This window comes from Helianthus annuus, chromosome 8 (genome assembly GCF_002127325.2).
Source record: "Helianthus annuus cultivar XRQ/B chromosome 8, HanXRQr2.0-SUNRISE, whole genome shotgun sequence".
Taxonomy (NCBI): domain Eukaryota; kingdom Viridiplantae; phylum Streptophyta; class Magnoliopsida; order Asterales; family Asteraceae; genus Helianthus; species Helianthus annuus.
The window spans coordinates 79,154,457-79,226,545 of NC_035440.2; the positions used below are offsets into that span (position 1 = coordinate 79,154,457).

Here is a 72,089-nt window from a genome sequence, read left to right on the forward strand (position 1 = left end):
TGATTTCCAAAGTATAATTGATTATACATAATAGTATTTATCTTTTGACAAACTAAATGACTATCTATGGTTTAAACACTGATTTCTCAAAAATTACAAAAAAGTAATTGTTGGAATAGTACTTATTTTGTTCACCAGACCGATTGGTAGTATGATATAGCGCTATAGGACTAGACACCCCATTCCTGTTGTCATGGAATGTCTGAAACCAATTTGTTTCTCCATCCAAATAGGGATTTCCTTTGTGGTATCCTTATAGTCTCAAAGGTGTAGTTTGATGCACCAGGTCTGAATGAATTCTTAAATCGCACCTTTAAAGTATATTTTGATATACTCCCAAAAAGTATAGTTTGATATACTCTCATGTGTGGTATTGTACAGAACCAACATATATTTTGTAATCATCCAAAGCATATTGTGATATGTTACTTACATAACTAAAACATAGTTTAATATGTTATTTATCACATCCAAAGCATATACTGATATGTTAGTTACAAAACTAAAACATGGTTTAATGTGTTATTTATAAATCCAAGGTATACTTGTAATATACTACTGAAAACTATTATTTTGAACAACTAAAGTATATTTAATATACTACCTATCAAACGATTTGGTTTTGGTTAGTGTTTAGATAACGGAACGAGTGTAATGTGATGAAAACATGGTAGATACGCCGCTGGTACTTCTTATATATAAGTGTTTTCATTGCATTACATACCGTGGCGTTATTTAGTACACTTGGGTTAACAATATTGGAACTGAAATATATTTTAATATATTACTTATTCAACTTTCTTAAAACCAAGGTATATTTTATATATACCATAAACGTTTTATTAAAACATTGTTTTTCAAACAACTTAACTTATACAAACTCATTTTACATGGTTATTCAGTTAACCATACATTATTCTCTTATTTATACATATCATCTGATCCTATCGTTTTTCAAATGATTTACAAGACAAAGCAAATTTACAAAGTTCATGAATAAACATTTTCTCAAACATAAGTCATGAACTCCGTTTTCACAAAACCTATGTATCTCACAGGCATTTTTATGCTGACGTACCTATTTTTACACATGTTTCAGGTGCTGTCTTGAGATGATTGTTGATACATGCTACATTTAGGATGGACTCGTGCCTTAGCAACTTTAAAACTTGGAAGATCATAGTTGTACTTATGTGATTGTAATAGAACAACGAGTTCATTTAATCAATAAAACAATATTTAAATTTCCATGTGTTATGAAACAATGATTCTGTTACAACACTCCCCGACGTTTCCGCCACGTTTTGTATGTTCTACGTGGTCGGGGTGTGACATAAGAAACTTCTGATTGCTCTAACGGAGGATGGTGGAGGTAATCGAGAAATAGTGTCTATTTTTGCTCGATCAACTTCCATTCCTTCGCTAGAGATCTTGTGACCGAGCACTATTCCCTCTGTTACGATGAAATGGCATTTTTCCCAATTAAGGGTGAGGTTAGTTTCCTCACATCGGGATAGCATTCGTTCAAGGTTATCGAGGCATTGGTCGTATGAATCTCCAAAGATAGAAAAGTTGTCCATGAAGACTTCCATTGTCTTTTCTATCATGTCATGGAAGATGGCCACCATGCAACGTTGGAATGTTGCGGGGGCATTACACAGACCAAATGGCATGCGTCGATAAGCAAAAGTTCCGTAGGGACATGTGAAAGTTGTCTTTTCTTGGTCTTCAGGTGTTATCGGGATTTGAAAGTAACCTGAAAAACCATCCACGAAACAATAAAATTTATGACCGGATAATCTTTCTAACATTTGATCAATGAAGGGAAAAGGAAAGTGATCTTTCCTTGTTGCTTCATTTAATCGTCTATAGTCTATACATACTCTCCATCCTGTGACGGTTCTCGTTGGTATTAATTCATTCTTTTCATTAGTTATTACCGTCATACCTCCTTTCTTTGGAACTACTTGGACGGGACTTACCCAGGGACTATCTGAGATAGGGTAGATAAGTCCAGCGTCAAGTAATTTGATGACTTCGTTTTTAACCACTTCTTGCACATTTGGATTTACTCTACGTTGTGGTTGTATTACCGACTTGTAATCATCATTCATTAAAATTTTGTGCGTGCACATGGAAGGACTTATTCCTTTAATATCTACAAGCTTCCAAGCGATCTCATTTTTATGTTTTTTCAAAAGTTTAATTAATTTTTCTTTTTCTAAACTACTTAATTTAGACGAAATAATTACAGGAGAATTACCATCTTTGTCTAGAAAAGCATATTCCAAACCTTTCGGAAGTTCTTTGAGCTCAAGGGGTGGGTCTTTAGGAGACTCCTTATTTTGTTGCTCATTTTGATCAAGAACTTTAAAAGTTTGTTCTATGGCGACCTCTTCTTCAACAAAGTGGTCAATCTTTTCACTTGTATCGGGTGGCTCATCTTCATCTTCAATTAGGGGGTCATTGTTGCCAAAAGGATATTTCATTGAGTGCTCAAGATCTATGCTCCTTTTGAATGCCCCTAGTTGAAGAGGTAGATTGTTGAACTTCCGGTTTTTCAACGCTTCATGAGTTTTTACAAAGGGTCGTCCCAACACTAGAGGAGTGTCATCAAGGATGACAAAGTCGGTTGGGATTACCATTTGATTTGTTTGAACCAAGACATCCTCAACTACACCGATTGATTTTATTACTTTTCGATCGGATAGAAAAATGGGTATTTGAAGTGGAGAAAAATTACTAGTACTTAAATTTTCGAAAATATAGTTAGGCATTATGTTAACACAAAGATCTTTATCAATAGTGATATTACTAATAAAGGAATTTTGAAAGAAACATGGAACCGGTGTAATGTTAATTTCAAAATGGTCTTCTTTTATTAGCGAAGTTTGATCATTAGTTAACTTAACACTTACCATTTCTCAAATTTTAGTGTTAGTGTTTAACTCTTTTAAAAACTTGGCATGAGTGGGTAGTAAACAATGATTTTCAAAAGAAGGTGACAAGAGATTAATTTCTTCAAAATTAGACTCTTCTTGGATTTTAATGCTATTGTCCTCACCTTTTTCGTTGTTTAACTCATGTGTTGGTTTTTCACTTATTTGTTCTTCCATTTTTAACTCTTCAACTATCGGTTTTTTATTTGATTCTTCTCTTGCGTGGGACTCCTCTTCCCTTGCGCGAGATTCTTTTATGTATCGCTTGATAGTTTTAAGTTTTTCTATTATCCTATCGGCTACTTCGGTGATAGAGAAAGGATCGGGATCCTTAAAGCTTGAATTCGGTTGTTCGGTGATAGAGAAAGGATCGGGATCCTTAAAGCTTGAATTCGGTTGTTCGATCCTTGGTTCCTCATAGTATTCATATGAAGTAGATGGTTCATAGGGCATTGTTCTTCATTGTAAGTATATGATGGATAAGGGTCGTAATTTTGTTCTTCATAGTACTCATATGAGGTGGGTTGTTCACGCCATGGCTCCTCATAACAAGAGTATGAAGGTGGTGGCACATATCTTGATTCCTTAAAGTATGAGTATGAAGGCTCATACCTTGGTTCATCAAAATATGAGTATGAGGGAGAAGGTTCATACCTTTGGTCTTCATAGGATGTGTATGAAGTCGATGGCTCGTACCTGGGCTCCTCATAATAGTTGTATGAAGTAGATGGTTGAAATAAGTTACAATATTGTACCGAGTGTGGATTTCCACAATTAGTGCAATAATTTCCCCTATAATCATCCTCCTCATAGGTGTAGTTGTAGCCTCCTGAGTATTGATCCATAAGAATCACTCAACAGACCACAACAGAGTATCGGGAGCAGAAAATAAAAATAAAGACGGAAACAGAAGCTGGACACGGCCCCGTGTTCAGTGGACACGGCCCGTGTTCAAGGTCTGTATCTGGGCATTTTAATTAAAGGTTACTGGTCTTTTTGAGCACGGGGGCGTGTTCAGTGGACACGACCCCGTGTTCAGACTCTGTATCTGGGTGTTTTATGAAAAATATGCGGCACGGCCCCGTGTTCAGTGAACACGGCCCCGTGTTCAGGCTACTGTAAATGCAAACTAAACTAAAATGCAGAAAAATGTGCACGCGTTTTGAAAAAGTTTTGAATAACTGATTAGGCCGTCGATTTTAAGCTTTCTTAAAATCCTTGTGTCCCCGGCAACGACGCCAAAAACTTGATGTGCGTTAGGTGTAACATGTTTTAGGTGTATATTTTAAGCCCTTTTTACACTTTTTAGCCAAGTTTTAAATTTATAAACACGATATTCACTAACACTAAACACACATATGGGCAAGTGCACCCATCGTGAACGTAGTATAGTGTTGGTAAGATACCGAGGTCATCCAAGGACACAAGAGCTTTTAGTACCGGTTTATCCTCAACGTCTAATCAAATCAAAATGTTAGAAAAAGATTTTTAAAATAGAAAAATAAAACTAACTAAAATGCTGAAAAAGAAAATAAAAATAAAAACAAATAGACAAGATGAATCACTTGGATCCGACTCGTGTGTAGTGTAACCTTTGATTATTTTCGCACTTTTGCACTTGTTTAAGAGATTATCTTAGTTATTATAGTAGGCACCTCTTTTGAAGGTGACGTTACCCTCAACCCAGTAGTTTGAGTCAGCAAGGATACAATCCTAAAGGGTCGGATTATTGAAAGATAATTAATTAAGTTATTAATGCATAATGTGGTAGGCCCCTTTTTTGAAGGTGTCGTTACCCTCGGCTAAGTAGTCTGAGTCAGCAGGGATACAGTCCTAAGTAGCCGGGTTAAAGTTTTAATGGTAGTTTAACTTATGAGGGGACCCCCGTCATCCAATACCGTTGGGTATTGAAGGAGATCCTACTAAATTTGATCCAGGTCCTTTGCAAGATCTATACACTGAACAATGGCAAGACTCTTACCAAACCGTTCCCTTAACCCCCTACCAGGTAGCCAACATACCTCCATATAGATCGTGGAGATATGAATGGTGAAAATCTTTTATTTTATATAGACAGTAAAATAATGCCAAGACACCACGGACAAACGATAAGGAAGAATCACCTTCAACATAAGAAACTAGTAATTAAAGTTTTAATACAAAACCAATTAAAACGTGCAAAAGATTAAAAATAAAAAGTATTACACTAAACACTTGTCTTCACCAAGTGATGTAAGAGACTTAGGCAAACATGGCCTTTGATTGTCAAGAACTCTTATGATCAATCTTGGATCCCGAGACGACTCACACACTATATGATGGACAATGGATGATGGTGGTGGATGATGGTGTTGTGACGGTGGTGGGTAGTGGGTGAAGTGTGAGAGAGGTGGTGCCAAGGGATAAGTTGCAAGAGCTCCAAGCACTCCTATTTATAGGCTAAACAGAAGCCTGGGCACGGCCCCGTGTCCACTGGGCACGGCCCCGCGTCCATCCGAGTCTCTCTCCTCATTAATTGCAATTCGCAATTTCATTAAATGTGTTCTGCAACAGTTGACCATGCCCCCGTGTCCGCTGAGCACGGCCCCGTGGTCGGCAGAAGAAGCTTCTATCACTTTGTCTTTTCTGCTGTCACTTGGGCACGCCCCCGTGCTCACTGAGCACGGAGCATGTTCAGCCTTTTGTCTTCCTGTTTTGCTTTGGGAAGATGCTGTCGGGAGGTCGGGCATGCTACGTTTGTTCCTTTTCTTGTATTTATGTTAGATTTAGCTGTATTTTTGCTTCTTTTGTTCAGTTGAGCTCATTTAATCTTGAAAATACAAAAGGAAGATAAAAGCACACTTTTTTCCAACATTAGTACTAAAAAAGGGTTAGTTTTATGCCATAATTGATGTAATTTATATGTTGCATTTTGTGCACATCATTTCATCATGGAGGTTTGTACAAACTGCCATGTGATGTCATTCTGAGCAAGATCTAACTCATACCTAAGATGTTTCATGCGTTTTCACACTAAATCTAAGCTAAATCTAGACTTTTTCCTATAAAACTTGAATATCTTCATCTTTTTCTTAAACTTTTACTTTAATCGGTGGAAACCGGGTCTAAACTAACTGTAGATCTGATAAATAGTCTAGAGTTGGTGATTGATCTGAACCCCTTACTGGAAAAGACGAGCAAAGCACGGATTCCGACATAAACCCATCAGAGACATACGACTGATCGGGCAGGGGTGGTTCCCACCGATCAGAACGGTTGTAAGCTAATAGGTTTACCGTCGTCTCAATACATGTCATACTGTTACCATTAAACTAGAAACTTAGAATGATGAACAAGAACAAGGGTCGCCCGATCGAGCGGCAACCCGATCGGACAGCCGTCCGATCGGACAGCCACCCTATCAGGTGACACTTGCCTTTTTGTCTTGAAACTTGAAGCTTTTCAAATACTTAGAAACTTATTCAGGGGCTTGAAAACATTGGGAACTTTGATCAAGTGGCAACCCGATCGGACAGCTGTCCGATCAAGGTGCCACCCGATTGAGATGACCAAGTCACTTCGCACCCGGATCGAGTGGCAACCCGATCGGACAGGCGCCCGATCGGGCAGCCACCCTATCCCCCTCACTTGGATCTTTAAGCAATTGGCAACCCGACCGGATGGTCATCCGATCGGGCAGCCGTCTGCCGCCTCACAACACCTGTGTCACCCAACCGACTGGCAATCCGATCGGATAGCCATCCGATCGGACAGCCATCCGATCACCAACTTGACACTAATACAACCTCGTTATTCTGCCCGACTCTTATCCTACTGTAATCTAATCAGGCTAATTCTAGAAAGAGCTCCCTTTGATCCAATAACAGTTGCGACTGTTAAGCAATCACTGTGAGTATACTCGATCCCCTTTTTACTTTAAACGTTTGGGGTGTAACATGTATTCTATGAAACTTAAACCTGATTCTTTTGAAACTTGAACTCTATCCTATGTGAACATGAAACTTGTGATTCTTGATTCTTGATTCTTTGTGCTATGTGACGTTTAATCCAGAGTGTGTAGTTCCGCCTTAACAATAGTAGCGCTATAGGAGTAATGCACCTCCCCGTTAGTCTTTGGGGTATTGTTAGGAGGAGACATATAACCTCCCGGTAAACTTTGGGAAAGGCACTTAACGCATTGGAAACTTGGGCTATCACTGCGTGGCCTGCCACACTAGCACGGCTGAAACTATTTTATTGCTTACACTGTGGATATGAGTTGTTTAATCTATTATTCTATTATCAAACTTGTATACTTGCCAATACTTTTGTATTGATATTTTAATACATGTTGCAGGCTGATAGGTTGCAATGGATCATGGAATCAAGCTAGGAGATGCTTAGAAACGTCGCCTAGTTAATTTAGTCTTTTGAACATTTTATGATCTGGTTTGTAATGTGATACTTGTGATGATGTTTTGTTAGACATTTGCATGAAATCAAGGATCAATTAATCTTTATTGAAACAATAGTGTTATGGAATCTCTTGAGCAATCTGAACGCTTAGTGCTCGCACCCTGATGTTTCCGCCATCGGTTGGGGTGTGACAGATTGGTATCAGAGCCATAACTATAGGGAATTAGGATAAGTAGGAATACTTGCCCTAGTCTATAGTTCTAGGAACTTGATTCTTATTTGCTGTTTAAAACTTATGCATTCTACCGTATCTGCTTCCTAGCAGCACATGTTCCTATTGAACTTACATGTCTTTCCTAAGGCTGATACAATGTACACTTTATACTATGAAAACACTGTTACACTGTGTTTATATTTTGCACGAGATTTGCCTTCAAGACAGGAGTGACATCCAAACCTTGCTGGAAATCTCCATATTATTCTAGTAGGTCTCATCTGCGGATAAGTACCAACGCTATTTAGGGTACGGAGTTGTCAAGTAGGGAGCAAATGGGTTTTCAAGAGAAAAACCGACATGCATGGAAATATACAAACCTATAAAGCATGGCTAGTAGCGAAAGGTTTCACTCAAACTCAAGGTATTGACTATGATGAAACCTTCTCGCCCGTTGCTATGATCAAATCGATCAGGATATTACTTGCCATAGTTGCGTACTATGATTACGAAATTTGGCAAATGGATGTTAAAACCGCCTTTCTTAATGGCCATCTTTCCGAAGATGTTTATATGGTTCAACCTGACGGTTTTATCGATCCAAAATATCCTAATAGGGTGTGTAAGCTAACCAAGTCCATTTATGGACTCAAGCAAGCATCTCGGAGCTGGAATCTTTGTTTTGACCAGAAAGTCAAAGAGTTTGGTTTTATCAAGAACGAAGATGAACCTTGTGTTTACAGAAAGGCTAGTGGGAGTGCTATATCATTTCTCATCTTGTATGTAGATGATATATTGATCATTGGAAACAACATCCCCATGCTTAAAGAAATTAAACATTGGTTGGGATTTTGCTTCGCAATGAAGGATCTTGGAGAAGCCGCTTACATTCTAGGAATCAAGATCTATAGGAATAGATCTAAGAGACTTCTTGGGCTAACTCAGAGCACATACATAGATCAAGTAATGAGTCGCTTCAAGATGGAAAACTCCAAGAAAGGAGATGTTCCAATGACTAAAGGAACCGTCTTGGACAAATCACAAGTTCCCTCTGAGGACCGTGAGATAAAGCAAATGGAAGCAGTTCCATATGCTTCAGCGATTGGTTCTATCATGTATGCTATGGTATGTACTCGACCAGACGTCTCGTATGCTTTGAGCATGACCAGCCGTTAGCAGTAGAGCCCTGGGATTGCCCACTGGACTGCAATTAAGAACATCCTTAAGTACTTGAGAAGGACAAAGGATATGTTCTTGATATTTGGAGGAGTCAATGAGGAGCTCACTATAAAATGTTACACTGATGCTAGTTTTCAAACTGATCGAGATACCTCTCGCTCACAAACGGGTTTCGTGTTCACTCTCAACGGAGGAGCTGTCTCATGGAAAAGCTCCAAGCAGAGTGTTGTAGCTGATTCCACCACGGAATCTGAGTACATTGCTGCATCGGATGCTGCAAAGGAAGCTGCTTGGATGAAGAAGTTCATAGTATCATGAAACCCATCCAGATATTTTGTGATAACACAGGTGCTATTGCTCAATCCAAGGAGCCTAGATCACATCACAAAGCCAAGCACATTTTGAGAAAGTTTCACTACATACATGAGATTGTGGAACGTGGAGACATCGTTATAAGCAAAATTGACACAGATCAAAACTTAGCTGACCCATTTACTAAGCCAATGACTCAAGAAAAACATGACCGTCACATGGACGCTATTGGGCTTAGATTAGCTAGTGAAATGTTTTGATTTAGTATTTGGATGTACGAACATCAAACAGTTGTATTCCTGTATTCATTTTGATTTACTAGTTAAATGCAATTCTTGAATCCTACAACTGTGTTCGATTTTGATACGTTTAATCCGTGAATCTTGTATTCTAAATTATCCGTAGTCGATCAGACTCGTGGGAACGACTCTGAATTAAGACTATTCTGATTTTGGACTCAAGGAATTGACATCCAAATTCACAGGCTTCATTATGAATGACGCTGGATGTAACTCGCATCAAATCATCTTCATGGATCTTAGTCAAAAGATGTTTTGATTTGGGCATACTCATTTAGTATCCTCTGAGCTGAGATACATACTAGAACTTTCGTTTATTAAAGACTATTCTTTGATCAGTGTCAACCGATGTCGCGTAACTGCCAGTCATAAAGGCATTGGTTGGGAGTGGTTCTGAAGTTCAGTGGGAGTTGTATGTAGTCAAGATGGAATTCTGTACTCTTACATTATATGTAACAGTTAGACATCGGCTCCCTCGTTGATTCAAACTGGTGAAGTGTAAGGCCTTACCCAAACTTACTGTGTGTTTGGTTGGACCACTTTGATTCTGCGAACGAGAACGATAATGATTGAACGCCATATGAGATTGAATCTGATCCATGTCTCATTGTTCAATTGATGTCTTTTACTAAAAGGATAGATGACAACGATTGCCATAAGTCTATTGTCTTCAAGTAGCAAGTCGTTGCTAAAAGGAAGATACCTTGGTTAGTGACTTTAAAGTGTCATGACCTGTTGGGGGCAGCTATGTGTAGCTAGAACACCGCTGGTTGTCTGCGTTGAGATCTTATCAGAGACCATCCAAGTGGGAGCTGTTGGATATTTATGTCCGGTTCGATAAGTCAACGCTGCCGACCGGGTCTTGACCCGTAAGAATTACACAGTGGGCAACGAACTAAATTCCACTTAACTAATTTAACTGGTAATTACGAACGATACGCGGGTATTGAACTGAGAGACGGGTACATGGACCGAGTGGGACAAGAACACTCTTGCATCGCCACTTGTCGCGCACCTAGGACTTGGCAAATAACATTGCATGCACTATGCATGTCCGCCACTTGGCAAACATGCATAGATCCCCATCCACTATTTATATGGAGTTTGGTCTTGGACTTGAAAGGTTACAAGATTGAAACAAAAACTCACAACACACACCACTCCAATCGGCCAAGACCGCCGCCGGCCAGGACTGCCGCCCACCTTCGCCGTTTCCGACCCATTCTCGCGTTTCGATAGTTTGTACAACTAGCACCCGTTCGTTGAACCTCAGTGTCTCAACCGGTTATTCACTAACCGAAGGTATATCTAAACCCCCTATGGTTGATGTTCTATTTCGTGTTTGCATGTTGGCGATCTTGTTCCATTATGGGTGCTTCTTGATATAAAAGTGTTCGTGTTATTTTGCTACATACGCTTCCATTGCTTAAAATGTATATATAGTTTTAACTAGTTAAAGTTTATTTTGAATAACATATATATACATGTTTTTATTTGTCAAAAATGATTTAATTAATCTTTGTAACGAAATAAAAGACGGTCACTTAAACCTTACACCTCTAGAACAAGGGAAAGGCATTAATGCCAAAACATCTGTAACTTTCTTTTGCGTGGTTTCCGTACATTTATTGTTCTAGCTATTACATTGAAAGCTATACATTATTACATGGTTCCTCAGTTGGTGGTATTTTATAATTAAAACTTGACATATTTATTCACACCCACTTGGCCACTTGTATATGTATTGAATGAAATGAAAAGGCTCTATTTATTTTACAACAATAGTTTCAATATACTATTTCATGTTGGCCTGATAGTTGTCTCGATTACAACTTGACTTTGAAGTGTTGAATTATTTGTTACATTAATTTCTTTCATAACTACAACTCACGCTCTATATATCTATTACTTCAACTCACATACGCTCTATTAAACACGATCCACACATTTTAAAAGCAAAAAAGGCAACTAAATATAAAAACGAAAATTGGAGGAAAATCTACAAAGTCAAAAAAAGCAGTGCGAATTATCTCCCCCGCTATGACCTTTTCGTCCATATTTATATTTATGGGGCCACTAACTTCAAATGAATTAAAAGCTATGTAGAGTTGCACCCTTTTAGATGGGACGGGGCACTGTCCAGGTAGCATGTTTCGGGTTTGAACCCGAGCCAGCATACCGCCGTCACCTCTGCGGGTAGGCTTGGCGGGTTGCGTTGGACAGCAAAGATACCTACATGAGAGGTGTGATTTTGTGAATGTTTTGGTTAACCTCAACGGTCATATGACCATTAAAAGAAAAAAAAAAGTATTTTTTTTATTTATTTTTTAAACTTTATAAATAACTATTTCTTTCTTAACCCATTTCCACTCATAACCATCTCGTTTCACTCTATAATCCATACGCATTTTCATTCTCAATGGCTAATCATTCCTACGAAGAGTTGGATATTTACTTACCACCAAACGATTACGAAGACGATTTTTCAACCGATAGTAGCCTACTTTATTTCGTGGAGAAGCTAGAGGAACTCGAAGCGGATGACACGGCAACGCCGTCGGCCATTTCAAAAAAAAAAAAATATCAAACGTGATCGCATACAAGGTAACGAGAATCTTATGAACGATTATTTTGTTGATGAACCAATGTGATCCAACAGCCAGTAGCCCGCAAACGAGAACTTGCAGAAAAAAGGGGTTGGCCGATGAGCCATTTAACGTATTTTTAGGTTGTATTATTTTAAAAATTGTCGTTTTTTAGTTATTTTCCGGTTTTTAGTTTAATATCAATTATGTATTTTTATTTTCATTTTAATGAAGTTTATTTTTTGTATTAACATTTGACATTATTTAAATAAAAAAAATAAAAAAAAACAAAGTTTGCGGCTAGGACAAGTGGCGTCACCACTTACTAGTTAATGGGTACTTAGTGATCTTTTTGATGTGGCAAATGATGGTTTGTCGGGGCTAGGTACTTACCCTAGAGTGCCCCTTCCTCCCTTGATGTGTTTGATTTATGCGATTAATCTGTATACGACTTTACATTCCTACTAGTGTGCCTTGAAGTTTACGACCAGCTATAAATGCTTACTCTATTCAAACGCTTTCTACGAATGCATCGACACATTTGCTGTATACTGGTACCCCAAAGATCAGAGTTTAAATCTGACATTTGCATATTGCATAGCAATTTAGTTGGGGGATATAGATAGAATTATAATAGTAGTTTGATCACCTGATTCCATCTTCATGACAAAAAGATCATTTAACTTTGTTTGTTGCTAATCACATAATTTTCTTCCTAAAAATCAAGTTGTTTAAATCCTATCCATCACAAAATTGAGCATTATCAATCATCTTCCTCTAGAAATCAAAATTGACCGTTTGAACAATATCAGGGTTGTCTCTACATACTAGATGTCGTGTCATGATGTATAGTAGACTAGGTTATGGGGTGTTCTAGGTCTTTGGTTTTTGATTTGTTTTACATATATGGGGCATGTCCTGTATATGAACTAGTGTGGAACTCATCCTCACTACTTGTACTTATTTGCGGTTGCATTTTAATAGAATCACCGGGGTAACCCTTTACCCAAAAAAAAACTATTAATAGAGCTGTATGTTAAAATTCTAAACCTAATGGAGTGGTGTTCATCCCTAGTTTCAGTTAACATGTCGTTATGGAAGATGTATGCATTTCTATATAACCAACAAGGGAGGGAAATTTGTTACCTCTATACATGTAAAACTCATTATTACCAATGAGGTGACGGTCTACTAATAAAGGCAAAGCTTTTTTACTCTTAGGTTTTGGAGAGAAGAACCTTGGGTTCAAGTCACACGTACAGCAGGAATTAAAAAAAATTATCATTAAAAAAAATTAAAAACTTATAACATAATTATACATGTAAATATATTAAATTCACATAATTTACATAATTCGTATACATAAAATAAAATAAATTAGTTTTACGTCATTTTACATTTGACATGTAAAAAAACCAGTTTTACAAAGTTAGATTTCTTTTTGTAACGTCCGTCTTTTAAATCAGGATTTTATTAATAAGATACACATTTTATAGGCTAAAATGTGACTTTACAATAATATAAACTTGATATGCTAACATTCCCATAGTTTACAACATTTCAAAAAGTACATGTTTATAAATGTTTACATAATTCACTTTTAGCAAACAACTCCAGATTTGACGCGGAAGCTTCATTTAGCGTATGTTCGGTTCTTGCTCGCCACTTGATCTTCATCCGGGCACTCTTGACATTCACCTAAGATCAAAACCAACTTAAAAGTTAGTTTTGATAGTTAAATAACAAGTTTAAACAAGTTATGTGGGTCAAACAAACAAAATTAAACAATTTTGGGATTCGGGGGGGGGGGGGGGGGGGGCTAGACGCCCCACCTAGCCCCTTTTTTTTACAGCAAGTTCCTTTATTGTTGCTGCACTTTGCCCAGCTACGAAAATTCACCAAATATTAACTTAGAACTTGCATAACTTTCACTATACAAGTCCGTTTTACGTGATTCTTTTTCCTACGCGTTCGTAATTAAATTCTTCATCATATGGAGTTAAAATCCAACATCCGGATTAACAAAATTTAAGACTTTTAAGTCTTCGGCTTATTACCCTTTTTACCAAAATTTTGACCCGTTTGTGATTTTATCAAACAAACATGTTTATTTGATCTTTAAACTCATGAACTTCATAATTTCAATATCTCCTATCATATTAGGCTCAAAATCATGGGTTTATATACCTTCTTTAACCCGTTTTGACTTAGAAGTTTAGTTTGACCCGTTAAGGGTATTTAAGTATATTTTAAACATGATTCGCTTTCATTTGTATCTAGCTTTATTTTTCCACATTTCTTACCAAGTAATCTTCCACCACAACTATAGTTGTGGTGGATTTAATGTGGAGATCCATATATTCCGAGTTTTATCCCTCGGACTATCATTATACGGCAAAGACCCATATTGAGTCATTTGACCCAAGATTTACCCTTTTCACTCTTTATACTTATTCAAAGTATTTGCTTGATCATATAACTTGTTTTTAAACAACTCTTAAGGTTCATTTGCTCGATTTTGCTTACGAGGGCGTTTTGGTCATCTTAAATCCTTTCTTTACAACAAAGACTTTTCATGTCGTAATTGACCAAAATTCCACTTTTTAAACTACGATCTTGTTTAAATAGCCATCATGTTTTTAAAACACAATGACTATAACTTAAATCATTCGGTTTATTTAAAAGATAACCAAATGTCTATTTTAACTCGTTTAGCCCTCATTAAACTTCAAGTTCTAATAATGAATTGACCAAATATACATACCTGGCTCGAATCAATATATTGATTCGTTTTAATACCTTGCGTTAGTAGCCGCTAAGCGATAGCGATGTACATATCCATCTGGTATTTATTTCTATGATCATATAGCTCAACAAACCATTATACATGGTTTATTACCCTTGTCTTTTATTCCGAACCGCACATGTCGTGTCGGAACATCATAATTCAAACATGACTTTCTATGATTCATAACCTATAAAACAAATAGATATTAAATAAAAGGTGTAAGTTTTGACTTACCTCGCATCCTAAATGCGCTTTCCTTCATACTTGACTCGTTCGACCCGCTTCTTTCCCCAAGCCTCCATCTAGCTTGTCAAGAGTCAAACTAGCATCATAATTCGTAAGATGGGTAGATTAGTCATCATTATTATGACTATTTCATCTTACGGATCTTATGTCGAAACTTCTATTCAACTTCATCATAGGTTTGTTTGACTTTCTAAAGTCAACTACCTTTAATCATATAATATGCACGATTAAGGCAAATCAACATTATGATTAGAACTCGTTTTATCCCATATCTCATGTAATTAGTCAAGCTTGCCAATTACGCGTTTCACTTGAATTTCAACACTTTACTTCTCATTTAGGCATTTTAACAAACACCTAATGGGCATAATTCTACACATTTGCTAACTAGTTCATAACTAGTCAATTTTTACCAAGATTAACATCAAAATTCAACCGCTATCACTTATGATCAAATACTCAAACTTGCAAATTGTTTAAGCATTTCCTAATTACTTAACATGCATGATGATTCTAATCATAATCACATCATCAATTTCATCATAACATTAAAACCCGCTTATCTAAGTGTGTTAATTCATCAAATCCTTCAATTCATAGCATGTTATGTATGATTTTCACTTAGGGTTTCGTTCCTAAGTAAGTATACATCACTAATCTAGCCATAGCTTCTCTAATCCATGCCTAATTCGCGATTAGGGTGATTATCAAATTTTTACAACTTCACCAAATGTCAAGATTTTACATACCTTATGATCCCCTAGCTTGGGTGATCACTAATATACGTTCATGCTTCAATTCGGGTCTTGAATTCTCCTTGATTTTGAGCAATTAGTGAGTCTAGGGTTTGAAGATGAGAGCTCCCTGGCTCTTCTGGAAATCTCGACCAGAACACACACTTAGAGTGTGTGTTTTGGTGTTAGTATTTTATTTAATCAAAACATTTTCCCTTTTTGCCTCTTTTAGTTCCTTTTGTTTCATTTATTACAAAAGAAGCTATATTTCATAGCTCTTCATTTAATTACCCATTACTAACTAGGTTAACTATTCCTAGTTAACTTGGTGGGTGTGGGGAATCATAACCCGTTTTATTTTTAACTCCCGTTAACTCGGGTTCCTAATAAATCGTATTTTCTCAAAGCATTTATTCCTCTTTTTGATTAATTCAGGATTATTTATTCAAATCCTAATATTCACCGGGTTACTTTTACCCTTAACGGTAATTTACCCGTCTTTTAGCATTAACGGGGTTTGATTACCAAACCCGTTTTCGGGGTGTTACACTTTTTCATTTAAAATGTTGTTTAAGATATAAAACGAATCCGTTTAACATAAATAAAACGAATCCGTTTGATGTAACTTTACATGTAAAAATTATCCATGAGGGGCGAAGTGCAAAAAGCTTGAATCCCTTATCTATAAATTACTGTTAAAACTTTAAACCAACCCTGCGAGGACTTTATCCCTCCTGACTCAGACCAAAGGGTTGAGGGTGATCGCTGCCTGGAAGGGGGCCCGCCGCTTTTTGCATTAATAACTTACTTAATTATCTTTTAATAATCCGACTTATTGGGATTGTATCCTTGCTGACTCAGACCCCTAGATTGAGGGTAACGTCGCCTTCACAAGATGGGTCTACTACTATAACTAAGATAATCTCTTAAAATGTCCAAAGTGCGGAAATCATCAAAAGGGTACATGAAAGATAAGTCGGAACCAAGTGATTCTTTCTTGTCTATCTGTTTTTACTTTTATTTTATTTTATGTTTTAATTTATCTTTTTATAGTTTTAAAAACCTTTTCTCAAAGTTTGGTTCGATTAGACATTGACGATAAGCCGATACTAAAAGCCTCTTGTGTCCTTGGACGACCTCGGTATCTAGCCATCACTATACTATGTCCGCGATGGGTGCACTTGCCCTAGCGCGTGTGTAGAGTGATAGTAGAATATCGTGTTTTATAAATTTAAAACTTGAATCGGCGAGTAAAAAGAGCTAAAAATATACTAAAAAGATTAACGTGGTCAAAATAGGAGCTTTTTGTTAATCATGGGTAAAGTCAAAGGAAGAGGAGTGGCGCTAAATGTTTTAAACGTTTACGCTCCTCAAGGTGTTGTCGTGAAACAAAATTTGTGGAGGGAAATTTCGAGTGAAGTTGCGAGTGCTTCCGGTTTGTGGATTATCATGGGAGACTTTAACGCAATGCAGTTTCCTGAAGAATGGAAAAGCTCCACGTTCAAGTCTTCATGTGCTCGCAACTTTAATGCTTTTATACATGATCTGGGTTTGTTGGAGTATAGCATGACAGGTAGGCAGTTCACATGAATTTGCGATAATGGAAGAAAGTTCAGTAAATAGACAGAATGTTGGTTTACCCGGAGTTATTCAACACTTGGCCAGAGGCCTGCCTTAGGGTCTTACCCAGCTTCTTACGGGACCATTGTCCTCTGGTGTTGATCACTGTTAATTGTAATTTTAGGCCTAGAACGTTTAGAGTTTACAATTTCTGGTTAGGAAAACAAGGTTATGAAGAGGCAGTTAAAGCAGCAGTGGAGAGCTTTAATGACACCAGGTCGGCGGATTTAGTTCTCACATAAAAATTCACCCACATTAGGAAGTGTCTCAAGAATTGGAAGGACGAGATGTTAGAGAAAGAGGGTGAAAGTACAAACATGGCTAGAAAAGAAGTTGAACAGTTGGAAGAAGATATGGAGACCCGAGATCTTCTAGAAGAAGAAGAAGAGTGGGTTCTTATGGAGAGTAAAATAGTGATCAAGGAAGTGGAATTAAAAAACAATGCAGACCTTAAACAAAGGAAGAGGATTAAGTGGGCCTTGGACGGTGATGAGAATTCTAAGTTTTTTCGTGGGGTTACTAACTCGAGAAAAACGAAGAATTCAATTCACGGTCTATGTATAGGAGGGGAATGGGTGACGATACCGAAAAAGATAAAAAAAGAAATCCTTGGCTATTTTAGGAATCGATTTATTGAAAGTATCCCAGAGCGGCCGGAGTTAGAGTGCCCGAACATAAAGAAAATCTCGAAAGATCACAAGGTGATGCTCATTGAAAGTTTCTCCAAAAATGAAATTAAAGATGCGGTTTGTGAGTATGATGGGGACAAGGCCCCGGATTTGGATGGACTAAATATGAAAATTTTAAAGCATTTTTGGCACCTCTTTGAGACCGACTTATATGAGGTCTTGACTAATTTTTATAACGAAGGGAATATCAGTTGCGGAAGTGGATCGTCTTTCATTACGTTGATCCTGAAAATTAACAGTCGATCTCAAAAATTATCGCCCTATAAATCTTGTGGGGACTATTAGCAAGGTGATTTTCAAGATCCTTGCCAATCGTCTTAAGAAGTTTTTAGGGACAGTAATCACTGAGTCCCAGTCGGCGTTCTTGAAAGGGAAATTCAACTTGGACGGTCCTCTTGTGGTGAATGAAGTCATTGCTTGGATCAAGAAAGCTAAAAACAGGCTTTCATCTTGAAGATAGACTTCGAGAAAGATTACGACAATACTAATTGGAACTTTGTGATAAATATTATGAAGAAAATGGGGTTCTCGAACTTTTGGTGTCTAGGAGTTTTGGCTTCGGTGAGGTCCTCGGTTTTAGTCAATGGTGCGCCTACATTCGAGTTCCAATGCAATAAAGTTATGAGACAATGTGATCCTCTTTCTTCCTTTTTATATATTGTAGTCATGGAAGCCTTGTCATGTATGCTTGAAAAAGCTATTGAAGGGGGTGCTATGAAAGGTATTCAAACGCCTAACTGTTACGTTATGATTTCGCATCTTTTGTATGCGAATGATGCCATCATTCTTGGAGATTGGTCGGATACTAACATCATAAACGTGGTCAGAATTCTCCGTGTGTTTTATAAGTGCTCAGGTCTGAAGATTAATCTATCCAAGTCTAATCTCTATGGGATTGGTATGGATCTAGCAGAAATAAAGAACAAGGATATGCTGGTGGGATGCAAAGCGGATAGTCTTCCTTTCAAATACTTAGGGTTGATGGTGGGGGCTAATATGAACCGTATAAACAACTAGAAGCCGGTGTATGTTATATTTAAGGCTAGGCTCTCCAAATGGAAAGCTAAATCACTTTCGATCGGATGTCGTATCCCCCTAATAAAGTCTGTTCTAGAAAGTTTGCCTAATTATTACTTCTCCCTGTACAAAACCCTGGCTAAAGTGATTAGAGATTTGGAAGCGTTGATCAAAAGGGCTTTATGGGGAGGGTCGAAATGCAATAAAAATGTATTGGGTTGCTTGGGATCGTGTGGCTATAGAAAAAAATGAAGGGGGGTTGGGGTTAAGCAAGTTGAAGCACATCAATATTGCTCTCCTAGCGAAATGGGGTTGCTATTTTAAGACATAGAAAAATCATCTTTGAAGGAAGGTGGTGGATACACTCCATGAGTATAAAAGCAATTGGAATTTTCTTCCGGTTAAAAGAAGCTTGAATGGAGTGTGGAACAACTTCACCAAAACGATAGCCAAAACTATGGTTGACGGTATCCCTTTACGTATTTTTTTTTAAAGTATGGTCGGTAATGGGTGTGAAACTTCTTTTTGGTTGGACCCTTGGCTTTTTTAATGAACCCTTGAAAGATATTTATCCTAATATTTTCAAACTGGAGTCTAACAAAAAATGTAGTGTGGAAACCAGGTTGCACGGGAATTGAGATGGTAACTTTATATTGAATTGGAAATGGAGAGACGGCCCCAATACCTTCCTAGAGATCTCGCAATTAAATTAGCTTAACAGAGATTTGGACTCATTCAAGCTCGAAGACTGGAGCGACAAATGGACATGGAATAGTTTGGAAGATTTTTCGGTTGGGGTGGTTAGACGTGCATTAAAAAGAGGAACGGACTACAGTGGCAACTCTGTGATGAAGTGGTGCAATTAGATTCCTATAAAATGTAATGTTCATGCTTGGAGAGCCAAAATGGAGAGAATTCCCACTGGGGGGGCACTTAGAGGAAGGAATATCGAGATTGAAGACGTGTCTTGCCCTTTATGCGGTTCCAATGATGAAATGAGCAAACGTCTTTTCACTATCTGTATGGTGGTGAGCAGGATTTTACATCATATTTCTTGTTGGTGCAAAGTTGCGTCGTTTGTTGTTCATACGGTCAAAGAGCTTTTGGATATCCACGAGCATATCGGGTTGCGTGGTTTGGCGAAGATATTTTTATGGGATTATTCTGGTTAGCTGTTAGCGTATCTGGCGTGCCAGAAATGGAGTTAAATTTTCTAATAGTCAAGTCCGGGTGGAAGACATAGTGAAATTAAATCAATGGGGTTTTTGTGGATTAGTGGTAGATTAAAATCTAGGACAATTTCTTGGACTGGGTGGTGTAAGTTTGAAATTATGTAGGTTGTTCGTTTGTCCGCCCCGTTTCGTGGGTGGTGTTTTTTATGAAGTTTACTTTTTTTTTAAATGGTTACCACTATGAGGTGTGACCAGTGTTGTGGGTTGCTGACTTTATTTAGGTAACATGAAACATGCTTAATGTATAATTGATCCAAACGAAGCAAACAGGAAAACATGTATGCCTTGTGTTTCTCTGTCAGGGAGGCTGTAGTGGAGAGACGGCAGCAGTTATAGCCGAAGATAGTCAATGATGGCGGGTGAGGTTTTTGGCGGAATTAGTAGAGGGCAAGAACGGTGGATGTGAAGACGGTGAGTGGTCAGAGATGCCATTTAGTTTTGTCGAACTGCTTCACGTTTCAAATGCCATTTAGTTTTTATTGAACGGCTTCACATTTTGAAACGATTGTTGAATCCCTTTAACATGAAAAAATAGGAGATTAATCCTACTTCCAATCATATTCCGTTCTGAACCAAACACAAGCATGCAACTTGAAATACCACCAAGTCCTACAGATTCAACAAACCAAACACCTTAAGTAAAGAATTTCATTAAATTCCTCAAAACTAAAAACACCCTCATATTTTTTTTTACCACCAAACCTAACAAGTTCCAACCCTTTTAGGTGCCCAGTCACATGCAGATCCATGCGTCATGAGCCCAAATCTCAAAAGAAACCCGACAAGACGGGTATCAAAACCAAAACCAAAATCTCAATCTCAAAATCACGTCGTCTCATACAAAACACAAAATGTTGAAAATATATCACTGCCAAAACCAAGCTCTAGTCTATCAGTAATCAAGAGCCTGAAAATACAAGAACAAGAGGTACCTCCGAACCGAAAAATGGGACCATTCTAAGTACAAACATTAACTAAATATTACCTAAAACTCTTTCAAACATAATAATTAGCAACCATGGTCCACCAGCAACATTAACTGGAAATATAAACCACCACGAACCACTGGCTTTGGTGGCGGACTAACCAGCAGTAACTAAAAGAAAGCAACTCTGGTAGCATGCAACACAAATCAAAAAATTAGTCATCCAGATAATAATAAGATCCAGCAAGTTTCTGTTCCCTGTCCTTTGTTGAATTAAGCTTGTTGATTCTTGGTCGAAAATTAGTTGGGTCCCGCCTAAATGTAATGGTGAGATGCTGTAACACATCAAAAACAGTCAACAAATAGCTGCATGAAAATCGCGGAAAATTGGGAAGTAAATAAAGCCAAAACCCCATCTTGAAAAAGTAAGACCGACGCACAAAACAGAGATTATAAAATGGTGTACCATGAGTTCACTGTTATAAATGTTTTGGGTCAAGAACGGTAACTTTCAGGTAAGGCCAGCTAACTTAGTTTGCTAATGTATTAGATATGCTTTTAAAAAATATATTATTGGTACAAATATAATTCCTTAATGTAAATCAATTTAGAAGATTGTATGAAATGTTTACCTGTTTCGTTTTTATATTTTTACCTGATTTACCCACTTTTATACAAATAGATATTTGACAATTCTAGGTCAAGAGCACAACCAAACTGGGACTGAACGTACCAAACAAAAAAACACAATTATAATTAAAATCCATCCCCCAACAAAAAAATTGTTTTTACATTTTTTCCAAGCGTTCTTAAAGCATCTAATATGAACACTTCAAGACGCATAGACGCTTACTGAAGCATGATGGTAGAAATCTACTAATATGCAAATTCGAATAATTGGTATATTTGATTTTAATCGAGTATGGACCCAACCAAACAATGAACAAAATTAAACATGATTGTAACAGATTAAAAATCCAGTCAAATCAAGAACGAATTATCTGACATATAGGTTCAAACATAGAAATACGGGTGTAAGAAAAGCAATTTCTTTTTTATCCTATAGATGAGAAAAAAAAAAAGATAGGAGTAGCAAGTTTGACTAATTTATGGATAAACGGGTCAACTAGGTCAATTATGCCGCTTTAGGAAAACACAGTTAAAGTAATAGTCAGTGTGAGACTTACCGATAAGAAGAGATTCATTCCAGTTAATAAAGACTGAGGTGCATTTGCAACACAATCAACAGACGGTGTCCCTTCATAAACGATCACCCTATCTGCTAGATAGGTTGCCATTATGAAATCATGTTCAACCACAAATGCAGTCTTCTTAGCATGTAGTATAAATCTTTTTATAACTTTTGAAGCTACTATACGCTGTTCAGAATCAAGGTAAGCACTTGGTTCATCAATCAGGTATATGTCAGCAGGCTGCAATCAAAACAACAAGCACCAAATAAGATCATGAAGACAAAGTTCAAAAATCAGAAAGATTACTAAAAGGGTGCCCGCGCGATGCGACAGGGAACACAGACATTGCTAGGCTGTGCATTGTCCGGTTGGTTCGGTTATTATTCTCAACCGAAACCGAAGTCTATTTGATGAATCAAACCAAAACCGTTAATCTAACCTCATAAACCAAATTGATTAACTGAAATACAAGAGCTGAAAGTATAAAAGCTAGAAATATATAAAAATATGAATGGTTCGATTCGGTTCCATTAATTTTGGTTAGACGAGGGTACAAAAAAATCGATAACCAGTTTTGGTTAAGGTGGGTTTCGGTTAATCGGTTTTCAGTTAATTCAGCTTTTAGTTGATTCGGTTGGGTTTCGTCTGATTTCAGTTCGGTTTCGGTTAACGATTCAGTTATTGCTCACCCTTAGACATTGTTAATTAAATAGCATATCAATTTTTGTAATTAAAAAACTATAGCAATATTATACTCAAATTAAAGAGAATAAAATGCTTGTTTTTATGGTGTAATTTTTAAAAAAAATATATATTAACATACAAAAAAGTTATGCGTCAGGGTAGTTAGTTTTAATAGGGTGATAAAGTGCAACTACTAACTAGTTATCTATAGTTTTGTTAAAGATGAGGGAACTAAAGTGTAATTAAGGGATTAAAGTGTGATTTGTGTTTGGAAGACTAATCTACCCTCATTTTATGTTGTACCTTATGCATTAAAACAAAAAAAAAGTTTTTAACTTTTGGGTATCTTAAAATACCCTTGTGTTATGCAATATATATAGTATAGATACAAATAAAAAAAGAAAGGGAAAACAGAGAATTAACTACCTTGCCAAGACACAAGCACAATGCAACTCTTTGCAATTCTCCACCAGAGAGATTGACGACTTCTTGATCCATTAGTTGCTCGATTTGAAGAGGCTTCATCACATCGGAAACAAACTGGGGATGCATATATGAGTCACGAATCTTCTGATGTAGTAAATGCCTAACTGAATGAGGAAATTTGGGACTGATCTTTTGAGGTTTGTAAGAGACATTAAACTCGGGTATCTCCGTCTCAGAACCTTCCACAGTATCAGGTTTCAGTATACCAGCCTACAATATGATGAATACTATTAAGGCTTATTACAAATGAATCGGTCGATTCACGTTATGTTCCATCCTTAACAGATCAAACTAGTAAAATAAAAGAAAATAAAAAAAAGCATAACAGAGAACAGGTCAACTGTCTATTCTTTTTAGAGAGATAATGTCTCACCAGCATACGAATAAACGTTGTCTTCCCAGTTCCATTTTCACCAAGCATTACTATGATCTGAGAGTCGGTGAATTCACCCTCAGCCACTTTAAGTTTAAATCCACCTTGAGTTTTAGTCATAGTGGGGTATTTATAGCGTGCATATGTTTCAATTTCTTCAGCACTCTCCTGTGGTGTCTCAGCTACCTATTTCCCAGTTCAAACGCAATGAATGATATTGAAGATAAAATTATGATCATAGTGATAATAAAAATGTTACCTTAAAGGTAAGAGATTCATCGCGAAAACGAAGGTTTTCTGTGGGCACATACCCTTCCAAAAAGATATTAATTCCTTCTCTGACAGAGAAGGGTAGTGTCACAACACCATATGCACCAGGCTTCCCATAGAGGCAGCAAATGAAGTCGGATAGATAATCAAGCACACTTAAATCGTGTTCCACAACAATCACATAGCTGAAATTGAGATTAAACTATATTATTAGTATTAAACATCTTAACATCATAAATAGAGAATAGAGAGAATAAAATTCAAACCAATAACTTATAAATGGGTCAATTCAGGTTGTGCTCTATCTCAAACGGGTCAAACTGAAAAACGTTAGCAAAAATAAGTTTGTGTGTCATACAAGTTAAAAGTAACACCAAAGTTTATTTCTAATGCATTCAACATCCTATTTAATTTTTCCAAAAAAATTGATTATTATTGTTGTAAGAGATTAATAGTGTATTTGTAGTCATAATCTGCATTAGTTATTGTTAAAAACATAGTTATCGATAGCGACAAATAGCGAAAAGGCACCTATATGCTATGTAGCGATAGAGACAAAATAGTGCCCGCTATTACGTGTTTGGCGATATGGTACTTAAATGTTTAAAAAATAAAAAATATCTATTTATAATTTTTATGTATATATAATGTTAATTTTATAGTTTTTATGTATGATCTTTATAAGTTTAAGTATTTTATGTAAGCTAGTGAAAATAGAGAGTGTTCAATGTTAAATGTTAAAATACACAAACTAATTTTACACTTTTTATGTAAATTTTTACAAGTTTTAGGGACTAAATGTAAACTAGTGAAAGATAAAGGGGTTAAATGTTAAAATACAAAAGTTATTTAGCCCTAAAACGCAAAATCACGCAGCCACTCTTCTTCTTCCTGGTTTCTGGCAGGTATCCGGCAGAAATTGCAGCACCGGAGCCGGAATTCATCGTCAGAATCCCGCTATAATCACGCTATGGAGTCGCTAATTAACAGATTGTGAGGTATGTGCGATACATTACGAAGCGCGCGATAGCGAACGCTATCTTCGCTATCAATAACTATGGTTTAAAAAACCTTAAAATGGACAAAAAGGTGTGTAGGTCAAGCTATCCACAGAAAAAAATGCACCGTATCAACCTTCACCCATTTTGACCCAAACTCTTTTTGACTTTTACCCAGCCTACCTGACCACCAGCCATCTTGCCACCTCCATTCATAAACCAGAAAACCAACTGAAGAATTGCAAATATAAGTACAGTAACCTGTTAGGTCTAAGCAAAGATCTGATAACTTGTGCAGCCTTAAGCCTTTGTTTGACATCAAGATAACTTGAGGGCTCATCAAACATATAAATCTCAGCATTCTGTATGGCAACAACAGCAATCGCAAACCTCTGAAGCTCTCCACCTGATAAATCTCCAACATTACGATCAATAACCTGATTCAGCTCAAGATCAACACAAAGCTCCGCCTTCACATCTCTCTCGTCTTTCTGGTCAAGTACTTGTCCAACATTCCCTTGAACTGCTTTTGGAATATGATCAACATACTGTGGTTTTATAATTGCCTATGTTAACAGGAAAAAAAATTACTTAGAACATAACATATAAATCAAATTAAAATAGTCCAACAAAAGCACGGATTGCATGTGTGTATGTAGAGTTGGACATCCGTTTAGATCAGCTTCGAAAAATAAAAGCACCTTTAGATTATCTTCAAGGATGCGTGTAAAGTAGTTTTGCAACTCAGATCCTCGGAAGTAAGTTAAAATTTCTTGCCAATCTGGAGGGTTCTGGAAAAGTAGTAAAGCACTAGTTAATACCAAACCCCAACAAAAAAACGATTAACGATAGGAGGATTGACAGATTTACATTAAAACGACCCAAATTGGGTTTCAATTTTCCAGCCAAAACTTTGAGAGCTGTAGACTTCCCGATTCCATTTGTTCCAACCAAGCCAAGAACTTGCCCGGGTCTTGGGACCGGCAACCTGCGATTATAAGTTTTGGAAGTCATTGTTCGATAGAAACAATTGAGGTAATAAAATTGGCGGATCGGACTAGTTGGATTACAATTTACAAGTCAAGTCAGGTTGACCTAAAACAGTTTTTGTGCAAGGTTTCATAAATCTTGTAAATAATTAGTGTGTCAACCGATTTGACCCAACTAATCCATCCCCTTTTAAGCTAATATTTAGAGTAAATTGTCATTTTCGTCCCTCTGGTTTGGCCATTTATGTGACATTCATCCAAAGGTTTGTTTTCCCGCATCTGGGACTCTTCGTAGTTTCAAATATGTCATTTTCATCCCTGAAGGCCAAACCTCGAGGGACGAAAATCACAATATATTGCCAAACCTCAGGGACCAAAATGGCAAGATTCTGAAACCATGAGGACCCAGATGCGGAAAAACAAACCTTTAGATGAAAATCGCAAAAGCGGCCAAACCTCAGAGACGAAAATGACAATTTACTCTATTATTTATTATTTTGTTCGTTTGATCTGTTAAAAATAAAACATGAGCCGAATCAACCCATTCATAACTAAATGGGCTGGAGTTGCCACCTATTGTAAATAGTAACCTGTGTAATTTGAAGGTGTTGGCGCCATAACGATGAGTAGTATCTTTATCCAAATCTTTTGGTAAATTAATGATCTCAATTGCATCAAATGGGCATTTCTACATATTCAAAAGAAACAATACCATGCTCAAGCCGCGTTTAATGTTGGTGAGAGAGAGCAATACAAAGTAAAATCACATGGTACACAAACCTTAACGCATATACCACACCCTATGCAAAGCTCCTCAGAGATAAAAGCCATCTTAGATGAAGAACTGACCTCAATACATAGCTTACCTGCAAAACGTTAAAGAAAATTGAATACATGACCATAAAAGGTCTTTTGACATATCAATCTTGGATGAATAACCGTCAATAGTAATAAACTGACATAAATTCATTGTGATTGTAGTCAGAGTCGCAAAGTGCACTTAACGTGCAAAAGATTGGCTTCGTCTAAAAGCACAAGGCACAGAATGACCACACACCCAAAACAAATATGTGCAGTAATTTAATGAATTAAAGTATATGTTTAATAGACATGTAAAATTTAAAAATTAATAGCACTACACAACTATAATATAACTACTAGAATTAGCAATTAGAATCCTCTGATTAATACCATATAGAAAAACAATTCACAAAATTCAGCAACATCAATGTCATTGTGCATCATCACCATAGCTGTCGATAGCGAATAGCGACAAGGTACCTATATGCTACGTAGCGATAGCGACGAAATAGCACCTGCTATTTCGTGTTTAGCGATAAGGTAGTTAAAAATTTAAGAAATAAAAACTAGCTATTTATAATTTTTATACATTTATGTATCAATTTATAAGTTTAAGGACCAAATGTAAACTAGTGAAAATAGAGGAGGTTAAATATTGAAATATACATGCTAATTGTAAATGTAAATTCTTAAAAGTTTCAGAGACTAAATGTAAACTAGTGAAAGATAAAGGGGTTAAATGTTAAATTACATAAAGTGATTAACCCTAAAAAGCTAAAACCATAGTTGTTAAAAGCCATCGCCTCTTGCGCCTAGGCCCATTTTTCAAGTGAGGCGAGGCAGTTGCGCTTTAAATCAAGGAAATTGCGCTTTAACTCTCCAGGTGATGGTTCAGGCGCACATTCCGGCAAAATTCCTAGATTCCGAAAAGTTTCGGGCTAAATTCCGACAAGATTCTAGCCAAATTTCTACTTCTAATCAAGGAAAACTACTTTTCTACACTAATACACTAATATTTTGGTACTAATTAGATGATATAAATGTTACATAATAGACTTTGTTTATTTTATTTGAAGAATAGTATTCTTTTTCTAATACATAATATATTTTTTAAATTTTTTTCATTATGCGCTTTATTTTTCTCAGGCCCTCGCTTTTTTTGCGCTTTGCGCCTAGGCCCCATGTTTTTTGCGCCTTGAGTGCGCCTAGTGCCTTTAATAACTATGGCTAAAACGCAAAAAACATGCAGCCGCTCTTCTTCTAGGTGTTGGGCGACTAGGTGTGGAGGCCCAATCAAGGGAGGGCGGGCGGCCCTAGCCTTGGGTCGGCCCTCACGTCTTATATTTGGCAGTTAAATTTTGGGATTTAACTTAGCCGGCCCTAGTTATCTCTATGTTGGCTTGGGCCTAACTTGGGGATTAAGTTTCCTAACCCTAGATTATTGCTTTGTACTTGTAATTCTTTGTAGCACCCAAATAATAAAGAAACCCTAGTTGCAGCACAAGCACAATGGATGTAGGTCAGCCGACCGAACCACTCGTGTCGTTTATTGCTTCCGTGTGCGTGTTTCGATCCTAACACCAGGTTTCCGGCAAAATTGCAGCACCGGAGCCAGAATTCGTCGTCAGAATCCCGCTATAATCACGCTATGGAGTCGCTAATTAACAGATTGCGGGATATGGGCGATACGCTATGAAGCGCGTGACAACGAAGAACACTTTCTTCGCTATCGATAACTATGATCATCACCAAAACTACTTAAGCCTTCATTCTCATATTTATTTGTATGAAGTGTTTCAACTTCACCTTTTGTGTCTTCTCCAAGTCAACCATCCTCTTCTGATTTCACTGATGTTAAATTTGTGAAAACATCGTCGTTGCCTGTTCAGTACATTGTCTAGTACTCCTAAGCTCTGCAGCCCACTTGTATTTGCTAAATCAAGCCATGTCACGGACACGAATTATCATCAACAAAAACCAACCCTTCTTGGTCCACTGAAACCATCAATGATCAATCGCATCCAAATAGTTGTATGACAACCACTAGGCCTTGCCGCTTCATGTGCTCTAGTCGTTCGATCGTTCCTATACTTAAAACAGCATGAGCTACTGCAGTTGCCCCGGATTAAGACACTAGACGAGAATAAGAAAGAAAAAGGAGAAAGGAACTTTAGGGCTATAAAAAACTAAAGTCCCAAACAAACAGCATTTGTGTTAAAACCTAATAACAGATGATTGGTTAGATTTCTAAAATGATACAAATCAAATCTCCTAAGCCTTGCATCGCCCAAAGTCACACGCCTTGTGCACTTTGACTGCTATACATAGATCATCACGCTATCAGTTGATGATTCTTTAAGTGATGCCGATAGTTAATACATGTCAATTATGCATAGATTAACACAGCATCAAGGGTAATGTTAACTGATTAAGAGATTTATTTTAGTGATATAATAATGTGATTTTATTTAGTTGTAATCAAAGATTCTGTGATTGAATATCAATTGGTCTTTATAGAACTGATGTTGATGTTTGGCATAATCTGTTGATGTTTTAGTAGAAGCTATAATTTACCATCAATGCCTATTCAGCCCTAGCCCATATAAACATATTTGCACACGCCTTACCTTGTGCCTCATGGTGTGCATAATACCTTACCAACCTGGTTTAAACAAAAGCATGAAGGGCTTCAAGACATTTAGGTCCCAGCTTCACGTATGTGAGGCATTCAGTAAAAAATTACTAAAAATTTAGTAATACATGACAAATTTTGAATTCTTAATCCCTGATCATAAAACATACTTAAAACATTAAATACAAAAACGAGAAACATAACACCTGAAACTATAAACATATACAGAATACATTGTCAGGATCAAAGTGGTATGCGGAGTGGAAGGGAATTAACACACACAAATAACACAAACAGATTAACAAGCAAACAGAATACAAAACGACACAATTAACTTACAAATGAACCCATTAGTTAAATTAAAGCCGGTCCCAATTGACTTCTAATATCGCCCCAGGCCCAAAGGCCTTCACTAAACCCAACAAACACAGGTGGTTAAATAATAATAAGTCAGTGAACAATTCATAAAACTAATCCAACATCAAAGTTAGTTGCTACATGTTCTTTAAATCTAAACCACTTTTAGGATAACCAAAAATGCATCTTTGGTATATTTAGTAAAGATCAAATCTCGATTTTTTTAGTATGAGATAAAACTCTATTTCTTATTCTTGAACCAGAACTCCACCGATCATGAAGCACTCATGTTCCAATTATAAATGCAGTCACTTACACCAGAGAGGTATAATTACCAACAAGGATATATGAGCATAAGTTATAAAATGTCTCCATAAAAAACGAACAATAGATCGGCTATTACATAATTGAAGATATAATTCTTACCAAACATAAATTCCATAACTGAAAACTGATTACATCTTTCCGCCTACTTATACCCTTCTAACTTGGATTCCGGTCATCTTTTACAAGCAAAAAGTTCTTAAATTAAAAATAACTAAGGCGCATAGGCTTGCTCTTTAGAGTTTAGACCATAGTTATTAAAAGCGTTAAGCGCACTCAAGGCGCATAGGCCTCGCCTGGGACCTAGGCGCAAGGCGCAAAAAAAGTGTGGGCCTGAGAAAAAAAAAAAGCGTACAACAAAAAAAACATAAAATATTTTTATATAATAGAAAATTAATATTAATACTATTCTTCAAATAAAATAAACTAAAGCTATTATATAACATTTAATATCGTCTATTTAGTACCAAAAGTTATAAAATGCTAGTTTATTAGTGTAGAAAAGTAGTTTCGTTAGATAAAAGTAGAAATCTAGCTAGAATCTTGCCAGAATTTTGAGAATTTGGCCGAAAACTCTCAATAATCTAGGAATCTCGCCGAAACCTGCGCGTGAACCATCACTTGGAGAACTAAAGCGCAATTGCCTTGACTTAAGGCGCAATTGCCTTGACTTAAGGCGCAATTGCCTCGCCTCGCTAGGAAATTGGGCCTAGGCGCAAGAGGCGATGGCTTTTAACAACTATGTTTTAGACTACAAAAGGAAAGGGGTGTACAGATTGCACTCTTGAGGCGCAAAAAGCGCACATAAAATCGGCACCAGGCGTGCCTTTCATACGAAGTAACATTTTGTGCGTCAAAATGTTGTACATATAGCTTTTTAAAGGTGTACATATAGATTATTTACATATTAAACCATATATAGTGCTTCTTCATGTCTAAACTTCAGATAACTAATGCTAGAAACCAATAAGAATTAATAAATGTTTATATAATTAACTTACGCTTCGCATACAAAAACCAAAGCAAAAACACATTTGAATCCTATTTCCACTCTCACAGCAACAAAGAGGAGAAACTCATTAAAATTATAGCAGAAATCAATCAGAGATGAATCCAATACTATGTCACTTAGTAAATCACTCTGGATCCAGAAACTTGAATATCAATACCTACTTAGAAAAACTAAACCCTATATATCATCAAAAACAAACCCTAGGCAAATCAACATATAGTAACAAAGCAAATCTATCATATATCATCAATAAAGCAAAAATATCAATTCAAAACAACCATAAGACAACAAATGACAAGTTCATAATCCAAAATCGATACAGAATCATGCAATTTTACCAGTTTTAACAACAGGGCAGCTTTTCTTGCATTCCTGGCGACACTTCTTCGGCTTGCAACGATCTTCTTTGAGGATGGCGATACGCGTCAATCGATCCGCCATTGATGAAACGATCGAAAGTTTGAAGTTGGGAGGAGTGTAGATTCGGCGTGTGGCTGGAATTACGAGTAGAACCAGCAGAAGTAGTACGCACGAAGAGCTAGGGTTCTAAGGAGGATTGCTGTTAGTTTGGGATTTGCACGAGTGGTCCCTCAATCACATCATATATAACACTTTTTACCCATTGTATGTAAGAGAAAATCACCACACTTAAATAACACTTTTTACTTTTTACCACGATGAAATAGAAAGTTTATTTTGGCTAGAAAGCAATAGAATTATGGCATGTGGCAAAATTTAAAATAAAGAGGAAGGCTATTTTAGTCGATTTCATCCAATTTCCTCCCTTCTTCTCTCTATAACTTCAAAACCCATCATCTTCAACCTTTTCTTCACGTTCTATCACAATAATCACTACATTATAGTGCGATTTTCGTTACCAATCAATGATTCAAAGCCAATTTTCCAGCCAAAACTAATCACCAATTCGGACAACCCAGTGGATAACCCGGATGACCCGGAATTCTAAGGTAAATCACCTTCTAATGAAAAATGCTGATGACCCGAGAGAAAATGGTAAACCAGGATTGGCTTATTAACTTCCTCCGCACTCTTCATTACAATCAAACCCTAAAAAAATCCTCTGCGTCTCTCTCTCAATACCATCGGCGACAAGGTTCAATCGGATTCTTTCTTTCATCATTCAACGTATTTCAAGAATCTAAACTCGACGGTAATCGCTATTTTGTGGTTGGATTCTATTATTTTGTCTTTCGATTGGTCTGATTTCGTTAACTGTTGAATGATAGTTATGTTTTTAATCGACGATGATGTTATTTAGGGTTTATAATCGTTCTTCATCGTCTGATTTTGATAATGCTTGAATGTTATGTTGGTACTGAGTTTTTACAATGGTTCTTCATCTTCTGATTTTTCGATTGTTCTGATTTTCTTAATAGTTGAATGATTGTTAGGTTTTTAAACGACGGTGATGTTATTTAGGGTTTATAATCGTTCTTCATCTTCTGAAGCTTGAATGTTATTTATGTTTAATGTTATGTTGGTACTGATTTTATCGTTCTTCGTCTTCAGATTTTTTATAATGGTTGAATGTTATGTTGGTACTGATTTTGGACAAAGATTCCTTATGTTTTGATTTTTGTTAATGCTTGAATGTTAATTAGGGTTTATAATCCACTGCGATTTTTTTAAATCTCTACTGAGTTTCAATTTTATAGTGTTTATTGAGATTTGTATTGATATTTATCTGTACGAATGGTTCGAAAACCTTTATGTTCTTTGTTATCTGTCTTCTTAGCTGATTTTATGAATTGTTGATTACTATTGTTTCAAGATTCTTATATTATTATGCTTGAATGTTATTGAGTATATACATTGTTTATTCTTATATGTTTTCAGATTTGTATGGATATTTGTTTGTAATACTTCTTTTCATATTTGTATTGAGTTTTTCTACTGACAAAGTTTATTCTGATATCATAAACTGAATTATTTTTTTTCTTTTGTGTCTTTGTGGTTTTCAATGAATGGTATACTTTGAAAGTTAAGATGGTTTATGGATTTGCTTGATATGTTTGGGACAACCAACGGAAATCTATGGTTAGTATTCATCTGATTTATTATACTAAACCATATTGATTTGTTGTAATATATTGTTTATGTTGTAATCTATATTGTTTCCATGTTCAGATGTTGCCTTCGGAGTTCGGACTATCAAGTGTGGATTAAAACATTTAACTATCCCGAGAAGCACGCGGTTATAAAGACTCTAGATGGAAGAAGCATTGGGTTACTTTCACATCTTTTACTTTTATCAAGATATTGCTCCTGCACCTTCATAATACTTCTACTACAAAGCTGGATGTTTTAAAGATAGAGAGGATTGCATGGTACTCAAACGTAGGTTTATTTTAATTTCATTTAAAATTTAATTAATTAAATGTATTCATACTTAATAAGTAAGTACTTTGTAGTCTTGAGAGTTCACTAGGAGTTTGAGATACTCTAAGAAAACACTTGTAATAGCTTAGTTTGAAGAGAGAGAGATAGAGAAAGAGGGAGATAGAGAACTTGTAATCAACAACCTTCATCTAGTTGTTTGATTCTTACACCTGATTCACCATGATCTTCCCCATGATCATTGTTTGTGGACAAGTTACTATGGCTATTTTTGGCTAAATTTCTAGTGTTTCTTAGGTTGTAGATAAAACTTAGTATGAATTAAATGTTTATACTATAGAAAAGTGGTGTGTTATGTCTTTGATAATTCTCTCTACCCTTCTTCTTCGTTAATGAGGCTTGAGATCTGGTTTTAGTCCTTGATCTTATTGGTGTTCTTGATAAACTTAGTGGTGTGAAGCCTATTAGCACACTCATGATGTGTGATAACCGATATACTAATAGGGGGATCCCATTTTGGTAGAGGTTAACCCATTTGTGGAAACGCATGTTGTGATCAACCCTCACTTATCAAGGATATCATTGTTTGCCTGCAGAGTTTATATGTCATGCTTCAATGATTATCTAAAACGTGGTTATGCGACTTGTCTAACATGGTCTATATGTTAGGCTTGGCACAGACCAAGAGTTGGTGAACGCATAATAAGGATCACAACTAAAAGGATCACAAAGTATAGTGTTGTAGAAGAAGAAGAGTTGTTGGATGTCTTAAACCCGAACTTAGTTAAATTCTCATTAAAATGAGTCTTCTTCTAAGCAATGACATTGAATTAACTTTAAATTAGCTCTAACTCTATTCTAACCTCATATTCATAATTTGTGAATTTGATAGAAAGCTTTAACATGGTCTTTTTCTTAAAACCACCACACCACTTGCCAATATCCTAAGTATAATTTATCGCAAGTGGCGTCGAAAACCCCAAGCAACATTCTTCGTGCTCTTGATATTCTCTAATAATTCGGTATCAGTTTTATTTCCTAGTTGCTTTTATTTCCTGGTTTGAAATACAAATTAACAAACAATCAAAAATACTTAATTAACTAGTTGGTAATTTAAAGTTGAGTAGAAAATTCGTATCCTTTAGGTTCGATATTTGGTTCTTACATAGACTTTATTACAAATGATATGTACATTTGCTATTATGTGCGTTTAGTCTAAGTAATAATCATTTATTATAAATTTAAAACTAGATAAATGTGTTTAAAAGTTATTATATTAATGCACCTAATCGTGCTAACAATTACTAAAACTAACACATCTAAAACACACATCGGTAACTTAGGGTCGGGATTGTGGAATGTTAGACTGATTTTGGTAGAATACTCCTTTAACTCGTGGACTTTGTATCCCGAGAATGCTTCGACAAACATCGTGATTCGTCCCTTCCATTTGATGCTATATTCTTTCTTTCTTTCTTTATTTTGATGTAAATTTATAGAATGTAAACAATGAACACCGGTTATATTAATGTTAATTGCATCGTGAAAGTTTGTTATTAATATGTTAAAAACGACTAACCTTTTCGCCGAGGTGTTACAATTGATCAACTACATGTGTACTATAAAAGATATATATAACCATGGGTGAACCCATGGTAGGATTAGTTCGCGGTAACAATATGTTTGTACAGGAAATGGTATGTTAATTGTACTATAAAGTCGGTATCAAAGCCACATGTTTAAGCAAATTAGATGCTTGTAGAAGTAGGTAGGCTTTAACCGAAATTTCGTTAGAGTATCTACGGATAAGAAAAATAGGTATAGGATTTATTAATTCTATGATGTGCAGGATGGCGTATAGTAGTAATAATTGTCAGTATTTTCCCGAGGGTTACTTTGGAACTACACCTGTTGGTTGGACAACTTCTACGGGAACCAAAGCAAATCCCATCATAATTAGTGTTTATTCGAACGACGTTTCTTACTACCCAGCGGGCGACTCGAGGAGATGAGTCCGGATATGATGGGTGCCCATATTTGAGTAATTGGTGATTTAATACCCCACCGTTAGTCAACTAGCAACCAACAACTGAGGCATGCCCAAGTTTATCTTGCAAGCCAAGGATGCGTGTTAGAGTTCCTATGGAGTTTTTTTAAGATGCCCACAACGGCAGATCTGGAAGAGATATATCAAAATATACCGGCGGAAAATGACAATATTCATGGGTCCTTACTTGGAAGAGCCAACAACATATCAATGCCCATTGGTCGGCAAGGCCATTGTATCACGATATGATGACTGGCTGTCGGGAGCCACTTCGGGGCGGATCTACGTGGGAGCGAGGTGTAGCCCAGGATACCTCTCAACTTTTTTGGCGAAGTACAATTTTTTATCTCCGTTTTCTTTATGAATGATACCCCTGAGCAAAAACTATGATACTCCTAAGAATAGGTGAAGATGAGATAAAATGAAATTTTCTGGTAACAAGAAACTAAAATTCCGGTAGACAAAGTTGGAGTTGCAGCCATCAGCAACTTGGAGAAGATGAAGCGAAAAAGACAATAATTAATATGTTGACATATTTTGAATCCCAACCCAACTGTACTTAGACTATCCACTATGGTGACTTAACCCAACCCAACCTTTTATTAAAATATAATATATTTTTGTTCCATTTACACAACCCAACCATACTTTTATTTTGACACACATTCACAAACCAATCCAACCCAATTTTTTATTAAATAGATAGCAAATGGTTAGTTTTATTGTATTAAAAATAATATTAATAGTTTATTTAAAAAATATAAGTGTTATGAATAATTTGTTCGGTGGATGACAACTAGATGCACAGTAAAAGCGCACAGTAAGGAAATAATTCATTCGAATTATTATTTATAGGTCCCACCAGTTTTGTTTTTATTTCTTTTCTTTTCTATATAACATTTTGTTTTCGAAGAGAGCGATACATATAAAAATTGTGTTGTCTACTTGTCTGCATGGTTGCAAAAGTCGTTAGGCGCTCCCTAGTCGGATTCGGGAGTACTCGGGAAGTACTCGGCTTAGTCGGAGATTACTCGGGGAGTAATTGGCCTAGGAGAAGAGTACTCGTGCCTCGGCAGCCTACCTTGTAGCGAGTACTCGGGGAGTACTCGGAGCCTAGGCGGGACTTTTGCAACCATGCTTGTCTGTGTTTAATATTATTTAGTTGTCACTCAGTTTTATAAAGAAAGGTTGATCTCAAGTGAAAGTTTGTTAGGCTAGTTTTATAACACGTTATCAGCACGAGCGCTATCAAACAAAAGCAAAGGAGCTATTACCATACTCAATGTAAGAATTTCATATATTTAAATATATACATATATATAGGTTGAAAGCCTAAGGGTGCACCAGTGAGTTGTAAAACCATACACCTTTAGGATGATCTTTTAGATCCCGTTTCTCCTTTATATATATGTATATTTATAATATAGTTCTGTGATAAATTAAAATTAGTACAGGGACCTATTGCTCTGGAGATATAATAATTATGAGACTACTAACATTTATTTATGTACCTAACATTTTTGTTTATGCATCTAATATTTATTTATGCAATATAACATTTACTAACTACAGAGAACTGTTTCAAAACGTATCATGGAAGCCCTAACCAAACGTATGGTGTAAGCTTAAATTTCCTTATCTATATAAGAAACTCACTACTCGAGCTAATCTACACATAAGCTACAACTTCTGATATAATTCAACTCATACCCAAAATAACCCATACCCAAACCTTTCTTAGTTCAACAAAACCAAATATTCAAATGGAAAATCTTCCAGTAGCATATGCTGAATCTTCAAATGCAGCAAACATTCATCGATTCCTTCGGTTTACTGATTTACCCAACCGTGAGAGGTATCAAAAACTCAAGAATCTTGAAGTTTTTTCTATTAGCGGTATTGATTGGTATCAGATGGAAATGTTTGATCCAAGTGGTTTACTGGCGAGATTACTACCACCTAATATGCCCCGGCGTCGTTTCTTCGACATTCTAGAACCGTCATACGATGAACTTGTATATGAGTTCTTGTCCACTTTCTATTTCAAATATGATAAAAGTCTTACCGATGAATCTATTCATTTTCGACTTTGTGGACAATCTTATAATATGTCATTAACAAAATTCGCTGTTCATTTGGGCATATATACAGATGAAGAAGTTAAACAACCTATTTTTACGGAGGCATCAACCTCTTATTCCCCTGAGGAAATGAAAGAATACTGGCTAGGCCATTCATCGAAAGAGTGGTGTAACAATAATAATTCTATGAAATTCATAGACCCTCGTTATCAATATATGCACCGTGTTTTAGCCAACACTATCACGGGGTGCAAGAATAATCAACATAGGGTTAGTGCTACCGACCTTTTCCATCTGCATAGTATTTTTGAGCAAGTTCCTTGTAATATTGCCCATGAGCTTGCTACATATTTTTTAAATCAACAAACAAATCCTCTGAGAAGTCTCATGGGAGGGTCTTACATTACAAAAATAGCAAAATCATTAGGTGTCTTAAGTAATCAGATTATCCAAGGATTATCTCCACCAAAGGCATCTGGGATTGTAAATTTTAACTCTGTTAGGCTAACCCCTATTCATAATTATATACTAAATCAACCATTCCAGTCGGAGGAAGCTCAAGTTATCTTAGAAAGTACCTCAACACAAAATTTACAACAATCATTGTTGCAGCTTCCTCAACCGTCTTTTTATCGATTTGATCTACAACCACAGCTGCCACCCGTACAAGAACATATTACAACTAACCTATCTCAACCGAACATCTTACAAAACATCTCATCTTTAGTTTTCGAGGAAGATTCAACGATGCAACAAACTTTGTTTGATGAAAACATGATATTCCAAGAGCAGTTAGCATCAGAATCATTTTTGCAATCACCATTACCGCAACAGTTTTTCCAATCACTATTAAACGAAGTAGAACAACAACTGCCACCAATTAATATAACAGAACCATGTACGGTACCTCAAATGAATCTACCTTCAGATTCAATAGGAGTCGAAGTGGCTAGGTTAAACGATCAGATTCGAAATTTGTCTAAACAAATAAAACAGCTGACAGAAAGAAATAAATGGTTGGAAGACATGCTAAAACAAATAGCTAATAGTATGCAACTAACTCTACCACCTTCACCACCTTATGGTTCTGAGTCTGAATTTGATTCATTATATGATTAATTTCAAATGTAAGTTTGTTCACATCATAATAGACTATCAAATTATTGTGATTAAAATTGTTTAATACATACATTCTATTTTGTGTTTTTACCTACAAGTAACATATATGATCATAAATAAGAAGTTTATGAATCATAATCAGTTGGCATGACCGGTTAGACCACACCAAGTAAAATGATGATGTGAATTGTATTGAAGAACTAGAAGATTCTTCAAGTTGGTAATTAGCATGCAATATTTTCTCTCAAGGGAAATTCATTATTTACCAACCAAAGTAGGGTGAGAATCCCTAAATATGCTGGAAGTGATTAAAGGATATGCATATCCCAACGTGATACCATTTAGTGTTTTAAATCGATGCATCGTCTAAATGGTTATGAAATCCACAACTGAAGTTTGTGTGATTGTGGCTTAGCTAATGTGCTAGCAAGCCTATTAATCCAGATTGGTATATTTATTTTGGTAATAACGATGAATTCAATTCCCAAGTTAAATGATTATTGGAAGAAAATATTGGACTAAATATAGCTTATGTTTATACAAGAATTACTTTGTTGAGATGATCATTAAACGTCTACTATTGATTACAAAGCCAATGATCATGAGAGGAGCAAAAGTTCAGTTAGGTACATGTAATTTTATATATAGTACCATTAATTCACATCAAGCCAATAAGTTATAGTTCTCCCCATATATTTGGTTTTTGATCAGTAACCAAATATGTCTGATCAAATATTTTGGTTGTGCGACATATATTGAAACTCATCCACCACACCGCACAAAGATGGGACTTCTAAAAGGTTTGAGAATATGTTGGGTATAAATAATCGTCTATGATTGAATACTTAAATCCATTAGTGAGAAAATTGTTTATGGCTCATTGGTTTTTCAATTTAGTGAATGAATGTTCCTAACATTAGGGGGAGATAACAAGCAGTTGGAAAGTGAAAAGTGAAATGAATTATCATGTCATCTTGATCCCCGGGCTATAATAAACTATGAACTAGAAGTTTAAACTATAATTCATTTACCAATACTAAAGAATAAATTACCAGATGAGTTCACTGACCTAAATAGAGTGACTAAGTAAGTCACATAATCAACTACTTATGCTCCATTTATGTTTGTGTCCCAGAAGGACAATCACATATTTTCTAATGAGTCTATTGCACGCCTGAAGCATGATAGACTAGTCGATTCCAGTAATAAAATTCCTCGAAAGTTGGAGCAAGTAATTAAGATGGTTAAGTCGAGGTGATATTAAAAGGGTCTCCTGAAGAGACAGTAGAAATAATGGTTCAAGAAGAACCTTAGGTACCTGGAAATAAAGAGATCTCGATAAGTTGTATCATGTCTAAGATATGTATGGAATCGGAATAAAAATAGAGTCGTTATACTTTTGTATATGTTGTAGCGCTTAAAATGATTAAATGATGAGAATCAAGATTTAAGATCTGCCTATGAATGAATATTAAGAAATGATCGGTCAAAATAGAAAGACGCAAATAAGGCAGAGTTTAGTTCTCTAATGAATTCTGGGCCAACAGTCCATACAACTGAAGTTGTAAAATATGCTGGATACAAAAGTGTCTTTTACGCGAATCATGTGAAAATCAAATTAAGTGATATAAGTCAAAATTGGTGGCACAAGAATTTTCACAAATACCTATGATTTATTATGAGAAAACGTATTCTCCAGTGGTGGATGCATTGACTTCCCAATATCTTATTAGTCTGGTAATATAAAGAGAGAATTGATATGTGTCTTATGAAAGTTATGTATCACTTGATACTGAAAGTTTACATGAAAGTCCTCAAGGATTAAATTATATAAGTCATGTAAAGTAGGTTTTCGAGAACAATGTGATCATTATATACATATTCGGATTTGAATATGTTATGATTTTTATATGTTGGATATAACTGGAACTCCTGATGAGTTTCTAAAGCAATTGAGTGTCTTAAAAGGTTAATTGAAGCATCTTAACGATGTAATACTTGTGCAACAAGAAATATACATAGAAAACGTGTACTCGATGATTGTGATATCTCAATAAATAGTGTACACGCATGGTACAATATGGATTTTGGAGATAAAAGCAAGTGTTTATGATATTTGTGCATATGGTACAAATCTGTATGTGTTGTATGGGTAAGTTTATGTAACACAACTCATGAATAGTGAATGCACATGCATATTTGGATATGATGGGAAGAATTCCCTTATGGATTGATAATGCTAGAAGCACTGATATAAAAAACCTTAAGGACATACTATATGAAGTTGACAAAATATGTATGGACTAAAATAATCGGGTCGAGTTTTGTACAACTCGAGATATTCGCATAAAGAGGGATATAAGTTTAATTAAATTAACCATGTTTTATCAATATTCTGCTTTTAAAAAGCTCACTATAATTGCAGTTTATAGTAATGATGTGTAGGCATCATCGAGAGAAACTGTCGAGCTTTAGATGGAGAATTTTTGAATGACCTTAGCACAGTCTAATTATTACTCGAACTGCAGTTCGAGTGTATATATATATATATATATATATATAATTATATTTTATCAATCCCTCAAGTACCTCTAGAAGATGATGTTGGGATAATTTGATATGGGCATAGTTGAACCTTAAAGGCTATTAAAGGTTCTTATGTCATTTATTATAAGAGATGCTTATTATCATCTCCTACCAAAGTAGAGATTCTCATTCTAGAAGTACCATCGTGAAATGCATATGTGCATTAATATGTTTTTTTACTTGAGATAATATAATCGGATGTAATAAATTAACATCTAAGGTATGAAAGATAAAAAAAAATTATATTACTAACCTACCAAAACAAGTTTTGCTAGCTTTGTAAATGCGGGGAATGTAACAACATATAGTTGTGGATCATATGGTATATGTTTACATAAAGCACCAGGAATCTCATATAAAGACCATATAACATTGATCAACGCAAAGGACTTTACACATCAAGGAATGAAGTGGCAAAATATTAACTAAAGGATCTACGAAGAATGCTTAAACGATATATAATGAAATCAGGGGGAGTATTACAAGTTGCACTCTTATATACCACCAAGATTTTTTGAATATACTCGAGACTTTATTAAAGACAATCAAGTCGAGATGAGATATGTCCAATCCAGCAACAATTCAACCGATCTTTTCACAAAAGCACTACCTACAACAACTTTCAGGAAACACGTTCATGACATTGGCATGCGTCACGTACGGAGAATGTGATGCCTTACAAATTGCAACTTGAGGGGGAGCTATAGACTGCACTCTTTTTCCCTTAGCTAATGTTTTTTCCCACTGGGTTTTTCTTTAGCAAGGTTTTTAATGAGGCAGTACTTAATTACCCCAAAATTTGCAAAGTGTCATCCAAGGGGGAGTGTTATGAATAATTCGTTCGGTGGATGACAACTAGATGCACAGTAAAAGCGCACAGTAAGGAAATAATTCATTCGAATTATTATTTATAGGCCCCACCAGTTTTGTTTTTATTTCTTTTCTTTTCTATATAACGTTTTGTTTTCGAAGAGAGCGATGATACATATAAAAATTGTGTTGTCTACTTGTCTGTGTTTAATATTATTCAGTTGTCACTCAGTTTTATAAAGAAAGGTTGATCTCAAGTGAAAGTTTGTTAGGCTAGTTTTATAACAATAAGTTATTTATTCTAGTTATAAAAATAAAAAAAGTTAAAACGTCAATATTTATTTTCTACTAAAAAATAATTTTTTTCTGAAATATCTCTGTTTTTAATAAAATTTATATCAATACGTTCATAAAAATAAAATATAAAATATGATGCATTTAGTTGTTTTTTTTTTAAGTTTTAATATCACAAATTAGTTTAGTAATTAACATGGTCTTTTTCTTAAAACCACCACACCACTTGCCAATATCCTAAGTATAATTCATCGCAAGTGGCGTCGAAAACCCCAAGCAACATTCTTCGTGCTCTTGATATTCTCTAATAATTCAGTATCAGTTTTATTTCCTAGTTGCTTTTATTTCCTGGTTTGAAATACAAATTAACAAACAATCAAAAATACTTAATTAACTAGTTGGTAATTTAAAGTTGAGTAGAAAATTCGTATCCTTTAGGTTCGATATTTGGTTCTTACATAGACTTTATTACAAATGATATGTACACTTGCTATTATGTGCGTTTAGTCTAAGTAATAATCATTTATTATAAATTTAAAACTAGATAAATGTGTTTAAAAGTTATTATATTAATGCACCTAATCGTGCTAACAATTACTAAAACTAACACATCTAAAACACACATCGGTAACTTAGGGTTGGGATTGTGGAATGTTAGACGGATTTTGGTAGAATACTCCTTTAACTCATGGACTTTGTATCCCGAGAATGCTTCGACAAACATCGTGATTCGTCCCTTCCATTTGATGCTATATTCTTTCTTTCTTTCTTTATTTTGATGTAAATTTATTGAATGTAAACAATGAACACCGGTTATATTAATGTTAATTGCATCGTGAAAGTTTGTTATTAATATGTTAAAAACGACTAACCTTTTCGCCGAGGTGTTACAATTGATCAACTACATGTGTACTATAAAGGATATATATAACCATGGGTGAACCCATGGTAGGATTAGTTCGCGGTAACAATATGTTTGTACAGGAAATGGTATGTTAATTGTACTATAAAGTCGGTATCAAAGCCACATGTTTAAGCAAATTAGATGCTTGTAGAAGTAGGTAGGCTTTAACCGAAATTTCGTTAGAGTATCTACGGATAAGAAAAATAGGTATAGGATTTATTAATTCTATGATGTGCAGGATGGCGTATAGTAGTAATAATTGTCAGTATTTTCCCGAGGGTTACTTTGGAACTACACCTGTTGGTTGGACAACTTCTACGGGAACCAAAGCAAATCCCATCATAATTAGTGTTTATTCGAACGACGTTTCTTACTACCCAGCGGGCGACTCGAGGAGATGAGTCCGGATATGATGGGTGCCCATATTTGAGTAATTGCTGATTTGATACCCCACCGTTAGTCAACTAGCAACCAACAACTGAGGCATGCCCAAGTTTATCTTGCAAGCCAAGGATGCATGTTAGAGTTCCTATGGAGTTTTTTAAGATGCCCACAACGGCAGATCTGGAAGAGATATATCAAAATATACCGGCGGAAAATGACAATATTCATGGGTCCTTACTTGGAAGAGCCAACAACATATCAATGCCCATTGGTCGGCAAGGCCATTGTATCACGATATGATGACTGGCTGTCGGGAGCCACTTCGGGGCGGATCTACGTGGGAACGAGGTGTAGCCCAGGATACCTCTCAACTTTTTTGGCGAAGTACAATTTTTTATCTACGTTTTCTTTATGAATGATACCCCTGAGCAAAAACTATGATACTCCTAAGAATAGGTGAAGATGAGATAAAATGAAATTTTCTGGTAACAAGAAACTAAAATTCCGGTAGACAAACTTGGAGTTGCAGCCATCAGCAACTTGGAGAAGATGAAGCGAAAAAGACAATAATTAATATGTTGACATATTTTGAATCCCAACCCAACTATACTTAGACTATCCACTATGGTGACTTAACCCAACCCAACCTTTTATTAAAATATAATATATTTTTGTTCCATTTACACAACCCAACCATACTTTTATTTTGACACACATTCACAAACCAACCCAACCCAATTTTTTATTAAATAGATAGCAAATGGTTAGTTTTATTGTATTAAAAATAATATTAATAATTTATTTAAAAAATATAAGTTATTTATTCTAGTTATAAAAATAAAAAAAGTTAAAACGTCAATATTTATTTTCTACTAAAAAATAAATTTTTTCTGAAATATCTCTGTTTTTAATAAAATTTATATCAATACGTTCATAAAAATAAAATATAAAATATGATGCATTTGGTTGTTTTTTTTTTAAGTTTTAATATCACAAATTAGTTTAGTAATTAAATAAGTACGGGGAATTAGTAATTAGAATATAATATAGAAAAAAAATAAAAAGGCCACCAATCAAATCCCTACAAGTGACATACTAACCGGTTGCAACCCTTTAACCCATGCACATATTTGCCACCATACAGATTTTGCCGCCAAGTAAGATACAAGAAGATAATCAGCTGACTCCGCATGTATCCCGTAGCCCAGACACGTGCTATCTTCCATTATAATCCCTCTTTCCAACAAACCTTTCGCCATTGGATATTTATTAGTTAACCCACACAAAAAAATTAACCTTCGAAATCTTTGTTTTACTATATTTAAAAAGGACAGGTTGTATGCCAGTGTTAAAAGTACTCGTTAATTCCAGACCTCACTTGCTTCACGGAGAAATCCAGTATGTTACTACCCGACTTTTATAACCACACATCGTCCTCATCCTACATTGATTGTTGATGTAGCAAACCCACAAGCTGAGTTGTCTCAGTTTTTTCTGTCTTCGAAGCCGACATTTTCTTCCATTCCCACTCTGTATATATCCACCACTTGAATTGTTAGCATGGCACATCAGTTGACTTTTTACAAAGTCAATTATGTCTTGATTTGTGACAACTGGCACAAAACCGGTAATTTCCGTACCATTTTAATAATTATTTATTTCCTACAATTATGTGTTTAACCATCAACATTATGTGCTTACTTACTTTACATATGAATTCATGCATGTTTTATACTTCAATTATCGCATTGTGCATTACATCAAGCGTTGCGTCGGAACGACTAGTAAACTTACTAGTAAGACAAGTTGCGTCAGCATGACTGCAGACTACAATCAGACAGTAGATTAGGGCCTAGATGTAGATCCAGCATCAAAAATACATTAAAACCCAAGTGTAGGAACAAGGGTTAACATAAACACTTTCCAGAAGCTAAAACAGGCATTAAAAAGTACCCGAAACGCACTTTAAATGCAGATTTCTGCAAAATTCAGCATTATTCAACAAAATTCAGCTTTTACAAGTCAAAATAACATTAAAAATAGTGCTTAATCATCCATAATAACTTGTAAAGTGTCGGGACTGAAATCATAACACAAAAGGTACTTTATACCTTCTAAATGTCACATTTAAACACTTTAATGAACCGACAACCGAACAATTAACCGAACACTACCAGAAACATCAAAAATGAACTTGTAACATTGTTTTGGTGTTATTTAGCTAGTATTGGTCATAAAACACATTAAAATTCCTAAAAACACTTAAACACACTTAACCTAACATTAAGCCCTAACTTACACTTTAAACCTTCACCTTTCAAATTTTACACTTTACCCCCCCCCCTTCATCCAAATCTGGCCCATGTGGGACCCACATGCCCCCATGTTGGCTAAAGTGTTGTGTGGTCAAAGATGCTTTATTTTGGTCCTTTGGTTAAATTTTAGGTGTATGATTATAAGAATGAACATTTTAACCTCTAACCTTATCATTTTCATTGTTCACATTTCAAAACACTTTCTTTCCTTCTTCTTCCTCCCATAAACTCACAGCCACACCTCCATCAACATCATCATCCATTTTCCATCGTCATACAACAATTCCAAGCTTGTATTAAGGTGTAAGAAGATCATCAAGGAAGGTATCAAGTGTTAGAAGTGGAAGGACCTTCTTGTTGAGCTTTTAACCACTCATTCTTCATCATTTTCTTCTTTATCATGTTCTTGCCACTTCCATAGCCACAAGAGCTAGTAGTAAGCATGCTAAACTCTATTTTACTTCATGTTATTAGTATGTACAAGTTACACCATCTAAGAATCTAAACTTTAAAAGATGAAGACATGAAGATCTAACATAATCTAAAAAAAAGAAGTAATTTTAGTGTTGTTTGATGTATGTTATGAAGTTGTTGTTAATATTGTGTTTTTAGTTAGATCCATCATGTGCAAGCTTGTTAGAAGCTTAGATCTAACAAGTTTAAGCATGGATCTTGAAAGATCCATGATGAAACTTGAAGATGAACTTGAAAGATCTTTAAAGTAAGTATGAAAATGGTTTTTAAAGTATGTTTTCATGATCTTGAAACCATTAAATCATGTGGAAGAATTGTTTTGTAAATAAAGTTTCTTCAAAGTTTACCAAGTTTACAAAGAAGCTTGAAATCAAGTAGATCTAAGTGTTTTAAACATGGATCTAAAAAACTACATAATTTTAAGAATATTCAAGTTCATCCTAGAGTTTAACATGATGATTTTAGTGATTTTGCTTGTTAATATGTTGAATCTTGAATTTTGATGATTTAAAGAAAATAAACATATGTTTTGAAAATATAGGAAACCTCCATTTTTAGAGGAAATTATGTCAAAATTTTTATAAAATTTTGACACTTATAAAAATATAAGTTTTGGTAAAACTCATTCCCCAAAAATTCATCTAAAAATATTTACTAAGGTTTCCTATTTTTTATACAAAATTTCAAGTCAAGAAACAAGGTTTTCTTCGAAGTTAAAATCAATATTAAGTATATATATTTTTAGGAAAAATATATATATATATATTTAGTGGTCACCAAATTATGCTAAGTGTATATTATGTGTATTATATGTAGTAGTGTATTAGGAACTTGAAAAATACACTAAATACTCCAAGGAGTATCACCACCAAAATACACATACAAATACATAAGGATACTTAAGTATACAAGTATACAAAATTCCTATAAAAGAGTATATAGACAAAAACAAGAATATATATTAACATAAATATATTCCTCAAAATATATGGACTTGGACAAATTTTGGAAATTTTTGGACATAAAAATATATTTGGACAAATATATATATAACTGCTACCAAGTAATGGGAATTATACAAAAATGGGGTCAATGACAAAAATGAATATATATGAGTAGGGTTCCTGCGTAAAGTGTGTTTTTTCTAGAAAGTCTAGGAAGCGATCTGGGCCATCCGATTGGTGTGTTTAATGGCTTAGATTAAATGGATGACATTTTCGTAATATCTGAGTAATATAATTAGAGACTTTTAATATAGTGAGGGTATTTTGGTAATTGGAAGTGTTTTAAATAAGTCAAGAAACTGTCATATCAATAACCAATCCCTAAATTAATGCGATTTCCCCTCTTTCTCTCTCTAGGGGCTTCGGACGCCACTTTTATTGTGGAAAAAGGTGTACAGGTGTTGGCCAAACTGATATTATTTAGTTGTGGATGAATTAGAGATATGAAATATTACATAAGTGGGCCGCAAAAATCAAATGCAATGGCCAGCCATGCATGGTCACGATCAGTTGGGGAATTGTTTATTTTCCTTTGGGCTTGGCGTCCAATTAGGGGACATGGAATATTAACAAACCCTAAAGGAAAAGAAGGAGCCAATATGCATACAGATATATAGTTGACAACAGCAAGCATACGGAGAATAGGTTGAAGTTCGACGAACAAAAAGAAAAAAAGATAGAGAGGCGATCAAGAGAGGAGAAAAAAAAAGAAGGCCAATTGGTTTGAGGGTTCAAGCCACGATCAAGATTCCAGTCCGGGTTTGCAAATAGTTTATATTCAGTTTTAATAACTTTGTGTTTTTTGAACTTGATTGCTATGGATTATTTATTATTTGGGCGTCAAGAAATCTGCTTGCTGTTAAAACACAGCGTCAAGAAATCTGCTTGCTGTTAAAACACAATGTCAAGAAATATGCTTGCTGTTAAAACACAATGTCAAGAATCCTCCAGCAATCTGCTTGCTGTTAAAACACAGCGTCAAGAAATCTGCTTGCTGTTAAAACACAATGTCCATCAATCTGCTTGTTGTTAAAACACAGCGTCAAGGAAATTTGCTTGCTGTTAAAACACAATGTCAAGAAATCTTCCAGCAAATCTGCTTGCTGTTAAAACACAGCGTCAAGACATATGCTTGCTGTTGAAAACACAATGTCCATCAATCTGCTTGTTGTTAAAACACAACGTCAAGGAAATCTGCTTGCTGTTAAAACACAATATCAAGAATCCTCCAGCAAATCTGCTTGCTGTTAAAACACAACGTCAAGAAATCTGCTTGCTGTTAAAACACAATATCAAGAATCCTCCAGCAAATCTGCTTGCTGTTAAAACACAGCGTCAAGACATATGCTTGCTGTTGAAACACAATGTCAAGAATCCTCCAGCAATGTTGTAAAATCCTTTTTTACAAATTCCTGTGAATATGTTGTATGGATTGTATGATTTAAATTGAAATTGTCAGTTTGAATTAAATGGGATATTTAGTTTTCATAATTTTCTGGTTAATTAGTTATCCTAATAAAATAATCCATAATTAAAATAATATTCAAATTACACAATTGCCCTTTTAGTTAAAAACCTTCAATGCCACATGTCGCGTTCTTATTGCTTCCTAGACTTTCTAGGAAAAACACAATTTCTACCCAACTCCTACTCTATATATGTATATATATATATATATATATAGGGGAAGGTTCAAATAAAAACCACTAGTTATTGTGAAAACTCGAAAACTAATTAAAAAAAGCCAAAAAAACATACAAAATTTTTTTTTTAATTTTTTTTTGCAATCAAAATTTCGCAGGTTTTTTAATATTAAAAAAAAATTTCAAAAAAATTTTTTTTTTTGTGTAGTGCACATGTGTAGTACTGCACATATATATGTGTACTACACATGTGTATTATTACACATGTGCACTACACAAATTTTTTTTTTTTTTGAAAAAAAGTTTTTTTTTTATATATATAAAAACTAGCGACTTTTATAAAAAAAATTGAAAAAAAAAAATTTTGGTGTGTTTTTTAAGCTTTTTTTAGTTAGTTTTCGAGTTTTCACAATAAAAGTGGTTTTCATTTGAACCATCCCCTATATATATATATATATATATATATATATATATATATATATATATATATATATATATATATATATATATATATATATATATATATATATATATATATAGGGCCGCTAAAATGAAAACCACCTTCAATTGTGAAAACCGTGAGAACCACTTTCCAACCATTAGATCATGTAGAGGGATGGATGAGATTAAAAGTAATTAAAACTAATATTAAATCTTTTTTGTCTTATTATGTTTTTAACATTTTAATAATGTCAAAAGGGCAGTATAGTAAAGTTGCTTTTTTTGTCTTATTTGTATTTAATGTTTTCATTACTTTTTTATCTCATTATATTAATTGTTTTTTTATTAAAAACAGATTTTTTTTATTAAAAACACTTTAAAATCAGATTTTTTTTTTATAAAAAAACAATCTTTTTAAAGATTTTTTTTTACAAGAAAACGTTTTTAAGAGCTGTTTTTTTACGCCCCATTTTAACGCCCCGTTTTTTTCGCGCCCTTTTTTACGCCCCGTTTTTATGCGCCGTTTTTTACACCCCTTTTTTACACGCCGTTTTTTACACCCCTTTTTTACGCCTCGTTTTTAGTGCGCCGTTTTTTACGCTCCATTTTTTATGCGACCTTTTTTACGCGGCGTTTTTACGCGCCGTGTTTTTTTTACTCGCCGTGTTTTTTTACGGACAACTTTTTTTTTTTTACGAAAAAATTTTTTCGAAAAGTTTTTTTGACGAAAGACTTTTTTTTACGAATGACCTTTTTTACGAAAATAAAAACAAGGCGTAAAAAACTGCGCGTTAAAAAAACGGCGCGTAAAAAACGGGGCGTAAAAAAGGATCGTAAAAAAACCGAGTGATAAAACGGCGCGTAAATACGGGGCGTAAAAACGGAGCGTAAAAAACCGGGCAAAAAGAGGGCACGCAAAAAATGGTGCGTAAAACGACTGGTAAAAAAACCGCGCTTAAAAACGGGGTGTAAAAACGGGGCGTAAAAAACGGCTCATAAAAACGTTTTTTTGTAAAAAAATCTTGAATAAAATATGATTTAAAATTTTGTTTAATAAAAAAAATCTGTTTTTTAATAAAAAACAATTAATGTAATGAGACAAAAAAAAGGTAATAAAAAACAATAAATATAATAAGAAAAAAAATAAATTATGAGAGAAGAGAGAGAAATGTTGTTGATGTGTGATGGAGAGAGAAAGTGATTTGACATATTGAGTAAATTATTATATTGCCCTTTATGTTTTAAAATAATAGTGCATATGTGTCATAGTATGATTGGTGGATAGATGGGAGTTCTCGCAACTGGAGATGGTTTTCATTTTACCGGTCCCATATAAATATAAATATATATATATATATATATATATATATATATATATATATATAAACGGGATCAGGAGAAAACGCTCAAAAGTGTGAAAACGGTGAGAACGCTTCCTGGCCCAACACGTGTCACGCCGCTTAGAGAAGGGCGGAGGGGCTTTTTTGTCCTTTCATTTTCTGCTTTTCCAGTTCTGTTTTTCCGAACATTGTTTGAATTTTTGGGGTTTAAGATTTTTGGCGTTAACCAAATTCAATAATTAATGGCGTTTAATGGTTTCATCGTATTAACATTTTGGCGTTTATGGCGTTTATTCAAATCGTATGCCATTGTAACCCTGGTTTCAGGAAATCTATTTGAATGACGTTTTCAAGGCGTTTTAAATGTGACAACCGGTAATTAACGGCTTCTAATTACGCGATTAACAAGCATTTAGGAGATAGCAAATAGTGCTTAAGACATAAATAAACTTAATTAGGCTCTTGATATGCCTAGGAACGCTTACCGGACGTTACAGTGCGCGTATGAGGATTTCCAGAAAATATGATGGATATTAAGCGATAACGAATTGACACCTACAAACTACTGATAATGCCGACAAATACGAAGTTTATACGTATAACTTATACTTACGAATGTGGTTTTGTGAAAACATCATGCTTTCGAACATCACAGAACGCAAACGTGAACGAAAAACGCGACTGTAGGAACGCAGCAGTAACGAAACGGAAGCATCAGGCACGCGTATTAACTTCAAAACTAAAATTTTACGTTATATTTAGCTCCTTAATTAAGTCCCTATAACCATAGTCGGCACCGAATTTAAAAAACGGATTAGAAACGGCAGCGACGCAATTTTTCGCGATTAATACCGTTATCGACGGATGAACGCGTAAACGACAGCTACCGACACTATTTTACATGTTTTTAAATCTAAAATTTTAGTTTACGATGTTACGGTGAATTCGGGTCTTGAAAACGGGATCGTAGGATTAACGGGTTACTCAAAACACGGGACTGGGCTTGTGGGCCTTTGGCCCAAGCCCACTTAAAACAAATTTGACCTAAGTATAAAAGAGTAGTAAACCCTATCTACCCTCATATTTCATCAGCCGTTATACATTTTTCCTCTCAAATCTCCTAACTTGTAGACATGATCCAATATACACACAAAAACACAGATGCTAAAAAAAAAACTGCTCTCATTCATCTCCTTCTCTCAAACTCAACTTCAGACACACCACACATAAATCTCCTGTATCTCTTTCAAACCCCACCTGCAAATACAAGAAATTACATCTACACAACAACCCTTACATACCGTTTCCCTCAACACATACCCATGGAATCAGAAGCCCTCTCTCCCTCTCGAAATTGATTCGGTAGCCACAAGGAGGAGGAGGAGGAGGGCCGGTAACGGCTGTTCCTCCGGTCACCGGAGCGACGCCGGTCGTCTCCTCCGACCACACCCGCACACCCCTCCCTTATTGCAGTTTTCGGCAACTGTGTTGTTGAAGACGATGATGTTGTCGTTGAAATGATGATGATGATGGCTGTGATGGAAGATGGAGGCGCGAAGGAGGAGCGGCCACCCCTCCGCGGTGGTGCAGGGCGGCCACAGCCGTGATTCAGCGGCGGCGGCGGCGTTCAGTGACGGATCAGGCGGCTCCGACCAAAAGCTCCGATAAGTTTGGTCCCCTGGTCCTTCATCTCGACTATAGATCGGAGATCTGTTAGTTTTCTATTTTTTTTACTTAACTTTTGTTTCTTTCGATTCTTTCCGGTGATGTTACCACTACTGTGATGATATTGATGATATTGGTGCTGACGGTGGTGCTTGTAACGACAACCGACAGTCATGGTGGTTATTTACGGTTCAATGGGTTCAGTTTGGTGCATCATCAGCACGGTTTCTGGTTCGAGTTCAACACCTCAACAGAGTTGGTTCAGATTTTGTTTCGACTCGGTCAACACCCGAGTCAACTCGGGTCAACAGACGGTCAACGAAGTCAACGGCGGTCAAACAGTCAAACTAGTCAACTCGGGTCAACAAGTCAGCCCCGATTCGATTACGGTTCAACTCGTTTCGGTTATGGTTCAACACTGGTTCGAATGGGTCAACTGGTTTCGGTTCGGGTTTTGGGTCAACACGTCAACCGGTCAAAATTTAGTCAACGACAGTCAACTGTTGGGTCAAAGGTGGTCAACTCAGGACCCGGTAAAGTTTTAACAATGCGTTAAACTTTATATATGGATTCGTAGATTTTTAGCTTACGCGACCGAGCTCGAACCATCCTTTATTTAGTTATTATATACGTTTAATTTTTGGCGTATTTTGGCGAAAATCATATACATATATTGTTTGATTGAATTATTGTTGCGTTTTGATTTAAAATATCGACACATTGGATGTCGAGGTTATCCTAAAAACAGAGGAAACTATGTCCGATTTTCGTAAAATCCGTTATACGAAACAATTATAATTCCTAAACGACGTTCATCGGATGTCAAAAGTATATTTTTTTTTCAAAACAAATATAAAATGTAATATATATTTGACGACGTATACATTAACAAAACTCGACTTATACAAAAATAAATATGATTATTTTTCTTATTTCAAAACATCGATAGTTCAACTAATTTCGAATATCGCTACTTTAAACATCGACGATTCCGAATACTTTTACAAAAAAATAATAATAATAAATATAACGTTTTATATTTATTTCAAACGACGATTCGGAATTCTTATTTTAAACATTCAGTATTCAAAAGAAAACATATGAGATAAATATAAATTATTTATATTGATTTCGATCGTCTTGAGTCATGTATTTATTTATTTGCGTCTTATAAAAGCTACGGCAAGACGTACGTTGATCCATCCACGTACTTCTAATTCACGACTTCGCAAATATGTTTATATATATAATTATGTACCCTAGAACACTCGAAAACTAAGCCGATCTCGAGACTTAGTTTTACCTCAATTATAAACGGGATCAAATAACCATAGAATGGTTATTCTAAGTCAAGATAACATTACCTTAGAGTCGTTTAGTTAACGATTCGGTAGAGCTCGGACACGTAGTTTAACTACGTTGTTAAACTAGAAACTAATAAGTTATTCCCTGTTAGGAATACTATAGATGCACGCTAGCTACTTTACGTCCTTGGATCGACACTACGGAATCACACTAAGCTAGCTTTGCACAACTAAGCTAGCTTTGCACAGGAATGTCAAGGTGAGTTCATAACCCCCACTTTTTACTGTTTTACATTTTTATAAATGTTTTCGGGGGTGGAAAGACATGCAAGTTTTGCAAAAATAAACAACTTTTCGATGAACGAAAACTCATATTTATAAACCGTGTTGCGAATGAATTTCAAGGAACTTAAATGGTTTACGAATGATTTCGATCAAACATACCGGTTTTACAAATTTGATTCGCATATTACGAAACGTGCATGATTTTCTAATGGGTACGGGCGACACAGTCGAGGTGATTCGACACAGTCGAGGTGATTCGACACAGTCGAGGGGATTCGACACAGTCGAGGTTATTCGACACAGTCGAGGTGATTCGACACAGTCGAGGGGATTCGACACAGTCGAGGTTATTCGACACAGTCGAGGTGATTCGACACAGTCGAGGGGATTCGACACAGTCGAGGTTATTCGACACAGTCGAGGTGATTCACACAGTCGAGGTGATTCGACACTAAAAACCGTCTACACAGGTTGAGTACTTCCTATGTCGCCGCATACGTTAATGTCCTCGCGAAATATTAACGATCAACCTGTTCATAGACGCTTTACATACCCATTTACAACAGTAAAACTTTCATATATTCATAAGATTCATTTGATGGAAACTCAAAAAATACATGAATTACAAACTTTGGTAACGTTTTTCAAGTTATACCTAAGTAAGAGGAAGCGCTGATCCTGCTTACAAAGGTTCGTTTGGGCTCGGCCCATTCTTTCTCGTGCAATGCACAAAGACTCTCGTGGGCTAGACTCACAGTTTTCATATATCATGCCAAGAAAATGATTTTACTATATTTTCTCAGCAACTTTAAAACCGGTTATCAAAAAGATTTATTTTAAATCTTTTCAAATCAAACTATGAACTCGCTCAACTTTATGTTGACTTTTTCACATGTTCTTTCTCAGGTTGCATTTTCAAAACTATGGAACGGTTGGAATAGGAGAACCCATGGGAATTCAAGTACTTAGCGGCGTTCATTTTCTAGAAGTCGTAGCTTTTTGCTTCCGCTGTGCAATGAAGATACCGATCCAGTCACGCCAATGCTCTGATATTTCGGGGTGTGACAGATTGGTATCAGAGCTATAGGTTTCAGCGAATTAGGTTTCTGTAGAGATACCTAGGCTTTAACCTTAATTTCCTCTGGGGACTTAGATTTTTAAGACTTGAACACATACAGAATGCCTAAGACTCGAATATGGGTTCCAACCGTTGCCGAAAATAATGAGTCAACAATTTTGGTTTTAAACAAACACAAGTGTTGTGTTGATACACGGTTCATGAAACAAATTCCCACATTAAGCAAAACTTTGAGAGCTTTGAATAACGTGCATTTAGGACGTTTGGAAAACTTTTGTCGAAACTCATTAAAGGTCCTCACTTAGAAACCGTGACTATTAACTCGGGCAAACGCCATTATATTATGTCGTCTATGCTATCTTACTTACCCGAGCAGGTAACCTACGCGGAACGAAACGCCATTGCACATGAATACATGAAAACTCAAATTATACGTTAACGGATGTCGGAGCACATCACATTCTACATAGAACGAAACGCTAATGCGCAACTATGCATGAAACTTGAACTATACGTCAGCGGACGTCAAAGTACATCACACACGACTTTCTAGGCAAGGCCTTTGGAAAGCATGATTGGGGATGACAACAACGACGTTAACTCCGTCAATGACAGAACTACGGATCGAAATGGGGTAATTTGCCACGCGATAATGCAAATGACACGAGTCACGCTAAGGTATGTTAAAACAAGATTTCACAACAGTCGATACTTAGTCTGAAGAGACTTACAATGGTTGGCGCTGCAAAAGAAGTCACATGTCTTCGCATTCTCCCTACTTCATTAATGGCGATTACGCTATGTTCGACATTCCATGGTAAGGTCAACTAACAAACGGTTATCACACGAAATTCCAGGTAAAGTCCTCAAATTTCTTTTATTGAACTTCCGAACTTTTGCACATAGTGAGTAGATTTTCGTATTTCTACTCCCCCTAATGATCATTGCGTCACAAAAATTTTCTTTCGTAATAGCGAATGCTCGTTTGTTTCATTCTTGATGAATTCATATTTATACATGCGTTGTTTGTTACGCATGTGACTTCACTCTAAATTGTTGCTTTATCCAAGTACAAATACCATTTCGCTACATCCAATTATTGCATTGGTGACCCCGTTATTGTTAAGTGTTGACTCCTTGGTATCGAGTCAACGAATCTCTTGGAAAACTCAGTTTCTTTTGTGTGGTATACATGGTTTTTTTCATTGTGGCCATGTCTAAACTTTCTCATTGATACATGAATTCATTGTTGGAATATGTTTCAACCAAGTTCAATTGTTGAACTTGCTCGTAATATATATTCGATTTAAGACTCCATATGATGGATTGAGGCCATCATGTTCGAAATAATCCCAACAAGCACTTCATTTTTTTTTTGAACCATAACATGCTTGTTTGGTCTTCGACTTCACTGAATCGTTTCCTTGATCACGATCACCTTGTGGTGACGTTCTCACAAATTTGAAGCTTGCGCTAATCTCGTTGCTCACATCATGTGCGGATTTAATTATTTATTTATTTGTTTATTGATATTAAATCCGCTTAGTTGATTTATCATTTTAAAGCAATCTTAACACAATCGTGTGTTAAGACAATGGTACACAAATTCATATTATATTCCGGTGTACCTCTTAACGGTTCTTTCACCATCGAGCGAACATTTTGTGATATTCATTGCCGTTCATCTTCGCTCGAAAACATTGTTTATTTGTTTCGTTTTCAATTGAAAATCCTATGAGATTTGTTTGAAACAGGCATTCAGATTCACTTCATTTAGCCCTCATTTGATTTCAAACACGGTGATACTTGTTCGATCACCGCTATTATTGAATTATTTCGATCACTACGACACCTTGTGGTGTCAGTATGAACTTGTAGCTTGGGCTAATCATGATCGAGCATTTCATGCAAAACACAGGCGGTACTTGTTCGATCACCGCTATTACTGAATTGTTGCATTCACTACGACACCCTGTGGCGTCGGTCTAAACTTGTAGCTTGTGCTAATTACAATCAGTCGTTTCATGCAGAACTATTTATGCTTTTCGTTTGACACATCATTCAAATAGTCTTAATGCAATTATGTATTAAGACGATGATACACCAGGTTCGGTTGTATTTCGTTTCGGTGTATCCTTGCAGCTCAATAACGTCAACACGTTGGTTTTATCTTATTCATTTATTGGTTCAACAGTTGACAAATCATTTCATGATTCTATCTATTTGAGCTTGTTGAATTCGAGTTTCAATCGTACAATAACCAACGCAAGTTTACGTTGGTAGTGAATTCTATTGTTTCAAAAATTGATTTGCATATTGTGAACGTTCATTTGGAATTCTATTGGTCGAAATTCCTTTTTGTTGAACCCCGTAAACTTGATCGCATTGGTGATAGTATCACTACGCTTCGTTCACTTAACATGGACTTCTGGAACAAACTCAGTTGAACCGTTGAGTTCTTATTGATGAAAAATGACCTTGAATTCACATATTTCGAATAATTCTTGACTTGATTACGTGATCATTCGCCTTGTTATTATTCGGACTTACCTAGGAATGATAAAACTTTGAGGAGATAAGATAGACTAAATTTCGAGGACGAAATTTCTGCAACAGGGGGAGAATGTGACAACCGGTAATTAACGGCTTCTAATTACGCGATTAACAAGCATTTAGGAGATAGCAAATAGTGCTTAAGACATAAATAAACTTAATTAGGCTCTTGATATGCCTAGGAACGCTTACCGGACGTTACAGTGCGCGTATGAGGATTTCCAGAAAATATGATGGATATTAAGCGATAACGAATTGACACATACAAACTACTGATAATGCCGACAAATACGAAGTTTATACGTATAACTTATACTTACGAATGTGGTTTTGTGAAAACATCATGCTTTCGAACATCACAGAACGCAAACGTGAACGAAAAACGCGACTGTAGGAACGCAGCAGTAACGAAACGGAAGCATCAGGCACGCGTATTAACTTCAAAACTAAAATTTTACGTTATATTTAGCTCCTTAATTAAGTCCCTATAACCATAGTCGGCACCGAATTTAAAAAACGGATTAGAAACGGCAGCGACGCAATTTTTCGCGATTAATACCGTTATCGACGGATGAACGCGTAAACGACAGCTACCGACACTATTTTACATGTTTTTAAATCTAAAATTTTAGTTTACGATGTTACGGTGAATTCGGGTCTTGAAAACGGGATCGTAGGATTAACGGGTTACTCAAAACACGGGACTGGGCTTGTGGGCCTTTGGCCCAAGCCCACTTAAAACAAATTTGACCTAAGTATAAAAGAGTAGTAAACCCTATCTACCCTCATATTTCATCAGCCGTTATACATTTTTCCTCTCAAATCTCCTAACTTGTAGACATGATCCAATATACACACAAAAACACAGATGCTAAAAAAAAACTGCTCTCATTCATCTCCTTCTCTCAAACTCAACTTCAGACACACCACACATAAATCTCCTGTATCTCTTTCAAACCCCACCTGCAAATACAAGAAATTACATCTACACAACAACCCTTACATACCGTTTCCCTCAACACACACCCATGGAATCAGAAGCCCTCTCTCCCTCTCGAAATTGATTCGGTAGCCACAAGGAGGAGGAGGAAGAGGGCCGGTAACGGCTGTTCCTCCGGTCACCGGAGTGACGCCGGTCGTCTCCTCCGACCACACCCGCACACCCCTCCCTTATTGCAGTTTTCGGCAACTGTGTTGTTGAAGACGATGATGTTGTCGTTGAAATGATGATGATGATGGCTGTGATGGAAGATGGAGGCGCGAAGGAGGAGCGGCCACCCCTCCGCGGTGGTGCAGGGCGGCCACAGCCATGATTCAGCGGCGGCGGCGGCGTTCAGTGACGGATCAGGCGGCTCCGACCAAAAGCTCCGGTAAGTTTGGTCCCCTGGTCCTTCATCTCGACTATAGATCGGAGATCTGTTAGTTTTCTATTTTTTTTACTTAACTTTTGTTTCTTTCGATTCTTTCCGGTGATGTTACCACTACTGTGATGATATTGATGATATTGGTGCTGACGGTGGTGCTTGTAACGACAACCGACAGTCATGGTGGTTATTTACGGTTCAATGGGTTCAGTTTGGTGCATCATCAGCACGGTTTCTGGTTCGAGTTCAACACCTCAACAGAGTTGGTTCGGATTTTGTTTCGACTCGGTCAACACCCGAGTCAACTCGGGTCAACAGACGGTCAACGAAGTCAACGGCGGTCAAACAGTCAAACTAGTCAACTCGGGTCAACAAGTCAGCCCCGATTCGATTACGGTTCAACTCGTTTCGGTTATGGTTCAACACTGGTTCGAATGGGTCAACTGGTTTCGGTTCGGGTTTTGGGTCAACACGTCAACCGGTCAAAATTTAGTCAACGACAGTCAACTGTCGGGTCAAAGGTGGTCAACTCAGGACCCGGTAAAGTTTTAACAATGCGTTAAACTTTATATATGGATTCGTAGATTTTTAGCTTACGCGACCGAGCTCGAACCATCCTTTATTTAGTTATTATATACGTTTAATTTTTGGCGTATTTTGGCGAAAATCATATACATATATTGTTTGATTGAATTATTGTTGCGTTTTGATTTAAAATATCGACACATTGGATGTCGAGGTTATCCTAAAAACAGAGGAAACTATGTCCGATTTTCGTAAAATCCGTTATACGAAACAATTATAATTCCTAAACGACGTTCATCGGATGTCAAAAGTATATTTTTTTTCAAAACAAATATAAAATGTAATATATATTTGACGACGTATACATTAACAAAACTCGACTTATACAAAAATAAATATGATTATTTTTCTTATTTCAAAACATCGATAGTTCAACTAATTTCGAATATCGCTACTTTAAACATCGACGATTCCGAATACTTTTACAAAAAAAAAAAAATAATAATAAATATAACGTTTTATATTTATTTCAAACGACGATTCGGAATTCTTATTTTAAACATTCAGTATTCAAAAGAAAACATATGAGATAAATATAAATTATTTATATTGATTTCGATCGTCTTGAGTCATGTATTTATTTATTTGCGTCTTATAAAAGCTACGGCAAGACGTACGTTGATCCATCCACGTACTTCTAATTCACGACTTCGCAAATATGTTTATATATATAATTATGTACCCTAGAACACTCGAAAACTAAGCCGATCTCGAGACTTAGTTTTACCTCAATTAAACGGGATCAAATAACCATAGAATGGTTATTCTAAGTCAAGATAACATTACCTTAGAGTCGTTTAGTTAACGATTCGGTAGAGCTCGGACACGTAGTTTAACTACGTTGTTAAACTAGAAACTAATAAGTTATTCCCTGTTAGGAATACTATAGATGCACGCTAGCTACTTTACGTCCTTGGATCGACACTACGAAATCACACTAAGCTAGCTTTGCACAACTAAGCTAGCTTTGCACAGGAATGTCAAGGTGAGTTCATAACCCCCACTTTTTACTGTTTTACATTTTTATAAATGTTTTCGGGGGTGGAAAGACATGCAAGTTTTGCAAAAATAAACAACTTTTCGATGAACGAAAACTCATATTTATAAACCGTGTTGCGAATGAATTTCAAGGAACTTAAATGGTTTACGAATGATTTCGATCAAACATACCGGTTTTACAAATTTGATTCGCATATTACGAAACGTGCATGATTTTCTAATGGGTACGGGCGACACAGTCGAGGTGATTCGACACAGTCGAGGGGATTCGACACAGTCGAGGGGATTCGACACAGTCGAGGTTATTCGACACAGTCGAGGTGATTCGACACAGTCGAGGGGATTCGACACAGTCGAGGTTATTCGACACAGTCGAGGTGATTCGACACAGTCGAGGGGATTCGACACAGTCGAGGTTATTCGACACAGTCGAGGTGATTCACACAGTCGAGGTGATTCGACACTAAAAACCGTCTACACAGGTTGAGTACTTCCTATGTCGCCGCATACGTTAATGTCCTCGCGAAATATTAACGATCAACCTGTTCATAGACGCTTTACATACCCATTTACAACAGTAAAACTTTCATATATTCATAAGATTCATTTGATGGAAACTCAAAAAATACATGAATTACAAACTTTGGTAACGTTTTTCAAGTTATACCTAAGTAAGAGGAAGCGCTGATCCTGCTTACAAAGGTTCGTTTGGGCTCGGCCCATTCTCTCTCGTGCAATGCACAAAGACTCTCGTGGGCTAGACTCACAGTTTTCATATATCATGCCAAGAAAATGATTTTACTATATTTTCTCAGCAACTTTAAAACAGGTTATCAAAAAGATTTATTTTAAATCTTTTCAAATCAAACTATGAACTCGCTCAACTTTATGTTGACTTTTTCGCATGTTCTTTCTCAGGTTGCATTTTCAAAACTATGGAACGGTTGGAATAGGAGAACCCATGGGAATTCAAGTACTTAGCGGCGTTCATTTTCTAGAAGTCGTAGCTTTTTGCTTCCGCTGTGCAATGAAGATACCGATCCAGTCACGCCAATGCTCTGATATTTCGGGGTGTGACATTAAACAAGATGGCCCATTGTTCTATTATTTTTATAAACATTTTGGCGTTTGGGTTATCTTGGCGTTTTACAATTGTTGGATTATATTTCAGCCACAGTAAAAAAATAAAGCGAAGAATATAAATTAAAAATCTTAATCGGATCTCTCTTCACAATATTCACTGTCATCAGTCTCTCTGTTCTTTAATAGTACAAGAACTGTCACAAAAAATATGGCGTTTTATGTAAAACTTAACAACCCATCGGTTTGATTATTTTGCCTGCTCGTCTGTTGAAGTGGCTTTTTTTGTGGATGTTTGGGGACATAGATCTATGACGTGTGGGTGGGTTTTTCGCTTTTTCTTCATGTTGATCTTCATCTTTATAATCATCCCACTCATCAGTGTCATTGATCTCTTCTCCTCATCCAAGCCTTCTTCAAGAACAAAAAATACAAAATGCCATATGACTGGCATCCGTATCTTTTTCCTGAATTTTTGTCCATCTCATGCAGCAAAATCTTACTAAGTACTCGCCTCCGCTAACAATTCATTCAGTGAAACTTGACGAATAACAATACTGAATATCCAAGAAAGCATATTAGCCATCTTCGATTTTTTTGGCGTTTTATAGTAAGTGGTATTTAGTAATATTGGCGTTTGTTTTTTTTTTGGGTTTGATCAAATGGAAGTTGCTGAGACGTATCATTTTAGAGGATCTCTTTTTGGCACCTAAGTTAGGTGGTGCGTTATTATAATAAAGTATTTGTCTTTTCAGTTACTGTTTGTAATTATTGTTTTTGACAAACTTTATCTCTGAAGTCTGTAACACGTCCCATCTTTCAAGTTTGGCGTTTTAGATTCTAATATAATAAATTTTCCCTATCTTCAGTTTTTCTGATTTGAAGTTACTGTTTCTCGTTACATTTTCAAGTTTGTTTTTTATTTTTTATTTTATTTTATTTTATTGGATTTTTTATAATACTTTTTCAAACTAATTTTATTATAGTTTTGGAGTTTTTGGGGGCGTTTTAACAGGATGATATCGTTTAAACAAGCATTCTGGCTGTTTTGGCGTTTTTATTATATATGACGTTTTTATTATACAACAATCAACTGAAAAGGAAAATAAAAAAAAGAATACATAAAAAAAGATTTTTTTATAATACTTGTCCAAATTAATTTTATGATGGTTTGATAAACGCCAAAGGTGTAAGACATTTGCCTTTTTGGCGTTTTTATTAGATATGGCGTTGTTTATTAAATAACAGTCAACTGAAAAAGAAAATTAAACAAAATAAATATTGATCTTCCAAATCTTCACTGTCACCAGTCTCTTTCTTCTTTTGAAGCATCTTCACTGTCTGTTTCGATTTTCGTATGAAATCAGCCTCTTTTTCTATAATTTTTGTCCATCTCATGCAGCAAAATGTTATTGAGTTGACACCCTTTCAGCCAAAATGTTATCTTTTTTGGCGTTTTATCAGACGATGTTTGGGTTTTTTGGCGTTTATCAGACGAATGGTATATATTAAATATGGCGTTGCGGTTTTTGTGTGTGTTTTTTAATTGAAGGTCTGAGTTGTTGTTTATATAGGATTTTTTTGGCGGTTTTTAGGCGGGATTTTACTATAATTAAGTTTGGCGTTTTATATCTAATGACGTTTTTAGCTAGATTGGCGTGTGATTTTTGTTATGGCGTTTTATTTTCATGAGATGGCATTTTATTTGGAGTAGTTAAAAGACGCTTTTACCCTTAATGAAGCGCGTCCACGTAATAAGACTGATGTTATTTACAAAAATGCCACCGCGCTAATCTAGTCCATAGATTGTTTTGATCGGACGATCCATAAGCGTTCTCACCGTTCTCACACTTTCTATCGTTTTCTCTAAATCCCGACCCTATATATATATATATATATATATATATATATATATATATATATATATATATATATATATATATATATATATATATATATATATATATAGGGTAATGTTAGACAAAAAACCCTAAAATTCTTAGAAAACTCTGGAAACCCAAATGGGAACCCATTTTTACCCAACCTCCCGATATTTTTTTTTTTGAAAAAAATTACACATGTAATATACATGTTTTAGAGTGTTTTGGGCCAAAAAAAAACAAAAAAGCGCCGAAGGGATTTTTTTAAAAAAAATAAACAAATTTCAGTGCCTAACATGTGTTAGGCAAAAAAGACATAAATTTGCTGAAATTTGCTGAAACTTTTTTTTTTTTAAATTATCCCTTCGGCGCTTTTTTTGAATTTTTTGGCCCAAAAGTCTTAAAAACATGTATATTACATGTGTTATTTTTTTTCAAAAAAAAAAAATGTGGGGAGCTTGGGTTTTCTAGGGTTTTATATATATATAGGGTTTTCTATATAGCCCAACCCTATATATATATATATATATATAGTGGAGGGTTCAAATGAGAAGAAAATTTTTGTAAGAACAAAGAAAAACAAACTTCAACCAATAAGAATGTTTTATTTTACTTCATTTAATTTTTGTATTTAATATGGGTGTAAGGGTATATTGGTAAAATTAGATAGATCATTAATTGTTAGTCTTCGTTTTTAATAGCTAATTAATTAAATTTGTAACTTATTTTCAAAAAAATATATATATATTTTCAAAGAAGAAAAAAAAATTAATTTAAGGTGTAGGATAAGTTATGAGGTGTGTAGGATGAATTACGAGTTGTGTAGGATAAATTTTAAAAATGTCTAGGATAAATTTTGATGTTTGTAGGTCAAAATTTTTGTGTGGAAGATGATAATCTTTATGACTAATTAATTAGTCAAAAAGAATAATAAATGAGATGAGAGAAAACTATTTAATGTTTTACAATTGTACCTTTTGTTCTTTTTCTTCTCAATTTATTTTTCTTCTCAAATGAACCTCCCTCTATATATATATATATATATATATATATATATATATACATATATACATATATATGGGGACTGCTAAAATGAAAACCACCTCCATTTGTAAAAACCACGAGAACCACTTTCTAGCCATTAGATCAAGAAGATAGATGGAGAAGATTAAAAGTAGTTAAAATTAATATTAAATAGTTTTTGTCTTGTTATGTGTTTAATATTTTAATCGAAAAGGGTATATAAGTAAAATTGTTTTTTTTGTCTTTTTACATATATTATTTTTAATTGTCTTTTTTTGTCCTATTCATTAATTACCTTTTGTCTTAATTTATTTTTTTATTAAGAAACATATTTTTTTGTTAAATAATTTTTTGAAAATCAGATTTTTATGATAATTTTTTTTAAGATTTGTTTAAAAAAATGTTTTGAAGAGCCGTTTTTTTACGCCCGACTTTTTCAGGCGTCGTTTTTTTTAACGCGCCGTCATTTACGATAAAAACTTTACGTTTTGCTTTAAAAAAATTACGTTTTGCGTTAAAAAATTTAAGTTTTTCCGTTTTACGTTAAAAAATTACGTTTTCCGTTTTTACGCCCGACTTATTCACGCATCGTTTTTTAACGGGTCGTTTTTGCACGCCGTTTTTTACGCTCGACTTTTTCAAGCGTCGTTTTTTAACGCGGCGTTTTTTACGTCCTGTTTTAGCGCGGCATCTTTTACGTCCCGTTTTTTTTGCGTTAAGCTTTTTAAACTTTTTACGTTTTACGTAAAACTTTTTACGTTTTACGTTAAAATTTTTACGTTTTACGTTAGAATTTTTACGTTTTACGTAAAACTTTTCCCATTTTACGTTAGAATTTTTACATTTTACGTAAAACTTTTTACGTTAAAAAGTTTACGGTTTAAACTTTTTTTTTACAAAAAACTTTTTTACACAAAACAAACGCACCCATAAATCACAACTCAGTAGGTGTCTCGGATAGATTTAACTTATCATCATCGACTGGAAAAAAAAATATAAAAACCCAACAACAAAAAATCAAAACAAATGTGTGGATCATGAAAAAAACAGGGTTTGGCTCAAAGTTTCCAATAATAAGGCTGCAAAGTGGGGTTGCAGGTTCAAAAACCTACCCTGCACCATCTTCGCCGAGCCATGGTCATGAATTGTTAGAAATTTTGTTTCGAACTATCATTGCCAATCTACAACCCCACGATATCAAAAACACAAATCAATCACCAAAGAATCCCACCAGAATCACAAACAACTACAATAAACAAACAACTAAAGGTCGCCGGGCATCATCGGTGAAAAGTCACCTCCGCCTCTGTCGGCACCACCGGGGATGAAACAAAGACCACCGGCATCGTCGGCACCACCAGGACCACCGGCATAAACCGACTAAAAAATATAAAAAAACACCGGCACCACCGGGCACCATCGGCACAACCGGGCACCATCGGCACCACCAGATTTGATTACTTGAAGTTGCATAACATAACCGTTAACACCTGTTTCCAAAATAGCAGAGCTCTATTTCATCATATTCCCATAAAAGAATCCTCATGAAGATGAGACATCTCAAAACATGAATGCCAAGCTTTCCTATATTAAAATTAACAACTTACATAATCCAAATACATTCAAAACAAGCAAACTGCCAAACAGTGACATAATTATTCAATATTAAACGGAAAAATTTCAAAATACCTTGAAATTTATTCAAGAATTGTAACATTAAATAAATGTCTAAAACAATTATTAATTGTTTACATTCAAAATAAGCTTACGAATTCTTGAATTGGATATAAATTGACCAGAAGCAAGTTTTTGGGACTGGATGGATATAAATGGACCAGAATCTTCGGCCTCCCTCCGCCCTACACCACCACTACACCCGTCGCAAAACCACCATCACCACCCCTCGGTCGCCGGCAGCGCCAACCTCGTCACGGACCTCTTCACCCTTCACCAAACACCCACCACAAACAACCACATCACCCATTCACCCTTCACCGACCGCCGCCCCTAACCCACCAGAACAACCACATCATCCTTCACCCTTCATCTGAAAACGCACACCTACGCCTCAACAAAAACCCATATCTCTCTTGACGGTGGCGCTGATGGTGGTTGACGATGACGGTGGTGCTGATGGTGGTGGTGGGGAGGAGAGAGAAAGCGGCGGGTGTTGCGGCGGAAGCCATTGCCGGAGTTTTGATTTAGTCGCCGGCAGAGAGACAAGGGAGATGGGTGTGGTGGTTGGTTTGAGTATTGATTTAGGTTTTTATCCATTAAACAGGAAATTTCTCACAAAAAATGGAGAGATGGTGGTGAACTTTCAAGAGAGAGAGAGAGATAAATGATGAGAGATACTATTATAAAAGAAAGAAAAAGTCTGCAACTATAAAAGAAAGACAGAGGAGAGAAGAAGCTTTAAAAAAAAGACAGAGGAGAGAGGTAGGATTTGACAATTGGGGTAAAAGACCAAATTACCCTTTTTGTTGGCAAAATATGATTGGTGGAGAGTGATTCTCACGGTTCTTACAACTGGGGGTGGTTTTCATTTTAGCGGCTCCCATATATATATATATATATATATATATGTATATTTCAAACAAACCTTAAAAATATATTATTTTTAAGAAATATAAATCCGGAAAGTATTAAAAATCAAACAATTGATTTTTAACAAATAATGTGAAATACACAAGTATTTACATAAAAATACAAGTATACTTCCCTAAGTATACTTACACAAAAATAATATTGAAAATATTATTTAACAAATTACTTATATTTATTTTTGGAAAATAATATAAGTAACATATTTGGACAAGTTAAAAATATAGATTGTTTTTAACACGTATCGTTTGTCAAATACTACATAAACAAATATATATTTTTGGGAAGTAAAATATATATTTACAAGTGAACAATACCAATTCAAATTACAATAACGTGACGAACGGACGAGGCCCGACAAACAAGGGCACGACCCTCACAAGTGATGAACTTACACAAAACAAATACATAACTTAAGATGGTGACTTGTACATAGTGAGTTACAAGTCTAGTGATTAACGTACATAGAACACATATAGGTTACGACGCCTAGAAGACAAGCCCGGTGAAGTTTATGACGCAGGATATGCAAAACAGTGAGTTCATGTCCCCACTTTTAAACATTTTTCTTCTTTTCTAAACTTGGGAAAAATACATGTACTATGGTATGTAGAAACAAAACTAAGGAATGCCGTATAGATCATGTGACGAATAGGGTGAGACTTAAGCACCATTAATCAACTATATACCTAGATCGCGTTGACCTTTGCTTATGCGTGCCAAAACGTACGCCTGTGTCAACCTTTTCCTTTTCGGAAGAAAATTACCAAGTACCGGTAGGGAGAAACCGTGGCACGGCCGTGTGTTTAAGATGCACGGTTGTGTGTCAGTCGAGATTTTAGCTATAAAATAGAGACTTCCACCCCTCATTTCAAGGCACCAATTTCACTCCACACCGTTACTTTTTCTGATTAGGGAAGATCCTCTCAAGGTTCTTAACCTATCTACTCCATTGTTCACCATGAGGCGTGAGGCTAACATTCAAGAAGTGAGAATCCACACATGGTTTTGGGTGGTTCCTTGATACCACACCATGGTTAAACCACCAAGTGTTGGTATTATTGTAATGACCAATGTTGACATTGTATCTCTTTGGTGTTAAGATGAACTTTGATGTAAATATTCAACGTTTGAAGTTTATTTTAGTGGTGTGTTCATGCATTTGAATTTTTAAATACTTTTATGCTTTATTGAATATGAGCTAACTTGGGCTTTGAACTTGTGTGTGTACATGTATGCCCGATGTGGTCTTTGCACATTCCGGGTTGGTACATCTTTATACAAACATGGTTATCACACTAGAGATGACAGATAAAGTCTCACTCTCAAGTTTGCTATTTCAAAGATGTGGAAGCCATAGATATATGAAATTGGACTTTGTGTCTTTGATTGGTAATCTATCTCTTGCATAGCAGTGCTTCCGAGCTTATACATTTATAAGTCCCAGTGTATGTTTACCCTAGCAAAAGGATTTTGCACTTGAAGTATGTTTTTAACTCTGACTTATGCGGGAGCCATACATTCTGGTCTTGCAAGTAAGTTCGTGGGAGATATATGCCCTATGTGGTCTCATGGAGAGTTTAGAATGGTTTGCTTGACGTGATTATTCTCATCTCGCTATGGGATGCCTTATATACCATAGTATTCGAATAAGTTTAAACTCAAAGAGATTTTAAATCAAAGAGATAGCCTTTGATTGATCGCCTCGCCCATCTATTTTATGTTGTTTTATTTTACATTTTGTCTTTTTATTTTATTTAACTAAACAACATCCAAGGTTGAGTAGTGGGAGCCACTAGACTTAAGTCAGCACTTGGTTCTAAAAACCACACTATACTTCTACACGATAGGTACACTGGCCTTGTGGTGAGGTTGTGTATAACATTAAAACCGTTTAAAACAAGATTTTGTGCAAGAAAACCTCCATAAAAATATATTTCAAGCTTCACCGTTTAAAACCAGTCACACATGGTAACAACTCAAGCATGAATCAAGACTGATCTAGATGATTCACCACTCAACTAAGCAAATCAAACACATGGAACAAGCAAGATAATCACTAAAAACAAAATGCATAACCATTAATAATTAGCAAAGAACATATTTTGTCCATAGTAATCACATTATACCATAAATCAAACCCGAAAAGCAATAAGTTCAGTCAATACTCATGATGTCTAGAAACACAAGAAACTCATAATAAACATCATGCAAACAAGTTCTGGAATCGTATTACAAACTGTGAAGAACATAAACCAAAAGATTGTCAAACCGGAAAGTGATCTCATCTTTCTCCAAATGGTGGTTGCGGACCGTTACCAATCAGTAACGGTCCGTTATGGATCCAGACATCAGATTGTTATAACTTTTAACTTCCAAACTTCTTTCTTCTTTCCAGTTCCACTTTTCCGCACCATTTCCTCTTCCAGTTGGCTCGCTTATCCACCAATTCCTACAAACTCATCAGATAAAACAAATGAATACAAATTCCACATGAATTTGTAATGAAAACCAACCAAAACATAAGGATAAGTGCACCGCAAAGATGTATAATTACAAGGATATCAAATATCCTCACACTTAAAAACATATGCTTGTCCCAAAAATTTCATGCAAAGCACATCCAACACATCATTAGATAGATACGACTAACATCAAGAAAAACCTAATGCATGTCATCTCATAGAAAACACAAAATGTTGACGATAAATCACTGCCAAAAAACCAAGCTCTAGTCTATCATCAAATAAGAGTACAAGTGAGGTACCTCCGAATGAAAACAGGAGCATTCTAAGTACAAGCATTAACCGAGTTTTGCCTAAACTCTTTCAAACATAGCAAGTAGCAACCATGGTGCAGCAACATGGACTTGAAATTAAGACCACTATGATTCACTGGCTTTGGTGGCGGATTAACCAGCGGTAGCTAAAAAAGTGCGACTCCAGGTGTCATGCATCACGAATTAAAAAGTTAGTCATCCAGATAATAATAAGATCCAGCAAGTTTCTGTTCCTTGTCCTTTGTTGAATTAAGCTTGTTGATTCTGGGTCGATAATTAGTTGGGTCGCGCCTAAATGTGACCGTGAGATGCTGTACCACACATAAAAAACACAAGTTATAAACTCGCTCAACAAATAATTGCAAGAAAATGGCAAAAAAAAGGGAAATAATCTATTATTAAAATCGATTTAGAAGGTGGTATGTTTTTTGACATGTTTCGTCTTTATAATCTACCTGTTTGACCCACTTTTAAGAAGATGGAGATTGACTATTCTAGGTCAAGAAGACAACCAAACTGGGATTGGACATACCAAACCATAAACAGAATCTCCGAAAAAATTGCAGCCCAAGAATAAAGAAGATATTTTGTTTGATTTTATCTTTCTGCAAAGTGTTCTTAAAGCAATCCCAATATGAATAGTTTAAGAAGCAAAGATGCTTACTGAAGCATGATGGTAGAAACCTACTAATATGCAAGTATAGATAACTGTGACCGGTATGGGATTTAGTGATATACCCGATGGGTATATAATTTAATGATATACCCGACCCGATTGCCCAATAACATATACCGGTTTACATACCTGAAATAATATCTTCTAATTTTTTAAAGACGTATATATGATAATCTATTTTCTTTTCAATTTTTTTTTTGTTGGAGAAAAAGGGAATGCAACGGATAAACCGAGAGGCGTGTAATCGCCTTCATATAAGATTATTTCCGTGTTTCTCCCGAAAATCCAATCGGATACAACTCAAATTGAGAAAAAGGGTATGTGATTTTGTGTGAATTTCGACCCTAGCCAGGGGTTGTCGCCCCGTGGACCCTGCTACCAGGGGCGCTGCCCCTGATCCTCGCCAAGGGGGCAACTGGGCATTGCCCCCTTGGAACCTCCATTGATTAGGGGCTCCGTCCGAACACTTAGAACTATAACTCAAACAGGCGTGCACAACCGCACCTCCTCTTTGTATTTCGTTAACATTTGTTCATCAAAAATAAGCATGTATAGCATTCACACTAGATTATGATAGAGTACTTTTAATAAACTAATGGGTTTACCCGAAACCCGGGTGTATACCCGGTACCCAATGGGTAATTACCCGATACATACCCGATGAGTTTTGGCCCAGGTTGAGACTACGTTTTATAATCGGGATTGCCCAACCCATTCCCATTGCCATCCCTACCAACCCGTCCATTTTGCCACTTATAAAAAAACAGTTAAAATAATAGTCAATGTTATATTACCGATAAGAAGAGATTCATTCCAGATAATAAAGACTGTGGTGAATTTGCAACACAATCAACAGACGGTGTCCCTTCATAAACGATTACTCTATCTGCTAGATAAGTTGCCATTATGAAATCATGTTCAACCACAAATGCAGTCTTCTTGGCATGTAGTATAAATCTCTTTATAACTTTTGCAGCGACTATACGTTGTTCGGAATCAAGGTAAGCACTTGGTTCATCAATCAGGTATATATTAGCAGGCTGGAATCAAAACAACAAACACCAAATGAGATCATGACGGAAATAATCAGAAACCAGAACAAAGATTAAAAATATGAAACG

General features: G+C 35.7%; 3 protein-coding genes and 2 long non-coding RNA genes across 5 annotated transcripts in view; 1 reads left to right on the plus strand and 4 right to left on the minus strand.

Moving 5' to 3' along the window:
• Positions 1-13,392: 13,392 nt before the first annotated feature.
• LOC110871222 lies at positions 13,393-15,843 on the minus strand. The gene is made up of 3 exons (XR_002553568.2): positions 15,707-15,843; positions 14,946-15,033; positions 13,393-13,621 (listed from the first exon to the last, which is right to left on the minus strand). It is a non-coding gene; the product is annotated as an uncharacterized LOC110871222 (long non-coding RNA).
• A 1,162-nt stretch (positions 15,844-17,005) lies between these two features.
• Positions 17,006-18,285, plus strand: LOC110870211. Its single transcript, XM_035976053.1, has 3 exons — positions 17,006-17,250; positions 17,436-17,528; positions 17,571-18,285. Exons 1-3 carry the CDS (start codon positions 17,006-17,008, stop codon positions 18,283-18,285), a joined length of 1,053 nt encoding a protein of 350 aa, XP_035831946.1.
• A 2,757-nt stretch (positions 18,286-21,042) lies between these two features.
• LOC110873131 (ABC transporter E family member 2) lies at positions 21,043-31,916 on the minus strand. Its single transcript, XM_022122053.2, has 11 exons — positions 31,632-31,916; positions 26,948-27,033; positions 26,758-26,855; positions 26,049-26,166; positions 25,880-25,969; positions 25,440-25,744; positions 24,170-24,365; positions 23,911-24,096; positions 23,478-23,747; positions 22,362-22,607; positions 21,043-21,509 (listed from the first exon to the last, which is right to left on the minus strand). The coding sequence occupies exons 1-11, from the start codon at positions 31,732-31,734 to the stop codon at positions 21,390-21,392; spliced, it is 1,818 nt and encodes a 605-aa protein (XP_021977745.1). The 5' UTR covers positions 31,735-31,916; the 3' UTR covers positions 21,043-21,389.
• Positions 31,917-66,106: 34,190 nt separating this feature from the next.
• LOC118481257 lies at positions 66,107-67,293 on the minus strand. Its single transcript, XR_004865089.1, has 2 exons — positions 66,662-67,293; positions 66,107-66,493 (listed from the first exon to the last, which is right to left on the minus strand). It is a non-coding gene; the product is annotated as an uncharacterized LOC118481257 (long non-coding RNA).
• Positions 67,294-69,612: 2,319 nt separating this feature from the next.
• Positions 69,613-72,089, minus strand: part of LOC110873132 (ABC transporter E family member 2) — a 7,671-nt gene continuing 5,194 nt past the window's right edge. Inside the window, exons 10-12 of the mRNA XM_022122054.2 lie at positions 71,763-72,008; positions 70,281-70,603; positions 69,613-69,965 (exon numbers count right to left, since the gene is read on the minus strand). Coding sequence (XP_021977746.1) covers positions 70,484-70,603; positions 71,763-72,008 — 366 coding nt within the window. The 3' untranslated portion in view covers positions 69,613-69,965; positions 70,281-70,483. The remainder of the gene's footprint in view (positions 69,966-70,280; positions 70,604-71,762; positions 72,009-72,089) is intronic.

What these genes read in the sequence shown, in the direction of transcription:
- LOC110870211 (XM_035976053.1), top strand. Translation starts at nt 17,006, where the DNA reads ATGGGTAAAGTCAAAGGAAGAGGAGTGGCGCTAAATGTTTTAAACGTT. An exon ending in CATGATCTGGGTTTGTTGGA is followed by an intron (nt 17,251 to 17,435) that starts GTATAGCATGAC and finishes TTGTAATTTTAG; the next exon opens with GCCTAGAACGTTTAGAGTTT. An exon ending in GAGAGCTTTAATGACACCAG is followed by an intron (nt 17,529 to 17,570) that starts GTCGGCGGATTT and finishes CACCCACATTAG; the next exon opens with GAAGTGTCTCAAGAATTGGA.
- LOC110873131 (XM_022122053.2), bottom strand. Translation starts at nt 31,734, where the DNA reads ATGGCGGATCGATTGACGCGTATCGCCATCCTCAAAGAAGATCGTTGC. An exon ending in GGTGTGGTATATGCGTTAAG is followed by an intron (nt 26,856 to 26,947) that starts GTTTGTGTACCA and finishes TTGAATATGTAG; the next exon opens with AAATGCCCATTTGATGCAAT. An exon ending in TCCTTGAAGATAATCTAAAG is followed by an intron (nt 25,745 to 25,879) that starts GTGCTTTTATTT and finishes CTGTTAACATAG; the next exon opens with GCAATTATAAAACCACAGTA.